Source organism: Acomys minous (assembly GCF_964271855.1).
Source record: "Acomys minous genome assembly, chromosome: 2".
NCBI classification, from domain to species: Eukaryota; Metazoa; Chordata; class Mammalia; order Rodentia; family Muridae; genus Acomys; species Acomys minous.
Window position 1 is genome coordinate 50,767,909 of NC_140484.1, and position 68,467 is coordinate 50,836,375.

The 68,467-nt window shown below is 50.0% G+C and overlaps 3 protein-coding genes and 1 pseudogene across 23 annotated transcripts; all 4 read right to left on the reverse strand.

Moving 5' to 3' along the window:
• Positions 1-1,968: 1,968 nt before the first annotated feature.
• On the reverse strand, positions 1,969-17,433 carry RASGRP2 (RAS guanyl releasing protein 2). 10 transcript variants are annotated; one of them, XM_084760854.1, is made up of 17 exons: positions 17,325-17,429; positions 15,438-15,583; positions 14,704-14,806; positions 14,152-14,214; positions 13,636-13,767; positions 12,686-12,836; positions 12,336-12,509; positions 12,100-12,216; positions 10,915-11,196; positions 9,986-10,063; positions 9,644-9,766; positions 9,261-9,376; positions 4,130-4,271; positions 3,920-3,956; positions 3,381-3,557; positions 2,323-2,385; positions 1,969-2,184 (listed from the first exon to the last, which is right to left on the reverse strand). In XM_084760854.1, exons 2-16 carry the CDS (start codon positions 15,508-15,510, stop codon positions 2,327-2,329), a joined length of 1,827 nt encoding a protein of 608 aa, XP_084616980.1. In that variant the 5' UTR covers positions 15,511-15,583; positions 17,325-17,429; the 3' UTR covers positions 1,969-2,184; positions 2,323-2,326. The 10 variants fall into 10 exon arrangements, with proteins under 10 accessions (XP_084616980.1, XP_084616986.1, XP_084616985.1 ...); XM_084760860.1 differs by having other exon boundaries at positions 15,438-15,578; positions 17,325-17,413; XM_084760859.1 differs by lacking the exon at positions 17,325-17,429 and adding an exon at positions 17,227-17,247.
• Positions 17,434-18,818: 1,385 nt separating this feature from the next.
• PYGM (glycogen phosphorylase, muscle associated) lies at positions 18,819-34,873 on the reverse strand. Its single transcript, XM_084760450.1, has 20 exons — positions 34,558-34,873; positions 33,470-33,571; positions 33,313-33,391; positions 33,126-33,229; positions 32,747-32,878; positions 30,679-30,790; positions 30,515-30,597; positions 29,976-30,119; positions 29,626-29,718; positions 29,301-29,447; positions 28,992-29,155; positions 28,491-28,605; positions 27,967-28,068; positions 27,487-27,634; positions 25,765-25,823; positions 25,514-25,655; positions 24,355-24,562; positions 19,556-19,690; positions 19,332-19,398; positions 18,819-19,219 (listed from the first exon to the last, which is right to left on the reverse strand). Exons 1-20 carry the CDS (start codon positions 34,798-34,800, stop codon positions 19,070-19,072), a joined length of 2,529 nt encoding a protein of 842 aa, XP_084616576.1. The 5' UTR covers positions 34,801-34,873; the 3' UTR covers positions 18,819-19,069.
• A 7,518-nt stretch (positions 34,874-42,391) lies between these two features.
• SF1 (splicing factor 1) lies at positions 42,392-56,113 on the reverse strand. 11 transcript variants are annotated; one of them, XM_084760739.1, is made up of 13 exons: positions 55,927-56,113; positions 53,951-54,079; positions 51,134-51,209; positions 47,993-48,145; positions 47,733-47,822; positions 47,204-47,387; positions 46,995-47,110; positions 46,784-46,891; positions 45,871-46,051; positions 45,327-45,579; positions 44,986-45,040; positions 44,699-44,878; positions 42,392-43,938 (listed from the first exon to the last, which is right to left on the reverse strand). In XM_084760739.1, exons 1-13 carry the CDS (start codon positions 55,955-55,957, stop codon positions 43,689-43,691), a joined length of 1,806 nt encoding a protein of 601 aa, XP_084616865.1. In that variant the 5' UTR covers positions 55,958-56,113; the 3' UTR covers positions 42,392-43,688. The 11 variants fall into 11 exon arrangements, with proteins under 11 accessions (XP_084616865.1, XP_084616861.1, XP_084616864.1 ...); XM_084760735.1 differs by having other exon boundaries at positions 44,986-45,045; XM_084760738.1 differs by having other exon boundaries at positions 44,986-45,045; positions 45,323-45,579.
• Positions 56,114-57,370: 1,257 nt separating this feature from the next.
• LOC311586076 (high mobility group protein B1-like) lies at positions 57,371-61,041 on the reverse strand (annotated as a pseudogene). The gene has a single exon. The product of its transcript is annotated as a high mobility group protein B1-like (transcript).
• Positions 61,042-68,467: the final 7,426 nt, after the last annotated feature.

Sequence of the window (68,467 nt, forward strand, 5' to 3'; positions counted from 1 at the left end):
AGCGGAGGATGCAGAACAGGAACTGCTGAGTCAGGGCCTCTCTGACCCTACAGCCCACTACCACACCCATCCTCTTCTGCTCCTCCTCCTGCAGGACACACACACACACACACACACACACACACACACACACACACACACCACAATGCAGAGGGACAGACAAGCAGGTGCAGTGACCCAGTGTCAATACTCAAACCCAAGAAATCTGGCGGGGGGGGGGGGGGGGAGGGAGGGGGGGAGATAGCAGCAAGGGTGAACACTACTGTCCCTACCCTACCCTCGATTTTCCCACCAAGGGCAGGAAAGGTCGCTGGAGCCTCCTACACCTCCCTGCTCCTCTCCTCTAGAAGGTCCCAGATGCAGACCCCCCTTGTGATAGCTGGGTCCCAACACTTCAAGATACATCCCTCAAATACACAGGCTCCCACCCAGCAAGGGCACTGGTGGGAAGCACAAAGCAAGCACCCTTCAGGGCAGGACCACAGGGCAACAGGGACACATCTGGGAGGAAACGCTGCAAATACAGGTGCAGGTCCACCATACACACACACACACACACACACACACACACACACACACACACACATAGGCACTCGCCACCATGTGAAGCCCAGACATCCAGTTCTGACACATTGACAGTGGAAAGACAGGCACATGTGGCATTCCGGATGGGGCAGAGCTGAGCACCGGGCCACACCACACACTGGGAAGAAGCCAAGCTGGGGCTCAGGGTGGGCTGGGGAGCCGACCAGGCTGCAGGGATGGAGGCAGCGGGAGGCAGGCTGGCAGTGCAGGAGCGAGCTGCTCTTCACAACACAATCGCCCGTCTGTTGTTATAGCAACTCAGCCCCCAAATCGTGAAACGGATATTACAGCCTCAAGAGGGGGGAAGGGCAGGAGGGGGCTGAGGACAGAAGGAAAGGCAGTGTAGGGGACTCGGTGAGGGACAGGGCTGAAGCTGATCCTCGTGACAGGACAGGAAAGTGAAGTGACCCAAAATAAGGGCCAGAAAGACAGGGGAAGCAGAATCAAAAAGGTAGAGATGGGCAGGAACTGGAGGCTCTGAGACAGTGCATTCTCCAAGGGACCTGAGGCCATAGCCAGGTCTGCAGAATAGAGTGATGTGCAGGTAGGGAGTTGGGGTGCTCCTTTTCAACCCCAAGTACAATCCAATGGCTGCCGTAGGGCATCCTGAAGTGTGGAGATCTGGGCATGTAGCTGTTCTCAGCATTGCTGCCTGGCACCTCCTGACACTAGGGGAAGCCTGGTCAGGTTCTAGATCCTTCAGGCAACCCCTAGAGACCACCCCCTTGTCCCAAAGCAGCCTTAGAAATGGCCTTGGCCTTCCTCGGTGGTGACACACACCCAGCCACCCCCAAGTTCTCAGTGCTGCCAGCTCTGGAGGGAAAAGCAAGCTGGGTTAGGAGAGGCCTTCCGGAGCTGAGCAGGATCAATATGCATTTCCTCTGGAAGTCGCTGTCCTTCCGGCTGGCGGCTGCACCAGGCCAGGAGGCTGCATGACCAACGAGCTCAGCGCCCCCACCCTGAGACACACCAGCCCCGGGCTGTCCCCATATCTCTCCCGGCTCTCTGCTCTGCCTCCACAGCTAGTACCTGGGCTGCTCTCTCCCTCTCTCACCCTGTCACTGGAGTATTCAACCAGGGCCTAAAAGGTTATCTGGAAAGCAGAGGATCTTGCTTATGGGGTGAAGACTCTAGGGCCCGGCAATTCCAGGGTGCCAAGACTCATTAGTACCAAGGCCCAGATCCCCAAGATGCAGAACCCCCCCCCCATTCTAGACCCTTCCCAAGAGTCTTGTGTTCTAAGGTTTTCAGCTTCCAAGGCCTCATCACCCCCGGGGGTTCTGAATGCACAAGAGATTGCAACCTGTCCAACCTCTGACATTCTAGACCCCAACTGTGTAGTTAGAAGTTCAGCATCTGAGGATTTTAGGCCGATGGTCCAGGTTAATTATGTGGGCCTTTTTATTCCATCTGGAAAATACAAATATTCACAGGAGTCTGTACAACCTTAGGGACGCCAGCCCCGGCCCTGACCTCAGCACATGCCACCCACCCTCAGCCCCCACCCTCAGTCCCAGCCTCCTGCCCCGGAACACCCCAGGCTCCCTGCTCTGCTCCAAGTCTTTTCTCCAAGGCAGGATGAGTCCTTGATAGTCACAGCTGGGAAGAGAAAACACAGAAACTGTGAAGAAGACAATGCCTTCATCAAATGGCTCATCTGCCCAGCCCCACCCCTCGTAAGCCACCCCAGCCTCTTGTGGGGGGACTCCGGTGGCGGCCTACAAAGGGAGGACTCACCATCTTATAAGTGGATGTCAAACACTCCATCCTCCACTGCCTGTACCTCCTCTTCTCGGATCTCTGTGGAGAGGGATGGGAGTGTGTCTACAAACCCAGCCTTGGGTCCCTGTGACCACAGCAGCCATCTCTGATCACAGGAAGCTCCCATTCCTTCCTCATCCTGGACTCAGACCCATCCTCCAGAAATCAATTCTCGGAATGACCAAATGACCCCATTTTTGAGGCTTAGTCTACATTTCTCTCTGCCGAGGCTTTTCCCACAGCCATGTCTCTGCCGGTGCAGTTTGCTTAAACGTCGATTTTGTGCATATTGCACAGTTTGGAGCCCAGCACATCTGAAGACTCGCTGCAAACGCTTTTCTCTTTTCTATTTTTGAAGACTTACTCCAACCCAACTGATTGTGGTCAAATTGCCTTGGACCTCAGCTTAACTGTCCTCGGGAAAATAATCATTTGGCAAAATCATCATTCAGCAAGCTGATCAAAACCAACAAAGAGCCCCCAAGAGACCCACCAAGAGGTGGGTGGGGGAAGGGACTTTTTTTTTTTCAAGACAAGATTTCTCTATGTAACAGTCCTGGCTGTCCTGGAACTCTCTTTGTAGACCAGGCTGGCCTTGAACTCACAGCGATCTGTCTGCCTCTGTTTCTGCTGGGATTAAAGGTGTGCACCACCACGCACAGCAAGGGGAAGGGACTTTACAGGCAAAAGGGGAAATGCAAATGACTCACGGGACCCCAATCCCCCTTTTAAAAAGAACAGACGTACCACTGGGAACCGGAAGCTTCTTTAAAATGAGGGGGCACACTTTTAATCCCGGCACTTGGGAAGCAGAGCTGGCTAGGGCTGTATAGCAAGACCCTGTCTCAAAAACTAAATTAAATTAGAGTCTCTCTACACTCCACCCTCAAAAAGTCAGGAGCTCTTTGGACACTTTCTGGCACTCTTACCTAGCCAACCCTTCTTTATAGTCCCACCAAAATAAGAGAATTGTGTCTGAGCCAGCCAGCCAGCCTCCTGGATGGTTAGCAAGCCCTCCCGGTGGGCCCTCTTACCTGGGGGCCGGGAGCTGCGCCTGCCCGGGCGAGGCAGGGAGAAGCTGAAGGCCCGATGGTGGGTATGTGTGGGTGAGGGAGAGGGTGCGGAGCCCTCCAGGCTCACACTCTGGGCCCTGCGGCGGCATTCCACTGACAGGTGGTCTTTGCACTGTTTGTGGCAGTTCACACCACAAGCTGGGGAAGGGAGAAAGGGGAGCCCAGCAAGGGCCACGGGTCAGAAAGCTCTCCAGGGTTCCTCCATCTTGAGAAATCACCCCATCAAACTACAAGTCCCTCACCCCTACGCCCAAGCTGCTTTCTTTATGCTAATTTAATACCCGACTATACCCTCCCCAGTTTTCTTTTCCTAGGCAGCTTGCCTCACCACAGCCTCGTAAAAGGTAACCCCCTCCTGTCAGTCAGGATGCCTCTCTGGTTACAGTGCACTTCACTTCCTGGAAACTGTGGCCATCAAAATAAAAATCCCTACCCCAACAGTAACTCTCCTCCCCAAACTTTGGTCCAGCAACGAAGCAATTTGTTCCATCTTATCTTACCTCTGCATTTGAGGCCCTGCTTGTAGATGCCCAGGATCTGCAATACAGGAGGGAGCCATGCTTGGGGGTTAGGGTTTTATAGATGCAGAGAACAGGGCCTGGGGTCTCCAGCAGGGGCGAGGCCAGCAGAAGGGCGGGGCATGGGTCGGCCAGACAGGACAAGGGGGCGTGGATGGATGGCGCTGCAAGTCTGGGCAGCAGGATGCTCACCAGAGCTTTGCAGTGGCGGCAGGCGACCGGGCGTAGCGAGTTACTCTCCTGGAAGTTGTGTACGAAGCCCATGCGGCCTCCCAGCACCGAACTGGAGCGCAGGAAGTAGGAGACCATCTCTTCCCGGCTGATGCAGCCATCCCTAGTGGGCGTGGGGACATCTCAGCTCCGGTCCTCCCCTGGGGCCAGGGCCAGCCTCCCCAATCCCATGGGCGGAGGAAAAAGGTCTCCACCCAGTTCGTGACTTGAACCTTCGGTGCTGGCATCAAGAGGACACTTAGCATCCGCTACTAACTAGTGTGGGCTTGGCCAAGTCATTTCCCTAGGGTTTCCTCCTCAAGATCTCTCGAAGACGGGGTGTCAGCTAAAGAGGCTGGGCGTCTCCGGGTTCCGCAGTGTGCTCTATGCCACACCTCTACACCTGCGGGGCGCCTGAGGACTGGGGTGGGGTGGGGTGACTGGAGAAAACGGAGCAGGTGCGCCTGTGATGGTGGTTTCCTCCTGACCTCTGCATCCCAAGGGCCCCTTTTTTATGTAGGAATGGATTTTAGACGCCAGAGTATGTGTTCTGGCACAGATCTCAGTTCAGAACCCAGCTCTCACTGGACATGGTGGTGCATGCCTTTGATGAGAGTTCAAGGCCAGCCAGGTCTACACAGTGAGTTCCAGGATAGCCAGGGCTACTTAGAAAAAACTGTCTCAACACTCCCACCCCCAGTAAAAACAAATGTCAGCTCTACTTCTCAGCCCTGTGACTTGGGGCTAGCTAATCTCCCTGTGCCTGAGCTTCTTATATCTATATGGGCATATTCCAACTTCTTGTGCCTTATGTATTGTTGAAAGTCAAAGGAGAAAATGTGGTGGCGAGGGGGGGAGGGGGGGAGGGGGGGTGGCACATGCCTTTAATCACAGCACTTGAGAGGCAGAGGCAGGTTGGTCACTGTGAGTTCAAGGCCAGCTTGGTCTACAACTCTGGAGTCCAGGCCAGCCACGACTGCACAGAGAAACCTCTGTCTCAAAAACCCAAAAGACAGAGAGGGGGGTGGGGGATGCATACAAATGTTCAATGGCTAGGTAGATCCTCAGTCAGTTCTCTTTTTTCTTTTTCTTTTCTTTTTTCTTTTTTATATTTTAATGAGAAATTCCTCCCTCCTCCCTGCTTTCTGTTTGCTTGTTTGTTTTTTGAGACAGGCTCTCATTATATAGCTGTGGCTGGCCTGAAACTAACTATAGCTATGTTCCTGGCTGGGATGGAACTCACAGAGACCTGCCTGTCTCTGCATAGAGCCATCCTGCTTTGCTACTTTTTTGAGGCTTGGTCTTCTATGGCTGAGGCCAACTTCAGACTTGCTATAATAGCCAAGTCTGGCTTTGGACCCCTCATCCTCCTGCATCAGCCTCAGAATCTGGAATTAAGGCATGCGCCACCACACCCCACCCCTTCGTCACTTCTTGGTGGCTGTCACTTCCAGAGCTGGTTCTTATTTGAAACTTGATATTCTGTGATGTTACAATAGAAAGCCTTCATCTTAATGGGACAACTGGTGATTTATAAAATAAATATTAAAATATAGACTTTATATGATATATGCAAAGTACATGAAAACATTCTTCTGGCATGAGACACAGATGAGCACATAAAATCATGAAAGTAAGATTTGAGAATCATTTTGTGACCTTGAGCAGAGGGCCTTTCTATATATATCATACAAATCCAAAATGCTATCAAAGAAAAGGTTGACAGATCAAACACACAACAGTTTAAAAAAAATTTATATGGAAAAAGACAACATCAGTGGCAGACAGGAAGAAAATATTTGCAAAACACACTCAATAGCAAGGGGTTAATATCCATTAGTACAGATTATAAAAATCAATGAGAAGAAGACGCAGAAACCCAGCAGGATGACAGACAAAGAATATGAACAATTAACAGAAGAAATATAAGTGGCCAATAAACATATGAATAGATAGTCCGGGACTGGGTTGAAGAAATGCAAATTAACAAAGACACCATTTTCCAATTCAACTGGCAAAACCACAGGGCTTATTATAGCCTTTGCTCTTGGCAAGGAGGTTGAGACACAGGCACTTGGGCACAGCAGATGGAGTGCAACCTGGTACAACCTATTCTGAGGTCAGGTTGGCAGTGTCTCCCTCCTAACTTAAAATGTGCACTGCTTTGGAGCCAGTGATCCCTCTTCTAGGAATCTCTACTCCCGAAATATTGGCCCAAGGGGTGGATACGAAGGCTTTCCCAGAAGCAGGGCAGATAACTACAGTTCTGGACCCACCTACAAGTACATCAGCTGGAGGAGGCACAGGTGAAGGGGAGCCGGCCACACAGTGCACTCCTCTAAAGGACGACACAGTGTGGACACCAGAGCCCAGTGGCAGAGCGCTTGTCTGAAACATGTAAGCCCTAGTTCCCATTTTCAGAACCCTAAATAAATAAGTGATGAATAGATAGATAGATAAATGATAGATGATTGATGAATGGATGGATGGATGGATAGATAGGCAGATGACAGATAGGTACATAGATACATAGATAGATGATGGTAGATAGATGATAGATTATGACTCCACATGGAAAGACGTGTGTGATATAGCAGAAGGCAAACATAAAAGCAGGCCTAGTATATACCAAGTCCTGGGTTCAATACTCAGCACAGAAAGAAACTAAAAAGTAGGCTGTGCTGGCCCATCCCTGGAGTCCCAGCAACTCTGGAAGCTAAGGCTGTAAAGCCAGCTTGGGCTACATAGTAAGTTCCCAGCCAACCTAGGCTACAGCGAGACTTGGTCTCCAGAAAATAAATAAAATAATAATAATAATAATAACAACCAACAGGTTTTTGATGCATAGATTGATTTTGCAAGAGATAGAAATCTTCACGTTCCAGAAACAGAGAGCTTCGGGAGCCAGGTGTGATGGCACGCAACTGTAAACCATTAATCAGAGGAGCTCTGAAGATGCCAAGGCAAGAGAAGCAGGTCTTCACCACCTCTCTCAGCTACACAGTGGTTCCAGGCTGGCCTGGTCTACATAGCAAGTTCTAGAACAGCCAAGGCTACATAGGGGAGACCTTCCAAACAAAAAACTTTAAAAAGGGGGGTGGGGATAATGAAGTCAAAAGAAGCAGTGAGCTGAGATGGGTCCTGAAGTCAAAGGGAGGGAGCTGGAGATGAGACCTAGGGCCGTGTGCACGCTAAGCTGAGGCTCCTGGATCACAAAGGGCTGCCGAGCCGGGGGTGGCGCACACCTTTAATCCCAGCTCTTGGGAAGCAGAGGCAGGCAGATCATTGTGAGTTCGAGGCCAGCCTGGTCTACAAAGTGAGTCCAGCAGGACAGCCAAACAGCCAAAGCTACACAGAGAAACCCTGTCTCAAAAAAAAAAAAAGAAAGAAAGAAAAAAGAAAAGAAAAAAGGGCTGAATCCCATTGAAACAGCCCAGAAAGAACAAAACAAACAACAACAAAAACCCACCCACCAAGAAGAAAACACAGAAGTTCGGCGGCAGTCTGGCAGAAGACACAAAGCCACCAGTGGGAGCAGATCCACAAAATCTACATCTATTTTACATGGATGCCAAAAAGGATGGAAGCAGCCAGGCATGGTGGCATACACCTGCCATCCCAGCACTACGGAAAATAAGGAAGTCTGAGGCCAGCCTGAGCTAAATAATAAATTCAAGCTAGCCTGGGCTACGTAACAAGGAAAGGAACGTTTGCTTACTTTTGGGGTGGGAGTGTTGAAAAAGGTTTTCTTGCCGGGCGTGGTGGCCCATGTCTTTAACCCCAGCACTTGGAGGCAGAGGCAGGCGGATCGCTGTGAGTTCGAGGCCAGCCTGGTCTACAAAGTGAGTCCAGGACAACCAAGGCTACACAGACAAACTCTGTCTCAAAAAACCGAGAGAGAGAGAGAGAGAGAGAGAGAGGGAGAGAGAGAGAGAGAGAGAGGCAGGCAGGCAGACAGAGACAGAGAGAGAAAGGGAGGGAGAGAGAAAGGGAGGGAGAGAGAGTGTTTCTCTGTGTGGAACAGGTTGCCCTCAAATTCACATAGATCTACCTGCCTGCCTCTGCCCCACCACCAGTGCTGGGATTAAAGACTTGTCACCACTGGCCTGCTTTTTGTTTTGTTTTGTTTTTTTAAACATTTGCTTAAACACTTTGTTAATTTATTTTACCACCTGGATTTTGTTCTTATCATAAATTTTTTGTAATGCAAGAACAATAATTATATATATATATATATATTTTTATATATATATATATATATAATTATATATATATATATATATTTTTTTTTTTTTTTTTTTTTTTTTTTTTTTAGACAAGAGCCTCATGTAGCCCAGGCTAACTTCAAATTTGCTATAGAGTCAAAGACGACCTGGAGCACTCCTCTCCTGCTCCCACATGCCAGTGCTGCGATGGCAGGGGAGTGTCAGGCCACTATGCCCCGTTCATTAATCAGTGGTCGAGATGAAACCCAGGGAGGGCTTTGCACATGCAAGGCAGATGCTCTACCAACCAGGACACATTCCCAACCCCCCAACCCCCACACCACATGTTTTTTGAAATACAGGTCACATTTAAAAATAAATCAACCTGGGGTGGACTGTAAATTTTTGACTGGTTTTTGTCATCTCAGCAAAAATGGGGCATAAACATGGTTACAGACGGCACATTTAACCTGCTTCAGAGAACCAGATGTTTTTCCAAATTGTCAGCATATGAAATGTGGATAAGCAAGTGGGTGCTGCTAATTACGGCCTTTCTTATCTGTTCATTAAAGCTAGCTACCCAGGGGCTCGACTTTCCCACACTCTTGGCAGCTGTGAGCTTCACAAATAAAATAATATTCTCTTCACAAGGCTCAGGTGGGGCTCCCCCATCTGTCCAAACTAGCAAAGTAACACAAACCCTCTATGGACAGCAGCTCTCCACCCCACCCCACCTCCGCTAAAACATCACAGCCACACAGGCAGCTTCCAGGCAAGGCCTCGCCTAGCTCACTGCGCACACACACACACACACACACACACACACACACACAAGGAACAAGGGCCCAAGACGGAAGTGGGTTGGTGTGTTCCTTCCACCCCGCCCCCCAGGCCCTTGTCCTCCTCACTGGTTCTGATCCAGGTCCCCAAAGGCGCTGAGATAAGGGAAGTTGCCCCGGATGATCTGGAACTCCTCCTGGGAGATGTGACCATCCCCATCGACGTCAAAGTTCCGGAACACAGACTACAGAGGAACACACAAAAAAGCCAGGAGGGAGGAAAATTAAAAGGAACCCCTTAGCCCAGTCCATGTTATGCAGAGTATCAGAGATGTCTCCCGACGTTCCCTTTTAGTCCGGCCTCACCAGCCCATAATGCAGTTCGATGGCTAAGCTCTGTACCTCCAGGGCACAGTCAGATATGGCAGCTATGGCTCCCAGGGCAGGGTTCTGGAGAGACTAACTTCACACAGCCCCTGCTTCCAGGCTTCCTCGCCCTCCAGGCTCCTCACCTCCACCATCTTCTCAATGTGCTCTGCCACCAGGGCTTGGTCCAGCTTAGGCTTGGGAACTGAGGTCCACTCTTCCAGGACGGGGGGCCGGGGAGGCGGGGTACAGCTGGTGGGGCTGGTTGGCTGTGGAAAGGGTTCGGTCTGAGCGAGAAGCCAACATGGAAACGAACCTAAGGTTCCATCCAGTAAATAGAAAGAGAGAGCCTGCCCAAAGCCACCCAGCCCCACCCCCAGGATTCCACCGTCAGGCAAGCAGGTGGGTGTTGTGGATGGGGAACGATCTATTTGTCCTTGCGCTCTGGGATCCTCCAGTACAAAGTGACGGGTGAAGAGCTCCCTTACCGACGACTTGGAACGTGGCTCTCGCTGCAGGGAGAGCTGGTACAGCTCATCCTCCGTCTGATACTGATCCAGGGACACCTGGGACACATAGGTCTCGTCATAGCCTCTGGTCGCTGCTCCCCTCTCACATAGGAGTCAGAAACGCAGGGCCACAGGACTACCAGTCTGACCAGAGCCTCATGGGAAAGCTAGACTCAGGATAAAGGCCAGCTTAGAAAACACCACAGCTGGCCGGGCGTGGTGGCGCACACCTTTGATCCCAGCACTTGGGAGGCAGAGGCAGGTGGATCACTGTGAGTTTGAAGCCAGCCTGGTCTACAAAGTAAGTCCAGGACAGCCAAGGCTACACAGAGGAAACCTCAGAGAAGAAAAAAACAAAAACAAAAACAAAGACAAAAAAACAAAAAACAAGCTAAGGTGTAGAGTCAGAACCTGGCCTAAAGACCTCTGTCCAAAGCTGGGCATGGTCCCTGTGGCCCAAGCACTTTGGAGGCTCAAGCAAAGAGACCAGCCAAGTTCCAACATTAGCCCAGACTCCCTTAGACTAGGTCTGAGTCAGCCGGGGCTACAGAGTGAGATCCTGTATCAAAAACTAAATTAATAAATACTAAAAGAACTTCACTCAGGAGCGAGGACCATGTTATAAATTACCCATGTCACTCACCATGTCAATCCAACACTTAGTCCTACGAATATAACCCACTGCCAGGGGCTCAACTCAGTGCCAAGGACACAGGCCCAGCCTCAGACCAATTCCATGAACCACACAGCAGCCCGAGATCAGACCCTAGGCCTGTGCCTCACTCCAACCTTGAAACCCACCTCACTGCAAGCCCAGAGCCTGAGCTAAACCTCAGTTCCTTGTTCAGAACCCAGCAAGCCCACAGCCACAGCAGATACAAATACAGACATCGTGCCCAGCCCCTCACCGTGAGCAGACTCAGCAGGTCAGGGTTGGCTTGCACTGGTGGTCGCAGGCTGGTCACCATGGCCAACTCCTCCAGAATGCTGAACAGTTGCCTCATCTTGGCTCCATTGAGCCGGGTCCGACCTGGGTCCAGCCAATCAGGCAGAGCCAGCTGCAGAGCTACCAGATCCTTGAGGTGCACACCCAGGATAGGAAAGCGGAAGCCCACGCAGGCTGCCAGCCTGCGCCGGTAGTTACTGTAGTTGCCAGTGGCTGTCACTAGTTCTGTCAGACCTTCCCAGAGCTGGGGGGCAGAAAGGCAAGGTGTCACTCACACACAGCACTCAACCATCCTCCCCCCTCAGCCCTGAAACTGTGAGAATGGATGAGAAGCAAGGTCAAGAATGGGCAAGCACATCAAATCCTCCCTTATTAGCTCCCAACACTGCTCTCTCAAACTCCAGGGGTCAAAGTTCATAGGTCATGAGTCCAAGAAAACAATTATGACCAGCTACCAAACATACGTCTACCCCAGGGCTAAACAAACACAGGTTATCAACATTTAAACACAAGCCTATCGGCGCACGCCTTTAATCCCAGCACTGGGGAAGCAGAGGCAGGCGGATCGCTGTGAGTTCAAGGCCAGCCTGGTCTACATAGAGAGTCCAGGACAGACAAGGCTACACAGAGAAACCCTGTCTCAGGGGGGGGAAAAAAAGGCACAGCCATGTTTGGTTTTGGTTTTGGTTTTTTGAGACAGGGTTGCTCTGTGTTAGCCTTGGCTGTCCTGCACTCACTTTGTAGACCAGGCCAGCCTCAAACTTACAGCAATCCGCCTGACTCTGCCTCCTGAGTGCTGGGCCCAGCCAGCCATGTTTTTTAAATTTCTGAATTTAATAAAAAAATAATAAGATGGAGTAACAGAGGAAGACAATACATGTCAACCGTTGGTCCCCTGCACGCACTTGTGCATACACGTACACTATACGTACACTCATAAAATAAAATAAAAAGAAGCAATTAGCTTTGGGACCAAGCAGGTGTGGGGGCCCACCACTGCCACTTGCACTGTACAGCTTAGAGCTCTTTTTCCCTCCTCCAAGCCTCAGTTTCCTCAACTGTTAGACAAGAACAGTCACGCCCAGACCACAGCACTGTACTGGGAAGGCAGCAACTGGGAATCACCAGCCCTTCCCACAGCAGGCACCTTGACGGTCTCAGGGCTGACGTGGCTGTGGGTCTCCTTGAGGCGTGAGATGGAGCTGTGGCTCAGGCCTCCGACAACGGCCATCAGCGTGTTGAAGTTCTGCAGCTGCAGCAGTTTCTGGGAGGCAAACAGGGATTGGGAGGGGGGAGGCATCGGGTCACCCAGCAGCCCTTCTGGAGAGAAGGGGCGGGGCTTGATGGCCACAGGAAGGCCTGGCACACAGGGAAGGTGGGCACCTCTGCCACATGCACGAAGTGTGTGATGACCAGAGCCCGCTGCGCGGCTGTGGGCTTGCTGAGGATCATGAGCTGGACCCACTGAGAGACGCTGTTGAAGAGAGAGATGAATCGCTCCAGGACAGGATTGTCTACAGTGCAGCCATGAGTCACAAAGCTGTGATAGTCCTGGAACTGGGGGGCGGCGGGTGGGGTTGGTCTGAGTACCCTATGGGCCTCTCCCACCGGTGCCAGCCTTGCTCACCCTCCCACTGTCCTTTGATGGAGCCACCCAAGCATCTGGCATACCCCCCCCCCGAACTCCCTTCTCAGCCCATGCGGCACCCCAACCACAAGCCTTCAGGCCACACCAGGATCTTGCAGAAGGAGCGATACTCCAAGTAGGTAAGATGCTCTGCCAGCTCCATAGGCTCCAAGTGATCAAACAGCAGTGACATCTTGCGTTTTTTCTGTTCCACAGGGTTCCGCTGGGTCACCTGCCGCTTCCACTTGTAGGTGGGGCTGGGGGAGCAGGGGTAGTAAGCCCTGTGCTAAAGATGTCCCCCTTGCCTCCTGTGACCCCGCTCTCAACGCACACAGGCCACTCAAACTGACTTGGGGCCCCAACCGCAGGAGCCACCATCCTAAGCGCTACCGTCCCCAAGTCCCAACAACTCCTCCGCCTGTCCCCTTCACCACGCGCGCTCAACACACTGATGGACAACGTACTCTGTGCCAGGCGCTGCGCTAGGCGCTGGGGTACAGAGATGAGCAAGACACGGCTCCTGCCCTCGAGGAGCTCACAATCTACTGGGGGAGACAGACACAGAAACATGCCATCACCGAACAGTGGCACACATGTTCCCAGGGCTCTGCACAAAGCACCTCAGGGAAAACACACAGGAAAGAACAGCAAATTCTGCCCTGGAAGAGTGGCACACTCTCACCGGGCAGGGACCGCACACCTGGGCGGAGTCTGGTGAGGATGGAAGAGACAGGGCAACACGAGCGAGCGAACACCATGGAGAGAGAGAGAGAGAGAGAGAGAGGAAAGATGCAGAACACAGACAACGGTGAGTAAACCCAAGTGTGTTGGATGCTGCGGGGCGGGCCGTGGGATACAGGGCAGGAAGGTCAGGACAGCCTGACACCACAAAGGGCCTTAACAGCTTTGAAGGTGACAGGGAGCCATGGAAGGTTTTAAAGCAAGAGAATGACATGACCCTCACTCATTCAATTGTACAGACATTTATTAAGCACATCTGGTGTCGCATGCTCGGTGCCCCCCCCCCCAGCGGAGCTGCCCCCCGCCCCCACGCACACGCTCTCAATGTCGATGAGGCTGCTGTGCCTGCGACTTCCTTCTTGGTCTAACAGGGCCTTCAACTCCTTGATCTGCTCAGCCAGCTCTGGGTTCAAGTCAAATTCCGCTGGGAACGCTGAGACCCAGTACCTGGTGGAGGAGGGGCAGGCACAGTCAAGTCCCCTAAGGCAGCCTTTCCTTCCCCCACCATTCCCAAGCGGGCAACAGAAGGAACAATGGGGGCTGTCTTCACCCCCCCCCCCAAAGAATGAGGCAAAGCATCTCAAAGTGCGTTCTGTTCCAGTACCCATCCCCCCCTCACCCCACCCCACCCCACCCCAGTCCTCCCAGCTCTTACCTTCTCCACCCACAACCCCAATACACATCAGCAGAAAATGAAGGAAGCTGCACCTGCCCAGCGTCCACTGGCAAACCACATGGCTGGTCCCCCTAGCCCCCTCCCCCGCTATGCTGTCCACTCCTGCAGCCCACATAAAGCCTGAGAATGGCAGCAAGAGCAGAGGCCAGACTCACCTGACCAGGTGACACGTTTTCACCTGTAGGGAGTTGGAGTTGTCCTTCCGGGATTGCTGATAGGTAAAGGAGAGTTAAGGACAACAGAAAGGAACCTAAGGCTACTAAGAGAGGCGGAGGGCGGGACCTAGGCTCTGGGGCTTGGGATGCTTTGAACTCCAGGCAAAGCCTGGCTGGGTTCCAGGAGAATGCGGAGGGTGAGAAATGAACTCTACCATTGCCACCACAGACAGAGGGAAGTAGAGGGCTGGACTCCCCCCATAGGTGAAAAGGAGGGCCTGGCCTCAGAGAAGGCAAAGGGGAGGTGGGGGAGGGCAGAGCAGGGGCTGATCCAGGACCATAGGGGGGAGTGAGGACAAGGCCTAGGTCACAGAAGAGTCCAAGTCCTCAGCTAGGGACAGGGCAATGCCTAGGCCACAGAAGGAGACTAGACAGTGTCTGAACTGTGGGATCTAGGCCGGGCCTGCACTCCAGGCTCTAAGACCCTGAACAAGCAAAGCAGGCACAATGGGCTCATAGACCCGACAACCCGGCCTGAGCCACCAAGGATATAAGTGGAGCAGTTTCGCTGCCAGCTGAGAAGAAGGTATGTACCAGGGGTGCATCATGAGAAACATGCGCACTAGCTGTGGATCTCGCACCTTTCCGGAGTCATCTGCTCCAAAAGTCAGAGGGAAGCAGCAGGCTGACTCTTGGTCCGGAGGCTCAGATGCCTAAGCCTAGTCTGCAGTCTGGTGTCAGGTCCCTGGGTCTGCACTCCCGACCCTGCCCACCTACTGCTTTTCCCAGCACTACAGAGCCAAGAGTTACAGTTGAGAAAGAAGTCTGGGTGGGTGAAGGTGCCGTACAGCAGGATCCAGGAGCTGTGTGGAGGAGGGAACCTTGGAGGGAGCCCATGATCTAGAGGGGAACCAGCTGGGCGGAAGGAGCCTGGGTTCCCCAGGGTCAAGAATCCAGAGGTCATTTCCTGAGTGCTGGGGGAAGGGGCACCCCTTTCACCAGATAAACCAAGCCCCATCTGCCGGAAACAGTTCCCAGGCTAGAGATAGAGAGTTCCTCCGGATCCCCCAAGGAAACAGATAATGCCCCTCCCAGGTCAGAGTTGGGACCCCGGGGCCCCCTTCCCTGCCTTCTGGTTAAGGGGTACATTTGGGCACCTCTCTGCAAAAAAAAGAGAGGCTTTCGTTAGGTACACTGCAGGACAGAAGCCTGGGTGGGTCCTGGCCAGGGTTCTGGTTCAAGCTTGGACTAGGTGTGACCCTCGTGCTGTGCTGCATGCAACTCACCAAAGGCTTCGATGCAGCCTCGGAGCAGCTCCTCCACCGTGCAACCCTTGTCCAGGTCCAGAGTGCTCGCCATGGCCGCTGGTGCCGGTGGGCTGGACCCAAGCTAAGCTCAGAGAGCCTTTCACGGCCCGAATGCGGCCCCTATCCTGGGAGAAGTAAAGTGGGAGTCAGTGGAGGCGCCCGGGATTGGGGGGTGGAGGGGAGGCGGTGGCGGGGCGGGCACGCCCCCTGCTGGGCATGGGCGGAGTTGCCTGCTGCTACCACTCCCGGGGTTAAACGGTCCTGCCCCGGGATGGTGCAACCCGCTAGTTGGGAAATGGACTAGCCGAGAGGCTTCCGGCCCACCCGCCGAGTCGCGGAAGGGTAGAAGGACTCTACAAGAATAAGGGACGAGCTCGGATCCCAGGGGTTAGCTGGTGCCCCAAGCTTCCTGGCGGGCCTCCATTTCTTGGGTTTGCTCCCCACAGGCACCTGCAGCACCCCGCAGCTTGACGCTGCTCTTCTCCCGCTTCCCCTCCCTTCACACAGCCTCCCTTCCCCCGCAGGGTTATTTTGGGAACCCAGTGCCTGAGGGGACCTCGGAGGAATTTCTCCCTGGGATGGAAGGAGGGAGGAGGGAACCCAGGCGTCCTGCCTATTTCGCCCCCTCCTGGGCTCCCCGAGTGGGAGGCGGGGCCGTAGCATCCCCCAGGGACCTGCCCTTGGGGAGGAGGGCTGGAGAAAAGAAGAACATTCCTGGGGCGGGGAGGGGGGCGTGAGAGTGGAGGTAACCCACTGCGGTTGGGAGGGTCAGTGAGAAGCCAGAGCCTGGGAATCGCGGGATCCCTACCCACAAGTACGAAGGTCCAAGGAGTCCCGGCTCATCCCTTCCGGAATTGTCATATATCTCCCCAGCCCAGGCTCCTGACCCCCCACCCACCCTGCGGCATAGTTAAATTGTGCGCGAGAGCACCGAGTGGGATGCCCAGAAGGGGCCGCCAGCGCCATAGGGGTGACCATGGCCTGCATGACACCATTAGTAACCCTAGTCACTGTAAGCACCCATGCAGGCACAAACACCTATTCCCGAGATGAGTTATTTGCCGGAAGCCAATGACCTACATTAAGTGCAAGAAGACCCTTTTCACACACAACAGGATCACAGACACTCACCTCCGGTCCTGTCACACACAATGGCACCCACAGCCCATGCACATCTGCAATGAAAATCTTCAGCCACACGTACCCAGGTCTTTTACCCCAGAATGCAAACCCGAACGCAGTTTGCCTCGACCTTCTGTTCACTTGAACCAGCCCAGCCTCTGATCTCTCAGCTACAGTAGCTCTGACATCTGTACACGTGTGCACACACGCAAAGTCAGTGCATCTCCACGCATGTACACTCCCACACGTACCCCCGTGGTTGCGCACACACCCATTCTGCCGCCCCTCCCCCCTTCAACCATGCTCCAGGGCACGCAGCCCCAGCGCCGGGCTACCGGGGGTTCCTCACACTCCTGGACCTTGCCAGAGCTTTGCCCCTACACAAAGTCCTCCCGAAGACTTCTCAGAATCGTTCCCTCCTGACTCCGTTGCTTCCTTGCCCGGTGACCTTGAGAATCTTTTGGCCTTTCTGAACCTCAATTTTCCCATCTGTCAAATGGGGATTTGCAGGGAAGGGCCTGGTAGAGGTGTGTCAGGCGAGGACGGGTGTGCCACGGACGCCACCCTCCCCCGATGGCTCTAACAGTCTTAGCCCCTCCGCAAGATCTGTCCTACCCAGGACTGGGTCCGCAGATTCTCCACCCACCCGCAATCCTCGCCGGCCTGCCCCTAGGAGCTCCCTAGGGGCCGCGCCTTCTGTGTCCCACGCCCCGCCCGCGCGCGCGCGCGCGCGCCCTCACTCACTCTTGGGACCCGCAGCGCGGAGCCCGCACCCTGCCCGGCCCGCGCCACCTCCGTGCGCTCCCGCCCGCCGGCCTTGCTGCGGCTGTGGCTCCCGCCCGCTCTCCGCGCCGCTGCCCAGCGCCCCTGCGCCCCGCCCCCTCCCCGCCCCTGCGCCCCGCGCCGCGCCTCTTCCACCGGGGACTCCCCCTCTCGCCCCGTGCGCCCGGGGCCCTGCAGCAGCTTAACCCCTCCCCTGCCGCCCCAGAGCGCATGGCCGCGGGCGGGGGGCTGCGACACTGGTATCGCGGGGACCGCGGGCGGCAGCCCTCCCCCACCGCGACACCCCCGGGCTCTGCGCCCCGCCTGGGTGTCGAACGGAGGAAGCCGGGAGGGGCAGGAAGCGGACTGCGGTGGGGAAGGGGCGCCCCGCCCAGCCCCCCGGCCCGGGTTCCTGTTTTCGAGACAAACCGTTCCCACGGGGTTCACCCAGCCAGGGCCCGGGCGTCTTCCTGTGGGTAGTGGAGGCCCAGGCCTGGTGGAGGTCCCGGGCGTGGGGCTGCGGGTCCCTGCGATGGTCTGGGGGAGGGGCTGGGACAAAATGCGAGCTGGTTTTGGTCGAGTGAGGAATGAATGAATGAACACTCGGCTCCCTGGGGACAGAGGCACGATGTTTAGAGATGGGGCAAGGGGCACCCCACTGGGGCAGAGGGAAAGGGACATCTACAAATTGGGTAGGTTCTCTGCAGCTTCCGAACTGGAGACCTGGATGCTTGGGCCCAATCGAGGAGGAACTTGGAAGGGGCAGCCACAAGCAGTTGGGGTCCCTCACAAGCTGGCCTGGGAATAGGTAACAGTTTCCGGCCGCTTAGACTCACTGTGAAACCCGGGGCCCCAAAACCCCTTCCGAGGATTGCCCCTCCTTGTCTTGGGCGAGGGAGGCAGGACCTCCTCTGCACTTCAGACCGGGTAATGTGAGGCTCAGAACTGGCCCTTTATAGACCTCAATTTCTCTAGAATCGGGAGTATGGTACTGGCCTCGCCTAAACGATCTATGAGTGCCCTAAGCCTTAATACTCCCCTGGTTTTGGATTTATCATAGCCAGCTCCTAAGAGACCCTAAAACGCCGCAATGGGGCGGGGCTAGGGGCGGAGCCAAGAAGGAGCTAAGCCTCTTCTAGACCCTCCCCAGGCAGCGTGGACACTGCTCAGTCTGAAGGCTTCAGCCCAAGTCCCGACTCCCTGACCCTGTGGGCCCCACCCAGGCGCACGCCCCGCCCCCAACCAACTAAGCTGGCTGCTGACCTAGTATGGACACAGTGCTGGGAAGAGAGGCGTGGAGGGCGACACCGGAAAAGGGACTGAATCCTAGGCACCGCCTATGGGCTGCCCCCTCTTTCCCCCCAACCCCAGAGGATGCACCTGCCGCGGTGTGGTGGGGGGGAGCGGTAAGGAGATGATTGCGCAGCAGCTGTTAAGCTCTCCAAGAGCTAAAAATATTTCGCAAGAGAGAAGAGCTCAGAGAGAGTCGATTTATTGGGGAGTGGGTGCACTTGGTCAGACCCCATACATAAATAGGACAGGTAAGGAGAAGAGGGCAGTGCCTTTAGTCATACTGGGCATCGGGACCTACAGACTGGTAAAAGAGGGTTCCAAAAGGGGGAGAGTAGAGATGTAATTCCAGGGGCCCATCCTCTGGATGAAGAGTGGGCCTGATCCCAGGAATCAAAAACAGACTCAAGGGCAGATGTGGGGTCTGGTGTGGAAGCTCAGATCTTCTCATCCGGGGCTGGCAGGCGCTGGCGAGAAGGTTCAACACCCCAGATCTCACGGGCATATTGGGCAATGGTGCGGTCACTGGAAAACTTGCCAGAGGTGGCTATGTTCCTGATCACCATCCGTGTCCACTCTCTTGGGTTCTGCAGACAGGAAGGGAATCTTTCAGTTCATTCGGCCAAGTAGGCTGGCTCCGTTCTCCCTCATCCTAGCCAGATTCAGAGCCCTGCCAACCCCTGGCCGATGGCCCCTCACCTTGTACAACTCACTGACTTTATCCTGGCATTTAATGTATTCCTCATAATCTGCAAAGACTTTAAACCTGAAGGAGAAAGGAGAGACCAGAGCTCTGTGAGGCTGTGTCCTTATTGGTGCAACACCCCACTGGAGTGAATGAAGCTACAACCCCAACCAGCTTTCCCACCCGCCCACGGCCTGTGCATCCCTGAGCCCCCGTGCAGCCTGGCCAGCCAGCTCACCGGTCATGGTGCATGAGCATGTTGACAATGTCCTTGAACAGGTCTGGCTGTTTGGGGGAGAAGAAGCCACTGCTCAGCTGTTCGATGACCTGCCGGAGCTCAGGAATTCGGTCGTAGTACTCCTGGGCATTGTACCTGACGAGCGAGCACACCTGTGGTCAGCTCCCTTGCAAAGGGGTCCCCAGCTCCCCAGAGAAAACCTGGGAAGACAACCTGAGCCCCAGGTCCTCCACAGCTGCCACACTGCATTCAGCTTTTCTTCACCCACTTCAGGGATGAAGATGCTCAGGCCCAGAGAAGACAAGAAAGACGACTCTGGGGCTGGAGAGATGGCTCGGTGCACCTATGCACACACAAACATACACCTATAACTTAAAAAAAGGAAAACCAGACACAAGTGTTCGCTCTCCAGGCTCCGGGCAAGGAGGGCATGTGTTCCTAGTGGCAGAGAGCTTGTCTGGCATTTAAGAGGCCCTGGGTTCCATCCTCAGCACCACCGCAAAACAAAACCTTCCGTGAAATCTCTCTGCACTGCCCAAGCCCACGTCTAACAGGTACATCCTCAGGCGTGGGCCCTAAACTCCCACAATGAGACTGGTGCCAGCTTTCCCTCAGTTCTTAGGTAACATGCACCCCCTATCTTAAACCCAGAACAAAGATGGCCTCCCCTCCCTCCCTGGCTCACTGTCCCCTTAAAAAGAACAACAGGCCAGGCCAGGCATGGTGGCGCATGCTTTTAATCCCAACACTCAGGAGCACTCAAACTCTTGTGAGTTCGAGGCCAGCCTGGTCTACAAAGTCCAGGACAGTCAAGGCTACACAGAGAAACCCTGTCTGGAAAAAACAAAAACAAAAAAACAATGAACAACAGGGTTCCCCTTTCCCAGTGGTCCCAGGGCCTCGTGTTGCCCTGCTTTGTGACTTTCCTTGCGTGTACACAGCCTCCACGCTGGCACTCGACCCTATCCTCTGCAGTCAGAATTATTTCAAGGTCTGGTCTTGAACATCCCAGATCTTGCTCAACGTACCTTAGAGCCCAGAAAACGAAACCTGAAGTTTCTTTTCTTGTCGAGACACGGTCTCACTACATAACCCTGCCTGGCCTAGAACTCTCCGTGTAGATCAGGATGGCTTTGAACTCATGAAGATCCATCTGCCTCTGCCTCCTGAGTTCCAAGATTAAAGGTGTGTGCCATCATGCCCCACTCAATCTCCAGAATTTCTAGGAAAAAGCCCTTCTAGCAGCAAATAGCAGCTCTCTGAATTCAGCTGTCGGTGAAAGTGTAAACCAGGCCAGGTGGTGGTGGCGGCATACATCTGTAATCCCAGCACTTGGGAGGCAGAGGGAAGGCAGATCTCTGCGAGTTCAAGGCCAGCCTGGTCTACAAAGAGAGTTCCAGGACAGCCAGGCCTATTACACAGAGAAAACCTGCCCAAAAAAGTGTAAACTGGCACCAACCTTCCAGAAGCATTTGAATATCTGTGTCAGAGGCTTAGGAACTTTCACAGTTTTGTCTTGGGGTAGGGGGCGCTGTGAGCACGCCTCACCATGAATGTGGTAGTCTGAGGATGCCCTTCAGGTGGCCACCTTGCTTCTGAGACAGGGTCTCTTTGGCCCTGGCCTGCCAGCTTCTGAATCTTGACTCTCCGGTCTCCACCTCCCTTTTCCTACAAGTTTGTTGAGATTATAGATGCTGTGCCAAGCTTTTACAGGGATTCTAGGGGTCTGAACTCAGGTAATCAGACCTGTACCACAAACACTCTTATCCACTGAGCCGTATGCCTAGCCCAAGAATTTTTTGACCCACAAATATTCACCTTCTAATATTTATCCCAAAATCAACTACCCCCATAAAGAATATACCTTTAATCCCAGCACCTGGGAGGCAGAGGCAGACAGTTTAAGTCCATCCACGTCTACAGAGTGAGTTCCAGGACAGCCAAAGTTACACAGAGAAATGCTAAACCCTGTCTTGAAAAAAAGTAATAATAAAAAATAAAAATAAAAAAGAAGAGTTTGTTTTGCATGCTGTCTAGAACAGTGGACTGGGCAGTGTCTATAGCTTTTGGTTGGTTTTTTGAGATAGGGTGTCATTATATAGGCCTGGATGTTCTAGAACTGGCTTTATAGACCAGGCTGGACTTGAGCTCAACAGTGACTTTCCTGCCTCTGACTCCCGAGTGCTGGGAGTAAAAGCATGAGCCACAACTTCTGGCTTGCCTAATAATTCTCAGTGGAATAATCAGACATCTGAGCGTTGATGGGAAAGGCTTTTCCCTATAGTCACATTTACAGCAACAGGTCAAGCTTAATGCCCTGGGACTCGGAATTGGTTACAATAGCTTGGCTAGGGAGCTGGAGAGATGGCCCAGCCATTAAAAGTTGGTCTTCCAGAGAACCTGAATTCAATTCTGAGGACTCACATGGCAGTTCACAACTGTCTGTAACTCCTGATCCAGGGGCCCCTCTCTTCTGAGCCCATGGTATATGGACACACATGCAAGCAGAAGACTCATAAACATAAGTTTTAAAACATTTGGAAAAATACAGCTAGCCTATAGCATAAAGCACTGTACAAACATTTACACATCTGGGGGCCAGGTATAGTGGTACACATTTGAAATCCCAGCACTCAGGAGTGGGAGCAGAGGAAAAGAGTTCAGGGCCTGCCTGGGCTACATGAAGCATGTGCCATTTTTTTGTTTTTGTTTTTGTTTTTTCGAGACAGGGTTTCTCTGTGTGTAGCCTTGGCTGTCCTGGACTTGCTTTTGTAGACCAGGCTGGTCTCAAACTCACAGAGATCCACCTGCCTCTGCCTCCTGAGTGCTGGGGTTACAGGCATGTGGCTCTTTTTTTTTTTTTAAGGGAGGGTTATTGTTTTTGGGGGGAGTTGGTTATTCAAGACAGGGTTGACTATGTAGGCCTGGGTGTCCTGAAACTTGCTCTGTAGACCAGGCTGGCCTCGAACTCACAGAGAACCACCTGCCTCTGCCTCCTAAGTACTGGGATTAAAGACAGACATGAACCACCACTGCCTAGCACCAGTTATTGTCTTTGATTTTTTTTCCTTGTTTTTGTTTGTGAGGTGTGTGTGTGTGTGTGTGTGTGTGTGTGTGTGTGTGTGTGTGTGTGTGTGTGTAACTAGAAGCAGACACTGGATGTCTTTTATTTCCTGAGGCATGGACTCTGAGTTAGCTAATACAGCTAGTCTAGCTCGCTGCCTTGATTCTGGATTTTCCTGCCTTTGCTACCTGCCTTTTATTTGGGTGCTGGGGATCCAAGCTCTGGGCCTCATGGCAAGCACTATCTACTGGTCATCTCTCCAGCCTTGTATCTTTCCAGTTAATGACCATGCACTGTGCGTGTATGTGTACCTATACATGTGTGTGGAGGCCAGAGGGCAACTAAGGATGCCTCTCAAGATCCCTGTACTTCTGAGACAGGGTCTCTCACAGGCCTGGAATTTGTCAAGTAGGCTTGGCTGCCTGGTCTCCTTTCTCTGCCTTCCTAGAGCTGGGACTGGCTTCAGACTCACAGAGATCTGTCTGCCTCTACCTCCCAAGTGTTGGCATCAAAGGCATGTGCCAACACCGCCCAGTGGTCATGTTTGGCTTTTTATGTGGTATAAGTGGCACTTGACCAGCAGAACTATTTCTCTAACCCAAGTATCACTGTTATATAAAAAATTTACAAGCCAGGTGCAGTGACTACACAGAGAAACCCTGTCTCAAAAATCCAAAAATAAATAAATAAATAAATATTTCACAATGGGGAACTGGGGAGATGGCTTAATGTTTAAAAGTGTTTGCTGCTATTTCAGAGGACCTGAGTTCAGTCCTAGCACCCACAAGGAGCGGCTCAAACCATTGTAACTCTAGCCTCAGGAGATCTGACATCTTTATCTGGCCTCTGTACACCTGTGGCATTCACTCACATAGACCCACACACATAAACATAAATACAAATAACAAAAGTAAAAGTAAATATTGTTTTTAAAAATCACATTTAGCCAGGCCGTGGTAGCACACACCTTTAATCCCAGCATTTGGGAGGCAGAGGCAGATGGATTTCTATGAGTGCAAAGCCAGCCTGGTCTACAGAGCAAGTTCCAAGATAGCCAGGGCTACATAGAGAAACCCTGTTTCGAAGAAGAAGAAGAAGAAGAAGAAGAAGAAGGAGGAGGAGGAGGAGGAGGAGGAGGAGGAGAAGAAGAAAAAGAAGAAGAAGAAGAAGAAGAAAAAAAAGAAGAAGAAGAAGAAGAAGAAGAAGAAGAAGAAGAAGAAGAAAAGAAAGAAAGATAGATCACATTTGGGCTGGCCAGATGGCTCAGTATTAAGAGTACCTGATGTCCTTGCAGAGGACGTAGGTTCCCAGCACCCAATGGTGGAATTTGAGCTCTAAAGCCCTATTCTGAACTCCATAGGCACATGGAGCACAAACATACACGCAGGCAAAACACTTATACATATAAACTAAAATAAGTAAATCTAAAATCAAGAGGCCAGCCTAGTCTACAGAACAAGTTCCAGGACAGCCAGGGCTACAAAGAGAAACCCTATTCCTTGCTGCCAAGGTGTCCAGAAAGTTAACGATTTAGTTTTACCTCCAATTTCAGAACGATATTATCTCTTACATAATTTCTACTTCCTTTTCCTCCCATCCTGTTACTTTCTTCTTTTCTTGTCTTTTTGACCTCCTTTGCCACAAGCTCTTTTTTTAGTTTTCCAGAATCCTAAGATGTTACACAGGCTGGCCATCCTCTCCCAGCATGCCACCCGCTCTGGCCCTGACCCCATACCCTCTCTGGTCCAGCCTTTCCACGTCCTCCACCCGCATGCCGAAGATGAAGAAGTTCTCCTCTCCCGCCTCCTCTGCCATCTCCACGTTGGCACCATCCATGGTGCCGATGGTCAGAGCCCCGTTGAGCATGAACTTCATGTTGCCAGTGCCTGAGGCCTCGGTGCCCGCAGTAGAGATCTGCTCTGAGAGGTCCGCAGCGGGAATCACTGCAGGGGGGCAACAGAAACCAGAGCTCAGCCTCAGGGACAGGGCTGCCTGGCTGAGTTAGGGCTTGGTAGACAAGGAAGCTCTGTGCCCTAACCTCTGAGATTTTACCATCCAAGTCCCTCACTCCTAACCCACTGCCTTTCATGGACTCCAACCTGAACCTATCCCTCAGCTGGTTTTGTTGTTTTGACACAGGGTTTTACCATATAGCCCTGGCTAACCTGGAACTCCCTATGTGGATCAGGCTGGCCTTAAACCCATTGTGTGATCTTTTCATTGATACGGTTTTCGGGGATTTTATTTGGTTTCCTTGTAAATGTTTGGTGTGTATGAACAAGCATGTGTGTGTGTGTGTGTGTGTGTGTGTGTGTGTGTGTGTCTATGTGTGTGCATGCGTGCGTGCGTGTATGTGTATGAAAGTCAGAGGTGGATGCCAGGAGTCTTCCTTGATCATTTTCTATCCTTTCATTTTATTTTATTTTGAGATAGGGTTTCTCTGTGTAGCCCTGGCTGTCCTGGAACTCACTCTGTAGGCCGGGCTGTCCTGGAACTCACAAAGATCCACCTGCCTCTGCCTCCCAAGTGCTGGGATTAAAGGCGTGTGCCGCCACCACCACATGGCTATCCTTTTTTTTTTTTAAATACTTTTCTTTTTATTTTGTGAGGATAGGTGTTTTGCCTTCATGTGTAGGTACCACATGCATGCAGTGCCTGTAGAGGCCATCAGATCCCCTAGGACTGCAGTTACATAAGGTTGTGAGCTGCCATGTAGGTGCTGTGAATCAAACTCAGGTCCTCTGGAAGAACAGCCAGTGCTCTTAACAGACTGAGCTATCTCTCCAGCCTCTCCAATTTCTTCTTTACCCCGACCACAGGCCAGGAAAATATGGCTAACGTCTCCTCTGGGACTGAGCTGGTCAGAGTTCCCATGCAGCCACTGCCACACCCACCTTTCTCGGCCAGTGAGACTCGGTAGTTCTCCAGGAAGATCACCCGGAGGCGGTCTCCCACCGCAGGGTCATGGTTGACCACGTCCCCAATGGCAGTGATGAGTTTGATGATCATCTTGGCCATGTGGTACCCGGGTGCAGCCTGTGGGGCAGTCTGGAGTCAGAGCTTCACCCTCCCTCCCCACACCTCGATCTGGCGACTGCCCGACATATGGAAAAACCCCAGGGCCAGTCTGCTCTCCGTCTCTCACCTTGCCTCCGATCATGATAGTCCTTGGCACCATGAACCTGTTGGGCTCCCTTTTGATGCCTGCAGAGAAGAGAGGCATCAGGGGGTGTTTAACAATACAGGGACCTAACAGCACTAGCCTGGGTTCATCACTTTGCTCTGTGTCTGTCAGGTCTCCCTCCCTGAGTCTCAGATTGTTCTGTGGTGTAGGCTCAATTTTCTTAACAAATATATTTTATTACGAACTTGTTAACCGAGCATACGTCACTTATAACCTGACTAACCTAAACAATAGAAAAAGAAGATTAAAGAATACAATAACAAAACCGTAAGGATATCAGTTCCAAGGAACGATTATCCTGGTGTAATCAGCAGGATTTCTTTTGCTGGGACCTGGAGTAACCAGAACCCGGAACCTCAGCCGGAGCCCAGATCCCTGAAGCCTTCCCTTGAGTGGCTCTCTATAGGAGTGTCCCAAAGTGGAATGATGAACAGCCAAAACTATCCCAAGTCTCCAAAGGCCCCGTCTCTTGTTTCTGGCTCATTTATATATCTCCTCCCAGAGTCTGTTCACAGATCTTTTCAGCTGGCAACAATCAAGCTCCCGCACAAGGTGGTTTGCCTTCTAGTGAATTAACATCACCTGTTCTCTCACAAGACCATTCCCCATCCCACACTTGGGATCATAACAAAAACAGGTTTCTCTCTCCTTCACTGTGATGGGGTTTGATGGTTGGTGCTGTCAACTTTACAAACATCACCTCAGGGTGGGGTATGGGGAGGTAGGCCTCTGGCTATGTCTGGAAGGGATTGTCTTGATTATATGAATGGAGAAATGGCATATTTCCCTAAGAAGGGATTTTGTACTGTGTGAGAGTGGAGAAAGCAGGGCCAGCGAGATGGTTTAGCAGGTAAAGTCAGTCTATATCAAGTCTGATGACCTGAGCTCAAACCCTGCGACGCACAAGGAGAGGAGAAAATTAACTTGTGAAAGTTGTCCTTCACAGGTGTGCTGCATCCTGGCATGCACACGTATACACAACATACAATAAATAAATGTTAAAAAAAAAAAAGCCAGGTGTGGTGGCGCATGCCTTTAATCCCAGCACTGGGGAGGCAGAGGCAGGTGGATCGCTGTGAGTTCAAGGCCAGCCTGGTCTACAAAGCAAGTACAGGACAGCCAAGGCTACACAGAGAAATCCTGTCTCAAAAAAAAAAAATTCTTAAATTAAAAAAAAAAAGAAAATCCAAAAAATAAAAAAAAAAGAAAGAAAGGAAGAAAAGAAAGTATTTAAGAATGGAAGATCTGACATGCTAGTGCATACCCTCAGCATCAGCACTGGGAAGGCAGAGACAGGCAGATCTCTGGGAGTTCAAGGACAGCCTGGTCTACAGGGGAAGTTCCAGGCAAGCTGGGGCTACATAGTGAGACCCTGTCTCAGAAAGAGAGGGAGCGAGGGAGAGAGGCCCTGACATGCATCCTTTAGTGCACTGCTCGCTCTGCTCTTGACCAGCAGTGAAGGTGACCAGCTGCTCCCAGCCCCTGCTGCCTTGACTGCCCTACAATGACAGACTGCAACCTGGTGAACCAAATAAACACAACAGGAAATTAAGTTAAGGTGTGGGGACATCACCACACCCTAAAGGCAGTCATCAGCTCCCAGGAGACATCAACCCACACATCAATCCTTGGTGGCATGCTGCTGGGTGTTGGGGAGTGAGTGCAGTGGGTCCCGGCACTCACGGTTATACAGGGTGATGATGTGAAGGCAGTTAAGAAGCTGGCGTTTGTATTCATGAATCCTTTTCACCTGGACGTCGAAGAGGGAGTTGGGGTTGATGTGGACCTTGTACTCCCTCTCGAGGTATGCAGAGAACTTCAACTTGTTTTCCTGCAGATCGAGGGGGCAGAGGGGGTCACCAATGGCATTTCAGTGTCAAAAGAGCCCTATCATTTCATTGTTTTCCCGTCACTCAGACCCAGGAAAGCAGGTGGTGGGAAGCTTGCCTACTACTGCTTCCCACAACCCCTGCACCAAGGCAGACATTACTAATCTATGCCAGCATTCTCTCAGTGATAGCAGGTGCTGCTTCCACTGTTGACTCCCACCAATGGCTGAGCTTGTAGGAGAGATGAGCTCCTGGTGACACCCATGACCCAACCACCAGGCCCTTTCCTGTCCTTAGCCCTGGGGCAGGAGTCCCAGGTTGCAGGCCTTCCCACCTGTTTCACTTTGGCCACATCACGGATAAAGGCTTCATCATCCACATAGGAGAGCAGCTTGCGCAGCTGGTCCAGGTCTGAGATATACTCCTCCCCAATGCGCTGTGGGAAGACAGCTTTCAGCCAAGACTACCTCATCCTGGCCTCCCTGCTCCAGGCTAACTAGACCCTCCACCTTCCCTTCCCAAAGTCCCCTAAGCAGAGGAATGTGGGTACATCCATCTTCCTCCTACACTAACACTGAGCTCACTGCCCCACCTGACCCCAGCAGGCCTCTTGCAGTCTCACTTCAGATGTGACAACACTCTCCATTAGAGTGCCAACATCAGCAGGTTGGCCCCTATAGCCAGAGGGCATGCTCATTCAAGTAAGAAAGCAGTGCCCCTTCCTCCAAGTGGATGGCAGCCTTGGGAACACAGTACAGGATTGAGGTCCTCAGCTGAGGCCATTGTACAGGGAGCCTCCCACTCGACTGTATTGTAGTGACCTATATTGGTCCCATCAGTTGTACCATGACCTCTCACCTCAGCAATGACCTCTGCCAACCCAGGGTTACACAGAACCAGCCAGCGCCGAGGGGTGATGCCATTGGTCTTGTTCTGGAACTTATGAGGCTCCAGCTCATAAAAGTCCTTGAAGCTGCAGGTTGGAATTGAGTGAGGGTCAACATTCACCTCTGCAGAGTGCTCCCACCTGGCTCCCTACTTTATTTTATTTTATTTTATTTTTTCCTGAAAGAGGCTCAGATGCACATACAGACCCCTGGGCAGATAGGGGTACGATGTGTAAGAGGGGGGTCATCTGGGACAGGACTGTACTGGAGCTAGTGTCTTCTAAGAACGGGTCACGCTTGAGGTAGGTGAGATGGCTCAATGCTATGGGGGCTTGCTCTGCCGGCCAGGAGTAGGATAAAGCTAACGGTATCTGCGGAAGGGTCAGACCAACCAACCTGGTTGGTCAGGTGAAGGAGCCGGGCCTATAGGCAATGGAACTGTGGTATGGGCGGGGCCTGTGGCGAGGCTTACATAGTTTTTTTGAGGATCTCCGAATGGATGCGAGCCACACCGTTGACTGCGTGCGAGCCAGCAATGCAGAGGTGTGCCATGTTGATTCGCTTCACCGCGCCCTCCTCCACGAGTGACATGCGCCGCAGCCTGTCTACATCCCCAGGGAAAGCAGCCGCCACCCTCTGTGACCCCAAAGAGTCCCAAGCTAAGACCAGGATCCTGACTCAGGAACCTTAGTCTCAGCCCGGCTCCCTCAACCCCACAGACTCAGCCCGTAGGCCTCCTGAATTCAAGGCTGAGCCCCACTCCCACGCTGCCCCGGCTCACGTTAAGGAACCGCTGGTTGATCTCGTAAATGATCTGCAGGTGCCGGGGCAGCAGCGTCTCCATGAGGTGCACCGGCCAGCGCTCCAGGGCTTCAGGCAGCACTGTGTGGTTGGTATAGGCACAGGTCTTCACTGTCACGTCCCAGGCCTGGCATACAAGACAGGAAGTTGGGACAGACGTTCTCCACGCGCTATGCAGCTTGTGGCCTGCCAGGACCCAACTGGGTTTCAGCTAGCTTTCTGCTCCTGTTGTCCTCCTACCTCCCACTGGGAAGGAGAAGTTGGGGCAGAGTGGCTACTAAGGGGGTAAAGTGGCTGGAACCCACCTTGTCCCAGTCCAGCCGCTCCAGGTCCACCAGAATCCTCATCAGCTCAGGGATGGCCAAAGAGGGGTGGGTGTCGTTGAGCTGGATGGCCACCTGTGGCGGGATGAGTGGCAAGTCAGGATGGATTCCAGACTGAGCACTATTGTGAATAGCGCTCTTTCAGTGCCCCCCGAAAGGCCAGTTCTGTGGCTGGGCTGGGCCCAGAAATGATGGCAGCTGGAGTGGTGTCCCTGGTGCCTGAAGATGGCAAGTGAGCCATCTACACACACACACACACACCCCGTACACCCCAGCCTCCACTCTTCCGTGAAGGGAGGCTGGAAGGAGAGGCCTTCAGGCCAGCATGCTACCTTGTCCGGGAAGGCATCAAAGTTTGTGCGCACAGGATCGCGGCTGCCAAACTTGGAGGACTTGAAGCGCCGAATGATGTCTTGGAGGGTGGCGGCCACCACAAAGTACTCCTGCTTCAGCCGAAGCTCCTTCCCTTCAAAAAACTAGGGGGGCATGGGGGTGCAAGGCAGAGTGTAGCTGAGATGGTGGGGGGTATGACCAGGAGAGCCCCTACCACACTATGTCTCAGAGCCCTAAACTGTCCTCACCTTTGGGACCCCAGGGATCTTTGCCCCACCGAGTAACCAGAGTAGATAGTATCAGAAAGGCAGAGATGAACTAGGAGTCCTGTGAGGGTCCCCAGGAAAACAGCTCCCAGGAGGTGTCATAGCCTATCCTTTCCCTCAGGACTCAGGTGTCTTCCTACTCAAAGGACTCGATAGGACGCACAGGGACAGCTATAAAGGACTAGGGCAGTTGCAAAGGTCCGCACCCCCCAGTTCCCCTGTCCCTCTCCAAGGAGTTGGACTTTGAGTCTCCAGTTTGAAGGGCAACGTACGTTATCATTGGGGTACAAAACACGTGAGATGTTTTCAGCCAGGTTTCGGTCCAGCACAGCCTGGATGTAACCGCCAACATTGACTAAGGGATAAAGTGGGTCAGGGTGAGGCTGGGGCCAGGCAGGGGTAACAAGGCCTGCCAGCTAGCAGCACAGGAACTCACAGTCCTTGAGGTTGAAGTCATTGGGTGCCTTGGCCGACCAGAGGCGCATGGTGTTGACAACATTGTTTCGGTAGCCAGGAACAGGCGTGTCATAGGGCATGGCCAACACCACCTACAGATGGTACCTGAGTCAGAAGCTGGGCAGGCTACTAGGGTCCAGCCCTGAGCAGTGCCTAAGTCTGGCTTGTGGGGCCACCTCCACCAAGAGCTGAAGTTCAAATCACTGTCATTAGACTCTGCCAATGCCCAAGGTAGACTACAGTTCCAGCACTGAGGGTAGTTACCAGGAGCAAGCTGTGGAACCTCTATAAACTCATCTATAAAATGAAGAGAAGAGGCGCTCTCTCTACTGTACTTCCTCTCTCTACCTCCTCTCTCCTCTCTCTCTCTCTCTCTCTCTCTCTCTCTCTCTCTCTCTCTCTCGGGTACCCCTTCTGCTTTTCCTTCTCCCCTCATGCTCATTTAATAAATTCTGTATAGCATTTAAGAGAGAGAGAGAAAGAGAGAGAGAGAGAGAGAGAGAGAGAGAGAGAGAGAGAGAGAGAGAAGAGGTTGGGCGTGGTGGCATGCACCTTTAATCCCAGCACTTGGGAGGCAGAGGTAGGCAGATCGCTGTGAGTTCAAGGCCAGCCTGGTCTACAAAGCGAGTCCAGGACAGCCAAGGCTACACAGAGAAACCCTGTCTCAAAAAACAAACAAAAAAACAAAAGAAGAGAAGAAGCCAGGCCTTCTGGTACAGTCCTGGATTCCTAGCTACTGGAGAGGCTGAGGCCAGAAGATACCAAGTTCAAGGCCTGCCTAGATTACAGGGTGAGTTCAAGGCCAGTCTGAGCAACTTAGTGAGGCCCTGTGTCAAGTAAAATATAAAAAGAGGGCTGAGGATATAGCTCAGTGGTAAAATACTTGCCAAGCAGGTGTGAGGACCATTCAGTCCTCAGCACTCAGTAAATAAGTAAAAAAACTGCTCCAGTGTCCCCACTGGAATCCCAACACCTGCCTCCTTAGACTGCCATGAGGATTATGGGAAGGGAGAGAGTGAGGCCACTTGGTGGCTGCTCTACAGCCTGGCTTGATCAAATGAGAGCACATTGGACTCAGGAGAACGTTGGGGGAATCTTGGCTTCAGGATAAAGATTACACAGGGTCAGTTCTATCCAGAGGTCTATATAGGATCACAGGGCTAGTCACAGGGCTAGCTAGCAGCAGCCAATGGCAGCCAGCCCCATCCCATAATCAATAGCACCAATTTGCCTGCTAGTACGATGCCAGTGGCACCTCCAGAGGATTCCCTACTTGGGACTTCACCTACCCTCCCTGACACTGAGTGACACCCTTCATGGGGCAGAGTGGAAGGCAGGTGAGAGAGGCGGAAGGACTGAGCAGTGACTGTAAAGCACAGACACCAGGTTGAAAGGCAGAGGGAACTAGGTCTGCAAATTTCCCCGCCAGAGCTAAATGTGCCTTGCTGCTGGGGGCACCTGGCACATGAGGCAGCAGCCCTGGCTGGGCCTAGGCCTAGACGAAAGAGCAATCAACACCATTTCTGAAGGTCTAGGGGTTTCCACACGTAGGAGGGAGCCACAGGACAGGGATTGGGACACCCAGGTGAGCTTTCAGACCCTCTCCACTTGCTGGGTGGCTCAGAGCATGCCAGTTCCACCCTAGAGGCCCCATTTTTTCCCCCCTGCCTCCCTCTCAGGGCTGTTGCCTTCATTGGTTCCCCAGCACAGATGTGCAAAGATTTCAAGCGTTGTGCTAAGTCTTGTGTCGGGGAAAGGAGCTGGCTAGGGGCGTTGTGCTGGTGGAGCAGAACAGGGACAGTTTCTTCCTCCTTCCAGGGTTGACACCTCACCTGGCCTCCTGGACAACCCTGGCTGGCATCTCCCAACCCTGGCTGGGTTGCCTCCAGAAAATCTCGTGACTGACATGTCTCCTCCTTAGTGCCCTCCTTTGTAAGATGGCAGTGGGTTCAGCAGCCTCCAACCTCATTCTCTAGGAGCTCCCCTCCCTCTGCCTCTCATTAAACAACCCCCCCCCAAAAAAAACCTGTACCCATCTTCCTCTTCACCTGTGTGTCCACCCACTTGGCCCCCTGGCTGGTGTGCTCCACTCGGCCATAGAAGTGCACAGGCAGCGTGAACTCGGGCCGGGCCTTCTCCCAGGGGTTGCCATAGCGAAGCCAGTCATCAGCCTCTTCCATCTAGAGGGTTGGGGGAAGGTAGGTGACATGAGTTTCAGGTGAGTGGTGGGTCACCCAGCAGGACCTAATATGTCCCAGGACATAATATGACCACAGGGGTCGCCAGGCTTTGAAGTAAGAGGCGAGAGACAAGAATGTTGGTCTGGGGAGCTGGGGTGGGTTCTGAACCTTTGCAGAGATGCATGACCAAATGAGGGACCTCTCTATCGTGACTGGGCACCACAAGGTTGGGATCTGGCCTGCTCACCTGCCAGCCCCCACAGATCTTCTGATTAAAAATCCCAAACTCATAGCGGATCCCGTAGCCATAGGCAGCTAGCCCCAGCGTAGCCATGGAGTCCAAGAAGCAGGCTATGGGTACAGGGGAGTGGGCATCAGGCATCCACCATAAGATGCTCTTCTGCCCCACCCCCACCCACAAGCTCTGTACTCACCTGCCAGGCGGCCCAGGCCCCCATTGCCCAACCCTGCATCCTCTTCGATCTCCTCCAGCTCCTCCATGTCCAAGCCCAGCTGAGGGAACGGATGGCAGCAGTCAGGCCCAAGTGTCAGAATGGGGAACCCCCCCCCAATCTTAAATGCTTCCCCCACCTGGTAGGTGGCCTCATCACAGGCGTTCTCCAAGGCCAGGTTCACCATGGTGTTCTGGAGTGTCCGTCCCATGTAGAATTCCAAGGACAGGTAGTAGATCCTCTGCCCAGAGACAGGCAGACAGGGAAGAGGGATCAGGGCCACACCGCTGCCATTCAGCCAGGCACAGCTGGGTCTGGACCTCTCACCCTCCTGCCCTACTGCCAGGCCCCAACACGTCTCACTCTGCCACCAATTCATTTCTCCCTGCTCAGAGGGACCATTTGAGACTTTGGGGTCCAATTAGATAAGTATGGCATTGGTCCCCACATTCCTTTGAAATGCCTTTCCATCTGGCCTCAGTTTCCTCTTCTCAGGCCTATCTCAGAGTCTAAGGTGCTTGTGAGAAGTAGGGACCCCTTCGGAGGTACATACCCCTCCTAGTATAGCCCGTCAGGAAGCCAGGCCATTGAGAAGCACCTCTGAGTGCTCCTCCAAGAAGATTTTGCCAAAGCCCAGAGGGAAAAGTCATTTTCAAGGTCACACAGTGACTCAGGGCTGGACTTGCCGACTCCGGTCCATGCTGCTCAGTCCAGAGATGAACAGAAGCACGAAGCATGAAGATGCTGAAGGGGCTCAGTCTCCCCATTTCCTGGGTATCTCCCTGCCCCTCCCCCACTCCTGCTGTGGGGTATTAGGTTCCTGACATTTACCAATGACCCAACCAGATACTTGATACCGGCCGCCCCAGCTGCCCCTGCCTGTGGCACAAGGCGACTGTGACATGCACACATTTGATGACATGTCCTTCCACGCCAGATCCAAACCAGGCCACAGGGGTATACATTTCCTTACCACCAGCAACCCCCTCCAACCACGTCTGCGCATGTATAAGTAGCCCGGCTACCCTGAGCACCCTTGGGTTGCCCTCCTCAGTATTCTGTCCAGCACCTCTAGAACAATCCCAGGCTCCTAGGACAGCAAGTTATTTTGCTGTAGAAAACTTGGGCCTCAGGAAGGCACTGCCACTTTCCTGAGATATCTCAGATCTCTGCCAGCCCCACTCCCAGCTCATTTCCCATTCAAGGTGCCCACCCCCCTTGTAGCACCTTGGGGTCCTTTTCGTAGTAATGCTGCTGTGTGCGGATCCAACGTCCCACGAGGTGGTCCCGCACAGTGTGGGCCAGTGCAAAATAGTAATCTCTCGGAGTGGCCACATTTCGATCCTTGACCAGAGTGAAATGCAGGTGGCGGTTGAAGTTCTTTTTCAGCTCAGACACATTTTCCACGCCAGCTAGGCCACGAACACTGATTTGCTTTCTCTTATCGTGGTCTGAAAGAGGCATGGACATGGCTGCAGGAGGGTGGGCCGGACTGGACAGACTGATGGATTCAGTGCCTCCAACCAAGGAGTGGAGCTGCCCAGCTGCAAGGGGATTTAAGGCCTGGCTCAGGGCAGCATGCCACGCCTCCCCGGACGTGGGAGGGTCTTGGCATTGAAGCTCAGGGAGCTATTCTGGGGACAAGTGGAGAGGAGGGAAGGGAGAAACAAGCTCCCCACAGTCCAGGGAGGGGCATGTTCACAGCTGACCCACTTCTTCCAGGTTTCCTAGGCCTTCTGGCCCCTGGCTTTTGGAGAATTGGAAGCTGGATACTTCAGACAGTGCTGGGTTCCTCTGGGAGGCCTGAGGCTTACCTAAAGCATTCTGGTTGAGACTTTGTCTGAGACATTATCCAATCTGTGCCCATTCCTAAGCTATAGATGAAAGGTGGGACTGGATCGTGGACCTCTCATCACAAGTGCAGGACACATTCTCCTTTCCAGAGCTTGTTTGTGACATTTGCCTAGAATGCAACTACAGGAGCACGATTGAACCAGGCTGGTCAAAGCCACTCTCACCTGGCTAGAACATAGTCCATGGCTGCTCGCAGACGGGGAGGTTGTGTACAGGGGCGAGAAGAATCACAAGCGGAGAGTGTGTCCTAAACAGAGGTGCTTAGAGTACAGAAGAGGCTAGCAGCTCTGAAAGGGGAGATGAAGACCCTGGGTTGCAGGGAGTGCTGTGGGGGAGGGTAGATGCCTGAGATAGACATCCACTCCTTTCACCCCACCCCCACCAAAGCCCAGTGGCGCTGTGCTTCCCCCTGTTGCTGTCCTTCAAGAAGCTCTGAAATGACCTTTTCCAGAGGGATAGTCGGGTTACATGACAGCATTGGCTGAGGCTCCAGCCTGAAGCAGGGGCTACTGGGAACTATAGTCCTGTAAGGGTGACAACCAGACAGCAATCCCCAACAGTTTATGACACTGGATAAACTGGGTGTCATCAGCCTGGCATCTCAGCTACTTAGGAAGCTGAGACAGTAGGACCATAAGTTCAAGTCTTGTGTGTGTGTATATATATATATATATATATATATATATATATATATATATATATATATTAATACATATACAGTTCTCTACCAGCAGGACAGAAGAGGGCATCAGATCACACCATAGATGGTTGTGAGCCACCATGTGGTTGCTGGGAATTGAATGCAGGGCCTCTAGAAGAGCATCCAGTGCTCTTAACCTCTGAGCCATCTCTCCAGCCCAAGGGTTTTTTTGGTTGGTTGTTTGAAGATTTTTTTTTATTATGTAAAAGTGTTCTGCCTGCAGGCCGGAAGAGGGCACCAGATCTCATTCTAGATGGTTGTGGTTGCTGGGAATTGAACTCAGGACATTTAGAAGAGCAGGCAGTGCTCTTAACCTCTGAGCCATCTCTCCAGCCCATCTTTTTCTATTTTTATTCTTATTTTGTGTGTGTGTGCGCGCACGCGCGTTTTAATCCAAAATGTGTTTATTGGGGTGGTTTCCCCTCTTGAATTAGGTACTTTCAGTGCTGCTTCCTCCTGAAGAAGCATCCTTCTGTCAGCCTTGCTTTCCGCCTGTAGGCTGATGGAGAACAGTGGAGCAGCCAGCACACAAGACTATTGTTTGTGCATGGCTAAAAGACCATGGTGATTTTATAGCATCCCTGGCATTTCACATCCATAAAGCAGGAATTAGGGCTCTGTACCAGGCGCTTCTTCTTGTGTTTCCTCTTCTCTTTGGAGAGGGATGAAGGAGATCCTTTGCAAAAGGCATGTTCTCATAGGGAGGAGCTTGAAAGGCTACTTTGTGTTTTTTTTGGGAGTCGGGGGTGTTCAAGACAGTGTTTCTCTGTGTGGCTTTGGCTGTCCTGGACTCACTTTGTAGATCAGGTTGGCCTCGAACTCAGCGATCTGCCTGCCTCAGCTTCCCAAGTGCTGGGATTAAAGGTATGTGCTACCACTGCCCAGCACTACTTTGTTTTCTTTTTGTTTTGTTTTGTTTTTTAAAGATTTATTTAGTGTATATGACTGTTTTACACCTGGAGGCCAGAAGAGGGCACCAAGTCTCATTATAGATGGTTGTGAGCCACCATGTGGCTGCTGGGAATTGAACTCAGGACCTCTGGAGAGCAGCGCAATTAACCATTTGGCAGTCCTGGACTCACTTTGTAGACCAGGATGGCCTCGAATTTACAGAGATTCGCCTGCCTCTGCCTCCCGAGTGCTGGGATTAAGGGTGTGTGCCATGACACCTAGCCAGCTCAAGTGTTACTCGGGCTACAGATAAGTATTCAAGGCCAGCCTGGGCAAATCAGTGAGATACAATCTCAAAATACAGAGGACTGGGCTATAGCTCAGTGTTAGAGCACTTGCCTGAGCTCTGTGCTCAATTTCTAGCACCACAAAACCCAACAAACCAGCCAACCCCTGGATAATAGGACCAAGGTCTTCCCATGACCCACCTGCCAGCTGAGTAACTGGAGACTCTCTCCTGCTGCCACCCAGGCTACACAGTGGGCAAGGATACTGTGTGCTAGATGTGACTCCTCAGAGCCTAGTCTGTCCCTCTTCTCCATTCACCTGTACATCCTAGTCTTTCAGGCTTTCCCTTCTAGACTTTGGCTGTCTGTCTCCGTTTGCACTGACCCCAGCTCTGCCTTGCTCTATGTCCTTAGGCTGGTTGTTTTACTGGGCTGAATCTTGGACTTCTTTATCAAATGTACACTCTTGAATAAAATTCCTGCCTCATCAACTGTTGCCTCCTAATTTGGGGGAGAAGGCAAGCAGACATTAGCTCCTGCTTTCTTTGAGGGAACAGAGCCTAGGCCCTCAGGCTATTTCAAAAGCTGGCTGCGCCTCCAGGGTAGCAGGCTGAGGGGAAGAACTGGGTGTTCTACTCTGATAGCCAAGGAGTTGGATAGCTACAGGGTCTAGGATAGCCAAGATGTTTCTGAGAACTTTCTGCCTGGCAGCAGGCAGGATTCTGAAATCCCCAAGCAGCCTCACTATGTAGCCTAACCTGCAAGCCACTCTCAGGTCTTTTCAGGCTAAGCTCTGCCTCTGCCCCTACCATGGGCACAATGCCCTGCTCATTTCCTGGAGCTAGGTTATCAAATATAGAAGCCAGGAAGAAAGCACAGATGCTTACCCAGACAGTGGGAACACAGCATGGATAACCTTTTTCTTTAGACATCTCAATGCCTAGGGCTTCACACATATTAGGCAAGTGCTCTACCACAGAGCTACGTCCCCAGCTCCACTACCATTTTTAGTTTTTAAAATTGTATTTACTATTGCATGAGCGTGGGGTACACAAATGAAGGTCAAAGGACAATTTTGGCAAGTTGATTCTCTCCTACCTTGGGTTTCAGGAACCAAAGTAGGGTCATCAGGCTTGTACTTTTAGCCAGTGAATCATCTTGCCAGCCATGTTTTAGTCTTTCAAACATTCTCACTTTTCAGATGTTCACTAGCACTTTGTACAATAATGGCTTCCGTTACATTTTCATGCATGTATATATTTTGATCATACTCCCCAAAGCTCTCTGATTCCCATCGAGCCAGTCTACGTGTGGGTGTGGATATCACGAGATCACTAGAGTTGCTTATACAAGTGTGGATGAGGTCCTTTACTGGAGCATGGCATCTAACCCGTACCTAAAGCACTGCAGAAAATGTCTCCTCCCCCAGCCAACTACTCAACTACCCACTGGTCATCAGGGACTCTCTTCCTCCTCTATGACAGGATATTGGGAAACCCAATCTTGCACAGGTAATCGCAGCTGCTGGGACCTCAAGGCTGCCACATCTATGCTATGACCTGAAGATGGCACAACACTCCACTATCCCTGCATTCTTCCTGCGCCTTCTGCTATGTTCAAGCTTTTGGAGCTGAGCATTCAAGCCACTTACACTCAACATTTTGACCAGTTAGGAGTATCTGTAGTTACCACTGTGCTCCTTCCCTCTGTGCAAAATGAAGCCTCTGGCACTAGGGAGATGGCCCAGCAGTTAAAGGGCACTTGCTGTTCTTCCTGTGGACCCAAGTTTGGGTCCTAGAACCTTTGTCAGCAGCTAACCACCACCTGTACTCCAGCGCCAGAGGAGCTAATGCCCTCTTCCCTCATCCTTGGACAACTGCAAGGGTATACACATATACATATACAAAACTAGACGTGCTTGGCATGGTGGCACACACCTTGAATCCTAGGACTCAAGGACATGCAGATCTCTGTGAAGTGGAGTTGACTTCAACACTAATCTATAGCCATATAGAAGGCAATCTGATGAGACCATTCAACAAAATTACAGCAGTTGCTCCCCCAGGAGGAACTACATCCCCCCGCTATGAGCATTTAACTAAGCTTACAGTACCAGATGTGAATTCCTTCCTCTGGAGGTCACAAATTTCAAATAGTAGTTCATTACCTCCAAGAGACTTGTCCCCATTGCATACACCCACAGCTGAGTAAAACTGTTGGCAATTCTCTCCAATTAGCCCGCAGACTACCTTCTGGCACTACAAGATAGGCTTCCTCCCCACATCCAGCTTCTAATCTGTAACTGAGCACGTGGTACATCAACAGTGGGTGTCAGTTTGTATTGTTTTGGGGCCTCCCTGACTTTTGTGTGCGTGCTACAGATGAAGCGTCCTGCTATAGCCTGGTGGTGGTGCATGGCTTTAATTCCAGCACTCCAGAGGCAGAAGCAGTAAGATCTCTGAGCCCAAGGCCAGACTGGTCTACAAAGCCAAGTTCGAGGACAGCCAGGGCTACACAGAGAGCCCCTGTCTTGAAAAACCAAAAAGTGTCTTGTATCACTCTACCTTGTTCCTGACACAGGGTCTCACTGAAACTAGAGCTAGGACAGTGGTCAGCAAACTCCATCTATCCTGGATGCATGTGCCAACTCCCCATGAACTCAGGTCCTCATGCTTGCATCAAAGTGCTCTTTCCTACTGAACCATCACAATAAAAATTCAAAACATGGGGCTGGAGAGATGGCTCAGAGGTTGAGAGCACCGACTGTTCTTCTAGAGGTTATGAGTTCAATTCCCAGCAACCACATGGTGGCTCACAACCATCTACAATGAGATCTGATGCCTTCTTCTGGCATGAAGGTATAAATGCAGGCAGAGCACTATATATGTAATAATAAATCTTTTTTTTTTTAATTTCAAAACACAAGCTCTGGTTCATCATAGGGTTTCTCTGTGTAGCCTGAGCTGTCCTGAAACTAGCTCTCTGTAGACCAGGCTAGCCTTGAACTCAAATATCCAACTGTCTCTGCCTCTTGAGTGCTAGGATTAAAGGTGTGTGCCACCACTGCCTGGCCATCATAGTGATTTTTTTGGGCAAATTTCACTTTGGAGTTCTGGCTGTCCTGAAACTATACACCAGTTTGGCTTTGAGCACAAGGATCCATCTGTCTCTGCCTCCCAAGTGCTGGGATCAAAGGCTTGGATCACCATTTTTTAGTTTAAAACAAGATCTCATCATGTCCCAGCAGAGGTAGGTGGATCTTTGAGTATGAGACCAGCCTCATCTACAGAACAAGTTCCAGGACTCGCTTTTGTAGACTAGACTGGCCTTGAACTCACAGCAATCCGCCTGCCTCTGCCTCCCAAGTGCTGGGATTAAAGGTGTGCGCCACCACACCCGGCCTTTTAAAAAAATTCTCGATTTATTTTCATCTCATATCCATGCCTACTAACCCAATTTTGTGGCTACTTTCTTTTATAAAAATTCATTGACAAGTTGTACTCCGCAAACAGTCTTGGTGGGTGTCGTAACAACAGCCTTGACTAGCCTAAACTTCAACCTGGCCTCAAATTCGAAGAACCTGACTCTGCCTTCAAGTGCTGGATTTAGAAGAGTGGACCCCCACACCCAGCCTTACACTTGGCATTTTCACATAGGTACTTGGCAGCATTTGAACAGTCATATTACCACTTTTCTTTTTCTTTTTTGTGTAGCTGTGACTGTCCTGGACTCTAACTCCCAGCAATCTGCCTCCCAAGTGTTGGGAGTAAAGACGTGGGCCACCACCACCCAGCCTTTTGTTTTTTGAAGGACTTCTCTGCTCCTCCTCCATCAATCCAGCCCCTACCCTCTCACACTTCATTTCTAATCCAACCTACAGTTCACAGGTTACAAAGCCAAATGTTGGCCAGCTCTGCCAAGTCTAAGGGCTTGCTGTAGACTTCCTCCAGGAGCTTTCTGGAATCTCCAGGGCAGGGCTCATTCCTTTTTCACTCTTTCTGTCTCATCTTTACTCAGGAACAGGGTTTTAGCTTACTTCCCAGAACCCTGAAAAACACATCCAACCCAGACTAAGTTGGAGCTGTCTGTAAGTTCCTGACCAGAAACCTGGCCTCCCACCTGGACCTATATTGGGTTCCAATGAAGCACTTAAGTCTCAAGAATACAGAGACCTCGTGTTGACCATTTCCTAGCAGACATGTCCCTTGCTCAAGTCTAAAGCAGTAGATAGTGCTGACAGCATCAGAATCTGGCATCAAGTGAGGCATAGCCCTGACACAATAGGATTGAGTGTTTCCTACCTAAGATGCCAGAGACCAAATGGGTATTTCCCATCTAAAAACTGACACCATGCTCAGATGCTTGCTGTACAGCTGGGCCTTCAAACTGTTAACAAAAGCCAGCAGCAGGGTGAGGGGGAGCAATGCAACACACTGCACAGGAGGGGGGCTGGAGGATAGCTGAGTTGTGGTTAAGTCATTTATTGATTATATTTCTAAAACCCACATAGTGCCACTTTGCCGCTTCCAGGGCTTCAAAGAGCTAATTAACCACCCAATGAGCCCACCAGGGAAACCAAGATTGTGAGAGAAGCAATGAGGTAAGGCCAAGGTCGAAGAGGGTAGCCAGGCCCTGCCTCCCACACTGTGAGGTTAAGGACAAAAGGAAAATCCTTTCGTTTAGGCCCACCTAACTGAGTCCACTTCTTAAAGGATGGGCTGTAACAACTATGGACAAGCTACTGGACAAACCAGACCAGCAGGACAGCTCTGCCCAAAGACCTGGCTCTTACAAAGACATAAGGAGGAATTTTTCTGGTGCCATCTGCATACTATCTACTCCCCTAAACAGAACTACCCTTTACAGAGGTACCCACTTAGCTAGCACAAGGGCAACATGTTTTGCCTCCACCACTCCCCTAGGCCTGCAGGCTAAGAGCCACCAGCAGAGAAAGAAAAAAGCCACTTGGCGGTTTTAATTTTAGCAGCTCTGCGCTTGACAAGCAGGATTAGTTGGCCTGACCTTTAGTGTTGATGCCTCCCGGGTCCAGGTCCTTAAGTCAGGTGGCAGCTAGTAGACACAAATCACAACTAGAGCTCATCAAATATGGGGGTTGGAGCCCAAGGAAAAGGCCATCAAAATAAGAGACCACTGAGATGTAGAGTGAGCCTGTTTCTCAGTTACATCAACTAAAAACAGGGTGGCGGCTGAAGCCACTCATATACAGGAGGTAGAAGCTGGGGCCAGGTGTTAACAAAGTAGGTAGGGTAAACTTTGGCACTGTTGCAAGTAGGGAAAAGGAGGTTTAAAAAGAAAAGAAACAGACCAGGAAAACCACACTGCTCTTTTATTCAATGGAACATCTCCCCCTTTAGCGCAGTGTTGAATCAAACACCGAAAAAAGCCCAGAGAAATTTCTGTAGATAAACCAGTGAAAAGAACGCGCATTACACATTATTGTCAACATAATCACTCCATGAAGAGGGAGAGGGGGCAAAGAAGCAGAATGAAGAACAAAGGGCGCAAGCCCCAGACACTGCAAACATCTGGACATCTGGGGTCAAAATAAAACATAAAGGGAAGCTTTCCAGGAAGGAGAGAAGCAAATGGCATCTGAGGCAGCTTAGGTGATCAGGAGCATGGAAAAGACTCCAGGCTGGCAGTCAGGTCTATAGTGGCTTGGACTGTGCCACTTTCTGCTGGCAGGAATGCAGGAAGATACAAATCCCAGGGCCAAATTAACCCTATCTAGCAATGTGAAAATTATTCTCACGACTCTTTAAAAGGTGACAAAAATAAACCATCCATCTTTGGGTGTGGCTGAGGCCTTTCAACAATTTAGAACCATTGGATACCACCCCAAGCCTGACAGTAATGGCCAAAGCCTGTGCCCTAAACCATTTGCTCCTCTCTCCTTGGGAAGAGGAATGGAGACAAAGGAAAGGATCTATCTGCAGCAGAAGACCGGGGAGAGCATCTCCTTGGACGGAGTCTGAAGAAAGGAAAAGATAAGGAAATAACAAAGGAAAAAGATAAAATTTAATAAAAATTTCACGATATGGAGCCAGCGTGTTCCGTTTCCGTCCACAAAAATAACTCAGGCTGCTTTGCCGAACCATCCTGTCCACCAGGGCCGCTGCTGAGGCTGTCTGCCTGGAAGGGTCACCAATGGGCGCGGAAAGTCCTCACTCTCATGGCTCGGGCCATCGCTGCCGCGGGGAGGGATCCTGGCGGCCCAGTTTGGGGAGAGGCAAAGGGAGTTGGGTGAGGAGAGAAGAAGACAAAGAAGACACTCGATGCTACAAGGCGCCAGGAGAGCCCAAGCTGGTGCCTCTACTACCACCTGCCCATTCCCAAGCGAGTCCAGTCACTTGGCCCAGCCCAGTGCGTGCACACACACACATGCGTGCACACAGTCACATGCGTGCATCCCAATGTCTGGCTCCATACGGTGAGGTTCGGCGTGTGTTTAAACGAGACCAACTCTCTATGTATATAATATATATTTTCTTAAAAAAAAAAAAAAGAAAAAACAAGTCTAGTTCTGTGGTGGAGGCGGTGGGGGAGCTGGAGGCATCCCGAAGGGCGGCATGCCCGCCACCCCCATGCCCATCATGGTGACAAAGTTAGAAGGGTCCATGGGAGGCGGAGGAGGAGGGGGTGGGGCATACATCATGCCGGCGGAACCAGGTGGCGGAGGCGGCGGAGGGGGAGGGGCCCCGGGCGGCAGAGGCGGCTGGACCCCGGGGGGCAGGGGCACCATAGTGGGGTTGCCTTGCATCTGAGGGGCTCCTGGAGAAGCTGCGGCAGCCGCCTGCTGCTGTTGCCATGGCGGGATGGACCCTGTGCCAGCGCTCGTGGTGGTAGTCGTCGTATCTGGGGTAGTAAAGAAGCCCAAGGTCACACGCGCGGGGGTACACCGCGGCTCTCTGCGGCAGCTGCCTTGGGATGGGGGACTAGGGGCGCCTGTTCCTTGCTTGGCATGCGGTACGGTGGTGGGGGGCGGGCGGGCAGGGCTGTCCTGGTGATGGGAGTGGAGGGGTGGGCAGGACTACCCTGGGGTCAGCCTCATGGTCTCTGGACTTAACAAAGTAAGCCCTTTGTCACCAATGCCCCTGGAGGGGTTAAGGGGGAAAGTACCAGACACAAGAACCGGCTTTGACATCCCTCCGCCCAGCCGCCGCCACCACCGAACGGCACATTCAACCTCAAGCCCACAGCTGCTGCTTTCTTTCCCTCTGATTCCCCTCCCCCTCCCCTTATCTCTTCAGTCTCTCAGGCCCAATCACAACCCCCTCAAGAACATGCATGCACCATCCCATTCTTGACTCCCGTGCACAAGGCACGGCCAAACCAGCAGCTCATTCAGCACTTAGCCTGGACTTCTAGTGCTCTTACCTACAATGGCAAGCTCCCCTCCAGACCTCCCACGTCTCTCCCAAACACAACCACAGCAAACATCAGCTCTCCTCCCAAAACATTCCTTTGGGCCAGGCTTTCAATCCCATGGCCCTTGCTGAGACCAGAGTCTCCTCACCCAAGGTGTCTCCAGCCCATGTGAGATATGAGATTCTTGTTCCTATCAGCCCCAGCCCACATCCCACCCACCCCCACAAACCCAAAATAGCCCACTCACTTTGCTGCCATGGCAAGGGGGTGCTGGAAGCCATACTGCTGCTGGGCGGAGGGGGTGGTGGAGGCTGCTGCTGCTGCTGCTGCCATGGAGGAAGAGGACCAGAGGGAGGAGGCGGGGGCTGCCCACTGGGAGGCGGCGGAGGCGGCGGCATCATGCCCATAGGCGGCGGCGGCATCATACCTGCAGGCAATAAAGAGTCATGCTTTAGAGACCAGACCAGGGTCCTGGGCTAGAATCTCCCAACTCACTCCCAGCCCTAAACAGAGACCCCAAGTTAGTAGCATTACCTTTTCCTTGATGCAGGCGATAGACCCCAGAGCCCACAGGCGTACTTCCCAGGTACTGATCTTGATGGAAGGAAAGAGCAGGGACTTAGCAGGACATTTGAACTGGTTGAGCAAGACAACCCCAATACCTTTCTCAGTCACATGGCTTTTTGAGTTATTAACCTCCCTAAAGTTCTGTCATAATAGTAGGTGGGCCTCCCCACATAGGTCTTCCATGAGTCTAGGCCTCAACAAGATTCAGAAAACTGGTTAGCCAATCAGCGCTGCTTATAGCTCACAGCCACAGGTATGAACCTATTCCCCCACCAAACCCCAAGGTTTCTGGTCTGACACTTACTTACCCATTGGAGGAGGGCCATGGTGCCCAGGTGGGTGGGGGCCCTGGTTCATCGGTGGCGGTGGCGGCTGCATCCAAGGTGGCGGAGGTCCATTTGGGTTGTGCTGCATGGGATGTCCACCATGCCCACCTGTCAGGCTGGGTAACGGGTGTGGGAAGCTGTGGGGGCCACCTCCAGGCCCTCCAGGCCCACCTCCATGCATGCCATGGTAGGGCCGGTTCTCTGAAGGACCAGAATTCATCCAGGGTGGGCGACTCTGAGTTGTAGACATGAGAGACTAGATGAAAGCATTTCCTGCCAATGTCCATGCCTGCTCCCCCTGGTGGCAACATTGTTCTTCTGACTGTGTCAGAGGACACTTAGTCCTAGAATATGTCAAGGACAGGATCCTCCCATAGTAAGAGACCCCACAAAGGCCAGACATCCCAAAAGAACAATGTTGCCAGCTACATCCACCTCTAACTTTACCCCAAACCCTTGGCCATAGCTCCTAGTCTCTGCAGAGAAGAATGGAGGAGCTAGACCAGAAAACTGTCCCAGGGCTCACCGGTGGTGGGGGGTTGCTGGCAGGAGCAGCCGGTCTTGGTGCACTGGCCAGCGGTGTAGTGGCAGGTCCAGAGGTGGAGCCCACAGATGCAGGGACAGGAGCTTCCCCTAGCTCAGCCATAAGGGACAAATATTCTTTATCCATCCGTGCTTTATCCTGAGCTGACTGTGGGTCACCAGGCCTAAAGTAAGGTCAGAACACAAACAAAAGGAGATCAGACTTAAGAGCTCAAATTCTGTCATGTATGATCCTTTTTCTAATCCTTCACTGGGAATAGTTCTTCAGTGTCCATTCTGTGTCTATATTCACCAGCAGTGGTCCTGGGTTAGAGGTTCCAGGGACCAACCACTGTACAAGATCCTCACCTCTTATCTCTATGGTGATGGAGATGGCTCAGCAGTTAAGAGCACGTATAGTGTTCTTGCAAAGAACATGGGTTCAATTCCCAGTGCCCACATGACAGCTCACAACCACTTGTAACTCCAGTTCTAGAGGAGCTAAAAGCCCTCTTCTAGCCTCCGCAGACATCAGGCACATACGCAGTACAGACATATAATGCAGGCAAAACACTCAAATTTAGAAAAACACAAAAAATTATCTCTATCTTCCCTGTTTGAGAGGATTTATGCAAGAAAAACTACATCCAACTTCCCCTAAAAAGGCAGTCTTAACAAATCTTAAGCAGTGAAGGCAAATTAACACTGCATCCAATAGAAACATTTATAGCCAGAGTGCAAGTTTCTGGACAAAACCTAAGAAAACAGGAGGTTCTACATTTGTAGTCACACTACCCAGCCACGTCCACAGAAAGGATGCTGCTCTGGTGTATGAGATGAGCCATAAGTCAGTATGGAAAGAAGGATCCTGAACACCAGTAGGCTGCAGGAGAGCCACTTTGACAGCCAGACCTCACCTCTGAAATTTGCAATCTGAGGCAATGTGGCCAGCCCCTCCACACTTGGTACACACGGTAGTATTGGTAATGCTGCGTGTCTCTGAGCTCTGCCAGGGTCTCAAGATCCTGTTGAGGTAGAGAAATCAATTTTTAAAACCTGTAGAGACCACCTTTCGACTTCAAAAGATTCTTCAGGTTTCCATGCAGTTTTTTCAACACTATCACTGACCTGTTATCATCTTCCCGCAGAGTGCCGTTCAAGCGAGCCAACTCTCGAAGCTGCATCTTCCGTAGGTCATTCTGGTCCTCTGGGGTTTCAATGCCTTGCTTCAGGATGTTTCTGATCTATTAAAACACACCGGCAGTTGGTTGTTAAAGCACTTGGTGAAATCGCCTAGGTTTCCAGCAAGAGGCCTTCTGGGCTCACCACACACCTACCTGTTCTACTGCCTTTTTGACATTCTCCATTGTGTTGGCAGTGACTAGAGCATGAAGAGGTTCGTCTTCCCCTGGCAACATTTGACCATCTTTACGCCCAACTTTCCCTTCTTTCACAGATCCTTTGCCTCGTATCATGATCTTGGCATTGCATTCCTTTTCAATGTTCTTCAGGGTGTTCCCTCTATGAAAGGCAGAAAATACTGTTTATACAACCTGTGCTAACTCCTATTTCAGAAAGTACAAGGGATGGTTTGAGTAGGCATTGGTGGGAAACTGCAAAATGCAGAGCTCCAGATTCCCTCCAGACCGAGGAGTTCTAGACTAAGGTCATCCACATATCAGCATTTTACTTCTGCACGGATAACGAGGGTGGGTGGAAGTGGTGGTGGCATGCATCATCAAGTTTAAGGCACAATTCAGCAAAAACAAGTACCACACACCAAATTCAACACCAAAACCCAAACCCAATCAAAACCTGACATTCTCAAGGGAAGTAAATGGGTGCCATAAACTAGTAATTACTTACCTGGGCCCAATTAGGAGACCCACGAAATTGATTTCTGGGTACTCATCTTGGGGTATCATTACTTTATCACTCACACGTGTTGCTGGAGGCCTAAGGAAAAAGAGACCATCACCATCTCTTTCTGGGATGTGGCAGACATAACCCAAGCTCTTCTACGACTAATCAAGGATAATTTGGGGAAACAGTGTGTAGTAAACCAGCATTGTCCCAGTAAGTCACATATGATCTGAACGTGCCCTTGCAATGTATCCTCTGCTTACTTGTAATCTGCAGGTGGTTTAAAGTCTGGGTTGAGAGCAACCATCTCGGTGATGAGGGTGTGCCGCTCCTCTTCAAGCTTTTTGCGGGTACGGAACTCTCGAGTGTTAAGCCGCTTCCCCTCGCTGTTGTAGATTGGTTCAGGGGAAGGAGACCTGTGGGAGACAGATCCCCATTACTGTTCTGACCCCTACTCCTCTAGCTCCCACATGGACTATAACAAGTCTCCCCAGCCCCTCTGTATCTCAGATCCTAACAACTCTTCGGAGGAACCGACCATAACGTGTGCTATTCAAGATCGTGTGGAATGAGGAGATGGTATCTGACTTAACATTAGGCAAACTGGTGTGTGAGAAAGGGGGAAAATGCTTTCACTTCTAAAAGTGACCAGGGAACAGCCTACTAAAGGGAACCGTTTGGACCGCAAGTGGCAATAACAGGATCACCCCCCTGGAGGCTTCTTGCCAAATGATTCATTTGAAAAAATGTATAATAACCCAATTTGATGAACCACAGAAACCCCCAAGTTTAGGTGAACTGTGCCTATCAGGAAGAGCATCTGTACCCCCTTGCCACATAGTGAACACAAGCTCGTTCACCCAAAGCATCTGGGACTCAAGCTACTGAAGCTACTTGGCCCCCACAATGGAGAGAAATGGTGCAAGGCTTCGTCTCTGCTTTTCCTTCAATGGCCTGGCTGGCTGTTCGAGGTGGGGAGTCTGGGTAGAGAAAACCGTTAAAAGTGCTAGAGCTGCAAATGCAGTGCTCAAGAGGCTGCAAATGCAGATTTGGTCAAACACTTGTCTAGGGTCTGAACCTGCCAACAGCAAGGGGGAACTATAATTCTCCGCCAGAGTTTACAAGTCCAGAAAGCAGAAATTTCTCTCTCATTTTTAAGGAGTAAAATGCTGATGCTACAAGCAAAAATTAAAAAATATATATATAGTAATATGATAAAATGATCAGTTTACCACAGCTAGATTTTTGCGGTAAAAAAAAAAAAAGAGAAGTTACAGTCCTAGAACTGAGTTAAGATTATAAAAAGGACATAGCTTGATACTCTGTATGAAAATTTAGTAGCAGCTGCAAGAAGGGAAGAGACCATGTGGATCAGGTTATTTTAAAAACATCCTGAAAAGTAGTCCCAACCCCTACACCCTTGGTTTAGTTGAGAAAACTGTGCCTAGTTGGAGAGCAAGAACTGAACTCGGCTGCTCCCACTGTCTTCAGCCTAAAGGGAACCATGTCATACCAGGTTACACACACGATGGAATAAAAGGTCAGGTTTGTTTGTAGCTAATGACGACTAAATGACACCTCCGTTTCTAGCATATGTATCAACTGTTAGCACAATCCAGTCATAGTGAACACAAGCAAACATCCCCAGCTCGTTACTGTCATCTTACACACTTAAGTCTACAACAGATTTTAAAACATTTTAATTGTGCAAGTTAAGCAACATCAAAATAGCATCAAGTGGCTTAATTTTGAAATACACCTTAAGAAATAATCTTATTAAGTTAAGAAACTCATTTTCCTCCAACCTGGGCTTAAAAAGCAAAAGCAATCAGGCATTAGGGCCTCTCAAATTTGAGCATATACAGGGAGGAAAAACCCTGCTCTCGTTTACTCATTTCTAGCATGTCCACCCCACTGCTATCTAGAATTGAGTATTTCTGGCTAATTACCAAATTGTACAAGAACCAAATTGGCCTCTTAAAGGCTTCATAACCATTTAACCTCTTCCCAAACTGTGGAAGTGAAAAGCAAAAGCTAGCAATCTAGAGGTTAGACTGGCCGGACTTCTTCACCTAGAAGAGGCATCAGAGACATCAACTGCACTCTAATCCCAGTTCTCCAGGAAGCAAACAAGGTTTGTTAAAAACTCAACCTTTGGAGGAATTGCCTGGTAACCTGTAGACATACCATTAAAGGGGGGAAAGGCCAAAAAGGCGCTAAACAGTTGTGGTCTATAACCTATAATACAAATCTTAAAAAATTAAAAAACAGTGGTGGCGCACACCTTTAATCCCAGCACTCGGGAGGCAGAGGCAAGGATATCCTGTGAGTTCGAGGCCAGCCTGGTCTACAAAGCGAGTCCAGGACAGCCAAGGCTACACAGAAACCCTGTCTCAAAAAACAAACAAAAATTAAAACAAAAATCTTCAAATCAAAAAACTACAACTTTCCAACCAAAATCTATACATAAAAATTATAACAAACTGATAAGCAAAAGGTCAACATGGAGAAATCATTAAGGTTTTTTTGTTGTTTCATGGCATGGGGGGAGCAGAACTGTGTGACTGCTAAAGCCATTACCAGGACAACAAAAGCCAGAAACACCTTCAAAGCAATCTTTTCAACTAGCTATGCTACATGCACTAAGAAATTTCAGTAAAATGTATTGTCTACTAAAATGAGCAGACTTTAGCTGTCAAAGACCTATCAGGCAATAAAATTTCACTTAAAATGTTCCTCTCTCACATTAACTTTTCAGTGGTAAGAGAGACTGCAAACTGAAATGGTATGACCACAGCTGTTTGAGGCCCACATTCCCTTTTAAAAACAAAAAAGTAATAATTTAGGGATTGGTTGCTTTGCCTTCCCCTCCCAAAACCCGCAGGCAATGAATAGCCAAGGCTGAAAATTAACTGGCAATGAAGGAAGTTGGTTAGAAATCTCCTGATTTTTAAAACAATCTCAAAGCCACAAGCAGGTAAGACTTCAACAAGCTTGGCCTGCTCAAATTCAATGATGGTTAAAAATACTCTCAAATCCCTGCATATCATACCCATGAGAAAAACTACCCCTGTGCTTTCAGCCAAAGCAGCCAGTGAAAAGGCAGGTTAATGGCCACCCCTCACTGTCCCTAGGGGTGGGTAAATTATCAAGTTAAAATCTACATGCTTACCAATTAGAAACCAGTTATCCATTTTCTTTTAACTTATTCTCTCATTAAATTTTCATTCCAATTTTGTCTAACTATTAACTGAGCATACATTCTGCTAATTAAACCCTGGTCAGAATACCAGTCGTCTTAACTAGGATTTTATTGAACTGACACAGTATGTTGCCACCAGTAAAAAACATATTGAGAAAAAGGTAAAAGCGTTACTGTCAGCTGGTTAAAACTGTTTCCCAACCTGTCCTCAGGGTTAGGGGGGATGCCCAGGTCTCCTGTGCGCAGTTTACGAGTCAGGTCTTCTATCTGTAGTTGCACTGGAAGAAACCAGGTTAGGAAAGAAAAAAAAAGGATGGAAAAAAGACAATGTTACCAAAAAACATCTCAAATCTCAATAACAAGCATGAAGAACTCGGAGACTTTGAAAGGGACGACTGATCAGTGACACACTGAGGCAAAAACCCCCAACCACCTAGCAGCAGGAGTCCACTTACATCTACAGTTAATTTTCACTCAAAATGGTTATCACTTAAGGAAGCAAACAGTTTGTTGGAAGAGGAGTTAGCAGTTAAGACTGTTCACTACAGCTTATAATTGTAATTATCAGGAGGTATTCACCTCTCCCTTCCCCACCAACACTTGCTTAAGATTAGCACCCTGAACCAAAGGCATTTAAGATTATCACCAGTACCTGCTTCCCACCAAACTCAGAGAAAGTTCTATTTCTTCAATAAATATTAAACACAGCCCAAAATTACTCAATTAACATGGGATAAACAAAAATAGCAGTTGAGCAAACATCAGTTTCATTAAGACCAAGTTTAAAACTCTTTAAGCAAGACATTTAATAACCAATTCAACACCTTATAGATTTGTATATTTTCTGTACACCAGACTTGTACTAAAGGAGTTCCCAGTATCTGCAACTTTTACTCAAATACTAAACAAACCACATACCTTTCTTTATAATCCAGTGGGCCTAAGATGCTATGGTTTTTGTTTTTTGCTTTCTATTGCTTTTGGTTTTTTGAGATAGGGTCTCGAAAACATAGCATTCTGGATCACACTATGTAAAATCAGGCTGCCTAGAATCAGAATGGCCCACCTCTGCCTCATTGAGTTAAAGGTGTTTGCTACTAAACCAGGCTATAAGTTTATTTTCAGACCAACTACTGATGTCTTGGAAAGGTGGGTAGAAGATGTTAAGTGAGGGTCAGGAAGAACAAGAACATATGTGGCCCCAAGGTTTGAAACAGCGATGAGGGTTTCACTAAAAACTGCCAGTAACTCAGAAGAAAAGTAACACAGTAGTATGATGGAAAACCTGGAGTAGCCTTTCCAACATGTTTATAACTACCTCTCTTATATCTTTATCATGCCCCAGGTTTCAGAGCAGGCGGTAAGGGCATGGTTTACTTACAATTAGAATAGTACGATAGTTCTAATTTTAAAGTAAGTAGTCTCACAGGACTGTAATCTCCATGGCTCAAACACTGATTTAAAAACAGAAACAAACAAACAAACAAAAAACCCACACCAGGCAGTGGTGGCCCACACCTTTAATCCCAGCACTTGGGAGGCAGAGGCAGGTGGATCTCCATGAGTTCGAGGCCAGCCTGCACTACAGAGTGAGTCCAGGACAGGCAGGGCTACACAGAGAAATCCTGTCAGGGGAGGGGAAAAACAACAACAAAAATAGTGAGAGAATCTGGACAAAGCCAAGTGTGTGCTAAGGGAAACGGTTGCTCTCCAAATTCTTGTACTCCAACAAATTCTAGGCTGCAGTCAGACATTAAACTCAGAAACTTAAGGGTAAAAGTAACTACCAAAGACAGCCTCTTAATTATAGGATCGAACTTGACTAAACTAGCACTGAAGAATAAACTAGAAAAGGCTATCTCCCATGAAGAAAAAAATTAAACTAACTTCTGAGACTATCTACTTCAATGAAAGGTGTAAATAGTCTCTAAGGGCTTAAAGCATTAACTAGGCCTCCAGAGGAAGAGAAGAGAGTTGTAAAGTATAAAGTGTTTCTCAGATTTTGTGTTCTTGGACTATGACACCACTAAGGACATTTTACAAGGTTACAAGGTCCAATACTGGTCTATTGACACCCAAGGGTTGGGTAAGAGGTAAACAGCAGCAGTGGGAAAAAGTAGTATTAGTACTTTGACAAGCAGACAATTCCAACGCCTCAAAATTCTCAGCAATCTAAAATCCAGGAAATGAAGATCCTTCAGATTTAGACCACATTAACCTTGAAGCTGTGTTTGTGAAAGCCACAGCTTCATGGACCCACGAGGTTTCTGCCCCAAAGAGGAGGTTTACTTGGTTAGTTGAAAGTGTTTATCAAGTGCACTTTTTAGACAGTGGGACAGATATATAAAACTTGCATTAATGACCTTGGTTTTTAAGTAGTTTTGAGGTTTAACATCAACTCTACTGTGGACAGTAAGTTTTTAAAATTCTGCCACCATCTCATTTCAAACCAAACAGTAAACCCTTTGCAGCAGAGTCCTTTACTGGTAAATTACAAGAGCCTTCCTTTTTTAAGACAGCTCTCTAAAGACCAAACAAGAGAAGAGTGAAGGGAAAGATTAAATTCATCAGAATGGGTGAACTGTAAATACTTTCAAAGCCACTTTTTATTTAAACTGTTTTGTACCTACAAAAAGCAAAACCACATATTTTAGGGAAAGGGAACCATGACATTATAGTGAAAGGCCATGCTACAAAAAGGCACCTGTTTTACAATACTTGCAGTGTTTGCCACTGGGGCCTGTCCAGAGGCAGATAACATTCACCTACCTCATCAATGAGCAAGAACAGTAGCTGAGAAGTGGCTGCTTAGCTAACACCTATTTGCTGCTAAGAGCAGGCCCAAACAAGAAGCTACAAATGCAGGACTGGCCAAGCAAATCAGTTTACACCAAAGCTATGAAAGCACAGCTGCTCATACCTTGTTCCCAAGACTAAAATCTCAGACTTTCAACAGGTTTGTCACTGAGAATAAGAACTGTAACAACCAAATGCACATGGATACAGAACGTGTATTTACCTATGTAAGCTCTCTCTTGTTCCCGGGTCAGCCCAGGGGGGATAACTGTAGGCATGCCTGGAATCACTGTCTTCTGCTCCATTGTGTCTTGATTCCAACGACTCCTCTTCCTCTTCTTACTTGGGAAGTCTAAAGACAGACAAGGCCCGTCAGGTGGCAATAGGAACCACAAGAACGACTACCAACAGGCAGCCCGTGAGAACTAAGACTGAAGCAGAAATCCACCTAAAGTTTAAAAGGGAAAGAATCAAAAGAATCGAACCCTCAGAGGTCAGAGAAGAAAACACGCAGCCATTACAAAGGGATCTGACCCTGTCAGGAAAGTTAAGGAACACTTGACATTTACATTTGTCTTTTTTTTTCCCCCTAGAAGAACTTGCTGCAGGGTGCAAATACAAGGACAAATTTTCTTTTGTGGTGTTCACAACACCATGGTTGTTGTTGCATGTGCTAGGCAAGGCCTCTACCACTGAAGCCTACCTCCAATTCTTTGTTTTGGTTGGTTTTCTGAGTCAAGAGTACCTCTTAAGAACCCTGGCTGTCCTGAACTATATGTAGACCAGGCTAGCCTAAAACTCAAGAGAGATGCACCTGCGCCCACCTCCAGATTACTGAGATTAAAGGTTTGAGCCACCATGCCCTTGCTTCCAATTCTTAATGCACAGAAAATCAGAATGAGCCGGGCGTGGTGGTGCACGCCTTTAATCCCAGCACTCGGGAGGCAGAGTCAGGTGGATCGCTGTGAGTTCGAGGCCAGCCTGGTCTACAAAGCGAGTCCAGGACAGCCAAGGCTACCCAGAGAAACTGTCTCGAAAAACAAAAACAAACAAACAAAAAAACCCAAACAAACAAGAAAACCAGGATGAAGTGTTAAGAAGATGCGCACAGTATCTATTCTGAATACTTTAGAGGGCAGAAAAGAGACAAGGCAGATGAAAAGAGAATGAGGCCTACAAAGTATTTGGAAGACAAGCTTCAAGAGGACACAGTAAGAACCAAGTCTCTTGCCACACATTACTAAGTGAAATAGCCCATCTTTGAGGAAGACCATCCTCACACTTGGCAAGATAAGCATTCATTTTCCTACCAGTGGACACTTGTCATCACAGCTATCAAAAATTCCCCTACATTTACCACAAAAGGTTTTTCTATTTCTCAGGATTACAGGCCCAGAGCAAAAACCTTTTAAAACAGCACGGGAAAAGCTGGTCACTCTGAGAACCTTCTAGGGAAAAGAAAAAGAAAAAAAAAAAGGAGATAAACAGCCTTAATAAGAGATCCAACCGAAACATCATTAGAAGCCTTCCAAAATCGTCTTATTGTAAAAAGAAATAGTCTTGTCCCGGGACTGGTCTCCCCTTTTCAGGTACCTAAAACCATATAGAGAACCACAAACACGTCATTATGTGGAGCTTTTCACGCTCCTGTCCTCCACACCAGAAGCTCATCAGGGGGGCAACAGGTGGCCCCTTCAAGCTATCAAGAATTGCGCCACAAAGCCTGACCGCCTCACTGCGTCTGCGCAAAGGACGCTTCCTCCCGCCCTTCCACCTCCCACGGAGCGCGTGCGCACTCCAAAGCCTCCCGAACCAGGCCGCGCCCGCCAAAGGCCTCCCGTGCACGCGCCCGCGCGCGCCCCTTGCCGCGTGCGGCGGCGGTCGCGTGCCTCCCGGTCGGCCGGTCCGGCCGGCGAAACGCTTCTCGCGCTCTATCGGCCCGACTCACCAACGCCGCCGCCGGCCTGGCCCGGCTGCTGGTCTTGGCGCGGAGGCGACGCTCGCTGGAAGAGGGGGCGGGCGCGGGGGGCGGCTGCTGCGGCGGGTACGAGGCGGCTGGGGTCGGCGGCGACGCCGCTAAGGACAAGGCCACCGGCAGAGCCTCCGGAGATGGCGGCGGCGGCCCCAACGCCAGGAGGCTCGGCTCGCAGCCGCCTTTGGGCCCAGGAAGTGGGGGAAGGCCTGGTAGGCCCAACTTACCCAGCGGCGTGGCGTTCGCTCCGGTCGCCATGGCGCCCCAGGGGACCGGCACCAGCGGCTCCTCGTCCTCGGCTTCTCCTTCACGAACCTTCCGGGGCTGAGGGGGGGGCCGGGGGGGAGGGGACCCGACTACGCTGCTCAAGAGCGCGGGGAGCCCGTCCTCTCACGCGGCGGGCGGCGGCGGCGCCAGACGCACAAAGAGGGAGGAGAGAGGACGCCGCGGGGGCGGGCTGGGGGCGGCGGGGCCGCGGCCTGGATTGGGCCGGCCCGAAGGTGAGGTCGGAGCCCGCGGCCTCCGATTGGCTGGAGCGCTAGTCCTTTTCGATACGTGTCGGGATTGGCCGAACCGTTAGGCCAGGCGACGAAATGGCGGCGGGGCCGGGTGAGCTGGGAGGTGTCGCAGCGCGCAGTTCGCTTGTTACAGCGCGGAATGAGCTCCCTGGCCGGGGAGGCGGGGTATATGGGGCAGAGTCTGTGACGTGGAGCGAACGGCAAGCTCATTGGCTGAAGGCTTCTTCGTGCCTCAAGATTGGCTGAGCCGACTCCCCCACCCTCCTCCCACTCCCGTTGGGGGGGGAAACAAGGGAGACGGAGGGAGGCAGGAGTGCGCATGCGTCGTGAGGCCAAGCGGCCTCTCCACCCGCTCACTGAAGGGGTGGAGAGGAAGCCCTAAGTGACGTTAGTCATTGTGCCTGAGGTAACCAGGAACCGCGGGGAAGGGGCGGGCTCGAGCGGACGAACGGGATACGTCGACGCCGCAGGTAGAGAGTTTCCTGTTTTCTTTGAAAAAAGGTGCTACGGAATAGCTGTAAGACAGGGGTAGGTTTTTTTGTTTGCTTTGTGTGTGGTTTTTTTTTTGTTTTTAAGATTTTATTCTGGGCTTAGTGGCGCCCGCCTTCACTCAGGAGGCAGAGGCAGGCTGATCTCTGTAAGAAAACAAGGTCAGGTCTGCCAGGAAGGAGGTGATGACGCGCGCCTTTAATCCCAGAACGCGAGAGTCGGAGGCAGGTGGATCTGAGTTCGAGGACATCCAGAGCTACACAGAGAAATCCTGCCTTTTTTTTTTTTTAATTAAAAAAAATGTATCTACTTAGAAGCATTCAGAATGTCAACAAAACAGCCGCAATTTTTTTTTCAATTACAGAGTAGTATTCAGTTAACAAAACAATTCTCTTCGTATAAGCTGCATCACAGACAACTGAAGATGGAAAAAACAAAAAAGGGGGGGAACAAAACCTACTGTCCGCATATATAACTAATTTGTGCTGTGCACCAAGAACCTTCTTTAAATTTCCATGCCAATTTACAACCCCCAGACTGTACCAGGCAATGTCAGCAGCCATTGAAAATACCACCGGACAGGGCTAGCTAAAGACACATTTGGTAGTGTGTTAACTATACAAAAAAAGACACTGTACAGTTTAAAAGCAAATCTTACACAGCCTTACATTTCAATTTTTTTTCTTTAAAAGGAGTGAGTTGTGTACAGGGGGGTTAAATGCTTTATAGACAAGAAAAAAAACCGCTAGAACCAACTTATTCATCATCATCTTCTTCCTCATCCTCCTCTTCCTCATCTTCATCCTCCTCATCGTCTTCCTCTTCCTTCTTTTTCTTGCTCTTTTCAGCCTTGACCACCCCCTTTTTCGCTGCATCAGGCTTTCCTTTAGCTCTGTAGGCAGCAATATCTTCTCCTTCAGCTTAGCCGCCTTCTTCTCCTAGGGCTGCTTGTCCTCCGCAGCTGTGCTGTTCCACATCTCTCCTAACTAATTTGCAACGTCACCAATGGATGAAGCCGGGGTGTTCTCCCTTGATTTTGGGGCGGTACTCAGAACAGAACAAGAAGAAGGCCGAAGGAGGCCTCTTGGGTGCATTGGGGTCCTTGAACTTCTTTTTGGTCTCCCCTTTGGGAGGGATGTAGGTTTTCATTTCTCTTTCGTAATGAGCCTTGTCAGCCTTTGCCATGTCTTCAAATTTCCCCTTTTCCTTGGCAGACATGGTCTTCCACCTCTCTGAGCACTTCTTGGAGAACTCTGAGAAGCTGACAGAAGCATCGGGTGCTTCTTCTTGTGCTCCTCCTGGCAGGTTTGCACAAAGAATGCGTATGAAGACATTTTGCCTCTCGGCTTCTTAGGATCTCCTTTGCCCATGTTTAATTGATTCTGGACCCCTCAGGCACTGCTCACAGGTGATGCACAAACAGACATGCAGGCAAAACACCTATACACTCAAAAAAAAATTTTTTTAAAGGGCTGGAGAAATTGCTCAGCGGTTAAGAGCACCGTCTACTCTTCCAGAGGACCTGAGTTCAATTCCCAGCAACCACATGGTGGCTCACAAGCATCTACATCCTCTAATGCCCTCTCTGGCCTACAGGTATCCATGCAAATAAAGCACTCACATACATTTAAAAAAAAATTTTTTTTTAATAACCTAAAGGAACTGAGGCAGAGTTGAGTAGTAGAATGCTGGCTTTGTATGGACAAGGACCTAGGTTTGACCCCAGACACTGAAAGTCACTGTGCTGTGGCTGCCCGTGGCAGGCTGCGGTGTTTGACTGATAATGGCCACCATAAGCTCTTTTTTGTTTCTGTTTTTTCCGAGACAGGGTTTCTGTGTAGCCCAGGCTGTCCTGGATTCCCTTTCTAGACCAGGCTGGTCTCGAACTCAGAGATCTGCCTGCCTCTGCCTCTGGTGTGCTGGGATTAAAGGTTTGAGCCACCACGCCCAGCTCATTGGCTCTTAATTGAATGCTTAGTCCCCAGTTGGTAGATCTGTTTAGGCAGGATTAGGAAGTCTGGTCTTGGTGGAAATGTGTCACTAGGGATAATTTCAAAAGCCCAAACCAAGCCTAGACTTTTTTTCTCTCTGCCCTGTGTTTGCTGATACAATGTAAGTTCTCAGGTACTGCTACAGTGCCATGCCTGCTGCCATGCTCCCCACCATGATGGCCATGGAGTCACCCTCTGAACTCTAAGCCCCCAGTAAGCTTTTTCTTCTAAACTTTCCTTGGTCATGACGTCTCTTCAAAGCAATAGAAAAGTGGTGGTGGAGGCACAGCACAGCAATCTTGGGAACGCAGATCATGGTGCTGGGAGTGTGAGGGAGCATGTGGTCCATGGCCTGCAGCCTGTACCATGCATGACTTCCTGCCCATCAAGGGATAGTGCTGCACACCAGACCCACTCTGCTGCAGGGTGAGTGTGATGCTCTGGAAAACGTGCAGGCTGCCGGTGAGCTCTCCTCTGTCAGGAGAGTAAGTCAGTGAAGCACTTGCAAAAAGCCTGGAGCTTGTCAGCAAATCTGTGAAGGTAGTTGGTTGAGCAGGTTGAGCATATGCCAGCACTCGGGAGGCAGAGGCAGGTGGATGGCTGTGAGTTCAAGGCCAGCCTGGTCTACAAAGAGAGTCCAGGACAGCCAAGGCTACACAAAGAAACCCTGCCTTGAAAAACCAAAAGAAAAAAAAAAAAGCATCTGTGAAATACATGAAATCCATTGAAGAGTGAACATGGCACCCCACCCCCACCCCCAAATAAAACAGTGGGAAAATAACCTGCCCCAACATGAAGGGTAGAAAACTTGAAATAACTTTTGCCAATACTGATGGAAAAGAAACTATTCTTTTAAAAAGCTGGGCATGGTGGCACATGCCTGTAATCCCAGCACTGGGGAGGCAGAAGCAGGTGGATCACTGTGAGTTCGAGGACAGCTGGTCTACAAAGTGAGCCCAGGACAGAAAAACCCTGTCTCAAAAAACTAAAAAAAAAAAACAAAAAACAAAAAAACCCAACTTCCTAGTGGGTGCAGATAAGCACAATGGACATATTTTCGTAATATCCTAGAGTATGTATTTAGGGGTTAAGCCCTGGTCTTTAGAATTCATGAGCTCATCGATGGTAAAAGTAGTTATAAAGCTGGATTTGATGACAAACTACCCCAATTCAGCAGGCAGAGTTTGAGATCAGCCTCGTCCATGTGTTACAGGCCAGCCAGATGGACCCTGCCTAGTTGATTATAAGAAAGCCATCATTCAGGATAACAGTGTTGTAGTTGTAAGTCTCGCATTGTAAACGTACACCTTTTTTATACCTGCACTAGCTCCCAAATAATGACACAGAGACCTGTTATAGCTGGGGAGATACTGAGCCAGTCTAACCTGACTGTGTTGGCCCAGCCCACTTCCCAGCTGCGTGGCCTATTACCTGCCACCTTAGTCTTGCCCCGGCTGTTCCTTCTCCATCCCTGTCCTCTGGTCCCTGCCTGAGACCCTCCCTGGACTTGGAAGTCTCACCTTACCCGCTCCTGCCCACCTATGGGCTGTTCTGTTCTTTAATCAGAAGGCGACGGAGGACAATGTTTACAACACACCAAGACAGGAGATGCTTCATAATAATGACAGTTCCAAAGTCCGGTCTGCAACCAGATCTCTGGGTACAGAAATCAGCAGTCAAGTACACAATGCACAAAAACATCACCCCAATGCTGCATAATATTCTAAGTCACCCATATCTATCCCTGGGTTTAGGTCAAAATGTACCTTTGCACTGGAAATGCCTGAGACCACAGGAAAGTGGTGTCAGATGAAGGACAGCACTATCTTTTACCATGTGCTGCGCTGACTGCTGTTGAGAAGTCTTCTTGTGCCTTGTGTAAAGGTTGTCTTTGTAGTATCCAAATGCTGGCTTCTGTGCTGGCAGTTAAGTAGTGTTATTCTTATGAAGCATCCCCTGTCTCGGTGTTTCATAAACTTTCTTCTCCATCACCTTCTAACTGGCTTAGTAAAGAGCTGAGCAGCCCATAGCAATGCAGGAGAGGATAGGCAGGACTTCAAGACAGAGATAGGAACTGTGAGAAAGAACCAGGTGGGGGCTGGAGAGATGGCTCAGTGATTAAGAGTGCTGCCTGCTCTTCCAGAGGTCCTGAGTTCAATTCCCAGCAACCACATGGTGGCTCACAACCATCTATAATGTCATCTGATGTCCTCTTCTGGCCTGCAGGTGTACACGCAGACAGAACACTATATACATAATAAATAAATAAATATTAAAAAAAAAAAAAAGAACCAGGTGCTGTGGGGTGGGAGGGTGCACGCCTTTAATCCCAGCACTCGGGAGGCAGATCTCTGAGTTCGTGGCCAGTCTGATATACAAAATGAGTCCAGGACAGCGAATGCTACGCAGAGAAACCCTGTCTTGTGGGGGTGGGGGTGGGGGTGGGGGGAAGGAATCAAGTGCTGGGGATTTGCCAGCCAGACTCGGAAGAAGAAACAGGTGTCAGGACTGAGGAGAGGTAACAAGCCATGAGGTAGAACATAGATTAATATAAACAGGTTAATTTAAGTTATACTAGCTGGTTGGGAACAAGCCTAAGCTAAGGCCAAGCTTTCATGTTAGTAAAAGGTCTCCCGGTCACTACTTGTGTGGCTTTTGGGTCAGGGCAGTCCGGCAATAGGCTGCTGCTGTCTTTACAGTGGAGCACTGACTTTGCAGCACAGTGAGAAATTAAACATCCCCTTCAGAAGAAGAGGAGGAGGAGGGAGAGAAGGAGGAGGAAGAAGACAACACAAGGAAGGAGAATTATGAGTTTGCAGCTATAAACTATATAGTTAGAGCCCATCTAAAAGAAAAAAATGTAGCCGGGCGTGGTGGCGCACGCCTTTAATCCCAGCACTCGGGAGGCAGAGGCGGGCGGATCGCTGCCTGCCTCTGTCTTCCGAGCGCTGGGATTAAAGGCTTGCACCACCATGCCGCCACTGTCACCATCACCACCATGCTGGTTTTGTCTTTTGGTTTTTTATTTTTTTCCAAATGTATTTTGTTCTTAAGTGATTACACACCTGGTTGAAACTGAAATTTTATATGGAATATATGATCCATACATGAGGGTATGCAGCACTGTGCAGGTTGTTCAAAAGCAGGACACAACAGGGATTGAGTTTCCAAATTGGTTTTTGATTTTGGTTTTTCCAGACAGGGTTTCTCTGTGTGGCCTTGGCTGTCCTGGACTCACTTTGTAGACCAGGCTGGCCTCGAACTCAGAGATCCTCCTGTCTCTGCCTCCCGAGTGCTGGGATTAAAGGCGTGCACCACCATGCCCGGCAAAATAAATAAAATCTTAAAGAATCTAACCAATGGGTCTGTTACAGCCTGGAATTCCTTTACCTTCTCTATTACCTAAGGCATGGCCTATGATAGTAATTGATTTCAAAAAGACTTTTGTTGTTGTTGTTGTTGTTTTGTTCTACCATCCCTTTGCAAGAGCAGGATAAGGAACAATTGGCCTCCACAGTGCCTATGTGTAATAGTGCTCAACTTGTAAGAAGGTACCGGGGGAAGGACTTCCACAGCAATGTTAAACCGTCCAACAGTCCAACTCTACGTCAGCATTTTATGCAGCAACCACTAGAAATGATTCACAGGCAATTTCCTCAACCCATTAGTCACCATTACATGGATGATAGTTTGCTGGCTGATTCTGTTGCAGATACTTAACAAAAAAATGTTTTGCCTCGTTGGGATTTGCAGGTTGCTTCTGAAAAAGTGCAGAAAGGAGATTGAGCAGCATGAAAAGAGAAGGCAATCGAGCCAAAGAAAATACTGTTAGGAGACAGAACCCACAAAGAGCAAAGTAAAAAAAAAAAAAAAAAAAAAAAAAAGGCTGGATGTTGTGATGTACCCTTTAATCCCAGCAGAGGCAGGCAGATAGCTGTGAGCCTGGTCTACAAAGTGAGTCCAGGACAGCCAGGGAAACATAGAGAAACCCTGTCTGGAAAAAAAAAAAAAGAAAGAAAAAAGGAAAGAAAAACAAAACAACAACAACAACAATAATAATAAAGAACAAGCTACACAGCACCTTATGTGAGTTTCACTCAAACACTAGACACTGTGAACCTGCCACCCTGGAGAGCCACATACTGTTTGCCCTTTGCAAACTCTTAGACCCTGCTCTGGAATCTGAGTTTGACACTGCTCACTTATGCAATGCAGGTTTTAGTTTCTTTGTAAACTAGTTGCCTTGTGTAAATATGTTTGTTTTAATCCTCAGTGTGGGATTTCAATTTGATCTTTAGTTTGTCCATAGCTGTTAATTGTCTCCTTTGGAGCGTGGATTTTGCCAGCTGATAAGGTCTTCCTCGTGCCCCACGGAGAGGGGCATGGTCTAGGACTCTGAGGCTACAAATGAGACCCAGACAGTGTGTGGCTTGGCGTACGGTGTTGGCATGTGGTGTGTAGCATCTTGAAGAGATCAGATATGAATGGTGTGGCAGTTTGGAGCAGACAGACGGAAAGAAACTTCCAAGTTCAGCAGCTTGGAGGAGACTGCTGGTTGTGTCTGCTGTTGATGGAGCTTGGTATAGCCCCAAAGACCCTTTGACCCTAAACAGCTGGAAGAAGTAAAGGGGCCCCCTCTCCCCACTAACTTCTCTCTGCTATGTAGGGTTGGGAGGTTGGAAGGGAGGTTGAGGCCTAAACACCCCCAAATAAAGTAGAGTTTTATTTTGGTTTGTTTTTTGTTTTGTTTTGTTTTTCAAGACAGGGTTTCTCTGTGTAGCCTTGGCTTTCCTAGACTCCCTTTGTAGACCAGGCTGGCCTCAAACTCACAGTGATCTGCCTGCCTCTACCTCTTGAGTGCTGGGATTGAAGGCCTAAACCACCATGCCAGGCTTAAAGTAGAGTTTTAAAAAGAGCATTACACACCAGTCTATGAAAACCTAGGCACTGCACACTTTTAATCTCAGCACTCAGGAGGCAGAGGCAAGTGGATCACTGAGTTGGAGGCCAGCCTGGTCTACAAAGGGAGTCTAGGAAAGGCAAGGCTACACAGAGAAACCACGTCTCAAAAAACCAAAAAGAGAGGAAAAAAAAGAAAACCTAGGTGACAGAAGTTGGTAGAAAGGTGGTGGCTCACACCTTCAATTCCAGTACCTGGGAGGTAGAACCATGTGGATCTCCATGAGTTCAAGGTTAGCCTGGTCTGCAAATGAGTTCCAGGATATCCAGACCTATACAGAAAAACCTTGTCTCAACCAAAAAAGAAAAAAAAAGCTTACTCAAGACCTTTCATGTGGAAGACAGGATGGCTCCATCTCACATTCCATTTCTGAAGGTTCAGAGTGGGAAGGTATTTGTGGGACAGCAGGGTTCCAGGAAGGACAATAGGTAGGGATGGGGCCGTTCCCTTCCAAGAGCCATCTTTTAAGATAGGTCTCATGTATCTCAGATTAGCTTCAAATTCATATGTAGCTGAGGCTAGCCTTGGATTGTTAGTCCTCTGCCTCCACTTCCCAAGGCATGCACTGTATCACACCCTATTTTCAGCTTTTTGTAAATTGTCTAGAGCAGTGGTTGTCAACCTTTCTAATGCTGTGATCCTTTACTACAGCTCCTCATGTTGTAGTGACCCTAACCAGAAAATTACTTTCATTGCTACTTCATAACTGATGTTGCTACTTTTATGAGTTGTAAACATTTTTCCAATGGTCTTAGGCAACCTGTGAAAGGGTCAATCAGCACCACCACCACCGCGTGCACGTGCGCGCACGCACACATACACACACACACACACACACACACACACACACACACACACACACACACGAGTTGTAAACACAGGCTGAGAAACACTGATCTAAATCTTCTACCTCCTGGGACAGCACCTGTGCCCCTCATTTAGGCTCTGTAACTGATATGCAATTGCTCTGCCACCGGGCTGCACCCTTAGCCCTGTATCCTTTCTTTTTTGGTAAAGTATATGAACAGGAAGAGGGGAGAGATGCTACGGAGAATAAATGGAAAGAATGGCTCTTTCTGGGTGTGGTAGCACGCGTCTTTAATTCAGCATCAGTAGGCAGAGACAGGCAGATCTTTATGAGTCCCAGGCCAGCCTGATCTACAGAGTGAGTTCCAGGACAGGCAAGGCTACACAAAAGAGTGGATCATTTAAAAAATTAGAAAAAGGGGTGTTGGGGAGATGGCTCTTGCCGGAGACTCAGGTTAGATTCCCCAGCAACTGCCGTGCCTCATACCTTTAACTCCAGCTCCAGGGGATCCAGTGGTCTTCTGGGCTCCAGAGGCCACATGGTTGTTGCAGGATATTTGTTATTTCATTGCACTGTGAACTCTGAAATTGTGTTATTTACTGGAAAAACTTGTTTCCAGTTAGAGTGTAGCTCAGCCCTAGCACACACCTTTAATCCAAGAGCCTGGCCTGCTTGAATATTGTAAACAGGATTAAATAAAGTCAACCATAGGTCAAGAGGTAGAGCAAGCAACCAGGTGACAGGGAGTGAACGTAGGGAAAAAAACAGAGAGTAAGAGGAATTCAGGAGAACAAAGAGATGCTCAGGAAGTGGAGGAGAGGCACATTCAATTTGAGAGGTTTTTGAGATGGCATGGAGAAAGAGAGCTTCCTTTCCTTTTGGGGTGTTGGCTAAGGAGGAAGGTCAGCTAGGTGCTTTCTCTGCCTCTGTGAGCTAGCAGGTTTTCACTCCAGCATCTGGCTCCCAAGTCTTTATTGGTAAAAGTGAATGTTTGAGATTTTGTTAAAAACAATACATAAGGCCGGGAATGGTGGCACATACCTTTAATCCGAACACTCGGGAGGAAGAGGCAGGCAGATCCCTGTGAGCTTGAGGCCAGCCTGATCTACAAAGTGAGTCTAGGAAAGCCAAGCTACACAGAGAAACCTTGTCTTGAAAAACAAAACAAAAAAACCCCAAAACAATACATAGTACTTTTGTAAGCACTCATTCAAAAAGTAAAAATAAACTTTTTAGAACTAGGGAAAGGATTGTGAGGAGAGTCTCTATGTCTCCTCACCCACAATAGCTATCCTAGTTTCATTTCCATTGCTGTAATAAATGCTCAGATAAGCTAGGCCATGGAGCTTTAATCACAGCACTTGGGAGGCAGAGGCAGGCAGATTTCTATGAGTTCAATCAAGGTCCATCTGGTCTACAGAATGAGTTCCAGGACAGCCAGAGCTGTTACACAGAGGGACCCTGTCTCAATAAATATAGAAATATGGAAATTCTCTGACGAAAGTAACTTTAAGGGGGACTGGAGAGATGGCTCAGTGGTTAAGAGGCTGTCTGCTCTTCCAGAGGAGGCTGTCTGCTCTTCCAGAGGTCCTGAGTTCAATTCCCAGCAACCAGATGTGACTCAACCATCTACATCCTCTGATGCCCTCTCCTGGCCTGCAGGAGTACATGTAACTAGAGCATTCGTATACATGAAAAAAAATTTTTTAAAGTAACTTTAAGGAAAAAAGGGTTTTTATGTTGACGCTTTTTTTCCCTCCTAGTCTGGCTTCAAACTCACAGTGATCAGCCTGCCTCTGCCTCTGTGCTGGGATTAAAGGCTCTTTTTAAAAACTCGGTTTTATTTGGGGTATTGAAGCCTCTACCTCTTTTCCACCAACCCCTTAACCCTGTGTATGGGAAAGAAGGCCTCCTTTACTTCTCCCAGCTTTTTAGAGTCAATAGGTTCTTTTTTGGGACAGTTCCAATCTCCACCAACAGATAACGCAACAAGCAGTTTCCTCTAAACTGCTGCGTTGAAAGTTTCTCTCTCCAAACTAGTCTCGCCTAACTGCTAGAGGCCACACGCACACTTCCTCTCTCGGGTTTCTCAGAGTCCTAGACCACGCCCTTCTCTGTTCCTCCCAAGGCTGGCCGTTACCAGATAGCAAAAACCATGCTCTGCCCCGCAAGAGGCAGTTATCTGCTGTGGACAAACTAAAGCCCAAACTAAAATCCCACATTTGGGATTAAAACAAAAACATATGGGCTAGAGAGATGGCTCACAGGTTAAGAGTACTGGCTGTTCTTCCTAAGTTCAATTCCCAGCAACCACATTATATGGCTCACCAACATCTATAATGAGATCTGGTGCCCTCTTCTGACATTCAGGCAGAATACTGAATAAATAATAAATCTTTTTAAAAGGGGGAGGGTGCTCTTAAAAACATATACATAACATGACTGAATTTACAAAGAAACTAAAACTTCCACTACAAGTTATTTGGCTTACAATTTCAGGTTTGTTGTTGTTGTTTTGGTTTTTTTGGTTAGTATGTTTGTTTGGATTTTTTTTTTTTTTGAGGCAGAGTTTCTCTGTGTAGCCTTGGTTGTCCTAAATAGATCTCACTCTGTAGACCAGGCTGGCTTCAAACTCACAGAGATCTGCCTGCCTCCACCCCCTGAGTGCTGGGGTTAAAGGTGTGCACCACCACTGCCTAGCTACAATCTATTCTTTAAAGGAAATTGAGACAGGAACTTGAAAACCTAGTTACACTAATAGTCAAAAGCAGAGAAAGAACTGCCCTCTGCACTACAGGACCTCTGCAGGGAACAGTGCGGCTCACAGTGGGCTGGCTCTTCCTTTCTTAAAGATTGATTTATTTATTATGTATACAGTGCACATTAGATCACATTATAGATGGTTGTGAATCACCATGTGGTTTGCTAGGAATTGAACTCAGGACCACTGGAAGAGCAGTCAGTGCTCTTAACCTCTGAGCCATCTCTCCAGCCCCTGGCTTTTCCTTTCTAAGACATGCCACAGGCCAACCTGATCTAGACAGTCACATTAAGACTATTACCAGACAATTCCAGGTTGTATCAAGTTGGCAAAATAACCACCCCAATAACCAACTTTTTCAGGTATGAGAGTGCAGGCACATTCACGTCACAGGGCTTCTATGGAGATCAGAGAGTCAGTTCTCCTTCCACATTCTTGAAGCATCTCTCTCATCTCTCTGCTGCATTGAGTACTCCGTCCTAGTGTGCCCTCAAAAGCTGATTTTCTTGTCTTCACTGCCTATCTCCCTATAAAAGTGCTTTACCACTGAGCCATCTCCCCAGCTTCAAAATAATCAACTTAATAAACTGGTTGTTCTGAACATTATTCTGTATTTATAATATAAACATGGTCTCTGGGGCTGAGGATGAAGACAGGTGGCAGAGTGCTTGGCTAATTAAGGCCTTGAGTTTGACCACCATTGTAAACAAAAGCATAAACACAATGTCTACAGCCCTCACTGTCAACTCTCCGTTCCAGTTGAGTCCATAGCAATCCCCTTGCAGTCCCTGCTCCTGCTGAGGCCTCAGCTTAAAAAATGCTGTTGTCCTTTCCTTCTCATATACAGCCCCCAAAGGGTCTTGCTGTAGCTGAAGCTGGCGCTGGCTTTAAACTGACTCCCAAGTGTGGGGAATGTAGATGTGCACGCTCGTGCTCAGCACACCTCGGCTGTCAGGGGTTGTACATGTGCACCCCCCCCCATGCTCAGCACACCTCGGCTGTCAGGGGTTGTACATGTGCACCCCCGTGCTCAGCACACCTCGGCTGTCAGGGGTTGTACATGTGCACCCCCCCCCATGCTCAGCACACCTCGGCTGTCAGGGGTTGTACATGTGCACCCCCGTGCTCAGCACACCTCGGCTGTCAGGGGTTGTACATGTGCACCCCCGTGCTCAGCACACCTCGGCTGTCAGGGGTTGTACATGTGCACCCCCCCCCATGCTCAGCACACCTCGGCTGTC

Bases quoted from the DNA above. Each gene is read 5' to 3' on its own strand.
- RASGRP2 (XM_084760854.1), bottom strand. From the start codon at position 15,510: ATGGCGAGCACTCTGGACCTGGACAAGGGTTGCACGGTGGAGGAGCTG. The intron at 12,837-13,635 runs GTGCGTGGGGGC...CTGCTCCCCCAG, and splicing joins CTCATCGACATTGAGAGCGT to CCCCACCTACAAGTGGAAGC. The intron at 9,377-9,643 runs GTGAGGAGCCTG...GTTCCTCTGTAG, and splicing joins ACATTGAGAAGATGGTGGAG to TCTGTGTTCCGGAACTTTGA.
- PYGM (XM_084760450.1), bottom strand. From the start codon at position 34,800: ATGTCCATGCCTCTTTCAGACCACGATAAGAGAAAGCAAATCAGTGTT. The intron at 27,635-27,966 runs GTGGGAAGGCCT...CTCGATCTGCAG, and splicing joins ATGTGGCCAAAGTGAAACAG to GAAAACAAGTTGAAGTTCTC. The intron at 24,563-25,513 runs GTGGGTGTGGCA...GCCCCCCTGCAG, and splicing joins AGTCTCACTGGCCGAGAAAG to TGATTCCCGCTGCGGACCTC.
- SF1 (XM_084760732.1), bottom strand. From the start codon at position 55,957: ATGGCGACCGGAGCGAACGCCACGCCGCTGG. The intron at 54,080-55,926 runs GTAAGTTGGGCC...GTCTGTCTTTAG, and splicing joins AGCGAACGCCACGCCGCTGG to ACTTCCCAAGTAAGAAGAGG. The intron at 47,388-47,732 runs GTAAGTAATTAC...TGCCTTTCATAG, and splicing joins GGTCTCCTAATTGGGCCCAG to AGGGAACACCCTGAAGAACA.